Here is a 68,352-nt window from a genome sequence, read left to right on the forward strand (position 1 = left end):
TTTTTTTTTTTGTTTTTGTTTTTTGTTTTTGTTTTTTGTTTTTTGTTTTTTGTTTTTTGTTTTTTGTTTTTTGTTTTTTGTTTTTTGTTTTTTGTTTTTTGTTTTTTGTTTTTTGTTTTTTGTTTTTTGTTTTTTGTTTTTTGTTTTTTGTTTTTTGTTTTTTGTTTTTTGTTTTTTGTTTTTTGTTTTTTGTTTTTTGTTTTTTGTTTTTTGTTTTTTGTTTTTTGTTTTTTGTTTTTTGTTTTTTGTTTTTTGTTTTTTGTTTTTTGTTTTTTGTTTTTTGTTTTTTGTTTTTTGTTTTTTGTTTTTTGTTTTTTGTTTTTTGTTTTTTGTTTTTTGTTTTTTGTTTTTTGTTTTTTGTTTTTTGTTTTTTGTTTTTTGTTTTTTGTTTTTTGTTTTTTGTTTTTTGTTTTTTGTTTTTTGTTTTTTGTTTTTTGTTTTTTGTTTTTTGTTTTTTGTTTTTTGTTTTTTGTTTTTTGTTTTTTGTTTTTTGTTTTTTGTTTTTTGTTTTTTGTTTTTTGTTTTTTGTTTTTTGTTTTTTGTTTTTTGTTTTTTGTTTTTTGTTTTTTGTTTTTTGTTTTTTGTTTTTTGTTTTTTGTTTTTTGTTTTTTGTTTTTTGTTTTTTGTTTTTTGTTTTTTGTTTTTTGTTTTTTGTTTTTTGTTTTTTGTTTTTTGTTTTTTGTTTTTTGTTTTTGTTTTTTGTTTTTTGTTTTTTGTTTTTTGTTTTTTGTTTTTTGTTTTTTGTTTTTTGTTTTTTGTTTTTTGTTTTTTGTTTTTTGTTTTTTGTTTTTTGTTTTTTGTTTTTTGTTTTTTGTTTTTTGTTTTTTGTTTTTTGTTTTTTGTTTTTTGTTTTTTGTTTTTTGTTTTTTGTTTTTTGTTTTTTGTTTTTTGTTTTTTGTTTTTTGTTTTTTGTTTTTTGTTTTTTGTTTTTTGTTTTTTGTTTTTTGTTTTTTGTTTTTTGTTTTTTGTTTTTTGTTTTTTGTTTTTTGTTTTTTGTTTTTTGTTTTTTGTTTTTTGTTTTTTGTTTTTTGTTTTTTGTTTTTTGTTTTTTGTTTTTTGTTTTTTGTTTTTTGTTTTTTGTTTTTTGTTTTTTGTTTTTTGTTTTTTGTTTTTTGTTTTTTGTTTTTTGTTTTTTGTTTTTTGTTTTTTGTTTTTTGTTTTTTGTTTTTTGTTTTTTGTTTTTTGTTTTTTGTTTTTTGTTTTTTGTTTTTTGTTTTTTGTTTTTTGTTTTTTGTTTTTTGTTTTTTGTTTTTTGTTTTTTGTTTTTTGTTTTTTGTTTTTTGTTTTTTGTTTTTTGTTTTTTGTTTTTTGTTTTTTGTTTTTTGTTTTTTGTTTTTTGTTTTTTGTTTTTTGTTTTTTGTTTTTTGTTTTTTGTTTTTTGTTTTTTGTTTTTTGTTTTTTGTTTTTTGTTTTTTGTTTTTTGTTTTTTGTTTTTTGTTTTTTGTTTTTTGTTTTTTGTTTTTTGTTTTTTGTTTTTTGTTTTTTGTTTTTTGTTTTTTGTTTTTTGTTTTTTGTTTTTTGTTTTTTGTTTTTTGTTTTTTGTTTTTTGTTTTTTGTTTTTTGTTTTTTGTTTTTTGTTTTTTGTTTTTTGTTTTTTGTTTTTTGTTTTTTGTTTTTTGTTTTTTGTTTTTTGTTTTTTGTTTTTTGTTTTTTGTTTTTTGTTTTTTGTTTTTTGTTTTTTGTTTTTTGTTTTTTGTTTTTTGTTTTTTGTTTTTTGTTTTTTGTTTTTTGTTTTTTGTTTTTTGTTTTTTGTTTTTTGTTTTTTGTTTTTTGTTTTTTGTTTTTTGTTTTTTGTTTTTTGTTTTTTGTTTTTTGTTTTTTGTTTTTTGTTTTTTGTTTTTTGTTTTTTGTTTTTTGTTTTTTGTTTTTTGTTTTTTGTTTTTTGTTTTTTGTTTTTTGTTTTTTGTTTTTTGTTTTTTGTTTTTTGTTTTTTGTTTTTTGTTTTTTGTTTTTTGTTTTTTGTTTTTTGTTTTTTGTTTTTTGTTTTTTGTTTTTTGTTTTTTGTTTTTTGTTTTTTGTTTTTTGTTTTTTGTTTTTTGTTTTTTGTTTTTTGTTTTTTGTTTTTTGTTTTTTGTTTTTTGTTTTTTGTTTTTTGTTTTTAGTTTTTTGTTTTTTGTTTTTTGTTTTTAGTTTTTTGTTTTTTGTTTTTTGTTTTTTGTTTTTTGTTTTTAGTTTTTTGTTTTTTGTTTTTTGTTTTTAGTTTTTTGTTTTTTGTTTTTTGTTTTTTGTTTTTTGTTTTTTGTTTTTTGTTTTTTGTTTTTTGTTTTTTGTTTTTTGTTTTTTGTTTTTAGTTTTTTTTTTTGTTTTTTGTTTTTCATTTTTTGTTTTTTTTTTGTTTTTTGTTTTTTGTTTTGATCCGTTCGTTGATTGCACATCTTTGAATTTATAAGTTTTCGATACAATATTGTTATTAATTATTCAATGTAATTAAAAAAATTTTTTTAACATTATTAATCAGCACAATTCATAATCATATCAACATATGAATCTATGAATCGCCATGAAAAATTAAAAAAAAATCAAATTGTCTGGATGTACAACATTTCAATTCTCGTAATGGCAACATATTATTAGTTATTAACTACTCTCAACTTTGCAATACAATGCCAAAAAATGGCAAAAAAATCCCTAATTTCCCCGTTTTTCTTTTCTTTTTTTTTTTGCTCTCTTCATAAAGGCAAGAATTTTACAAAACTGATGAAAATTTGAAACTACTATTTCAACAACTGTCGTAAGCATTGCGAGGAGAAAATCCCGCCTCGCGTGGGTACCATTAGCGAAGCACTTTTGAGTTCGTTGGTGAAATTGCATCCCCAAGTGTAGGTTTGGTACCACGGTTAGATCGACTGGCCCAATAAAAACGATTCATTCTTTTTCAGTATTCCACCCGAACGTACACGAAAAATCCATTTATTCAAACCGCTGGCTATATTTACAACTCATCTAACGTCAACTATTTGACTTTCGATCGCTGCAAGACGCAAAATCATACACTTTTGCCTCTGATCAGGATGCAGCATTGGCCTCAGCCACATTTTCCAAGGAAAACCCTTTTCACCATCGTGATGCAGTGATGGTGTGGAAATTGTTTCATTCGATTGACCTCCTATCCTTCGGAATTCATCCGCTCGAACCACCACTGATATTGATGATGATGATGATGATGATGATGATGATAATGCTCCGCTCTCAACTCTCTACTGTTGCAGGTCCCGGTTCCGGTTCTGGTGCTCCGCGACGGCCGGATCTGCCACACTCAATAGCTGATCCTTTAATTGATTGTTTTCCGCCTTGAGCATGCAATTTTCCCGCCGAAGTGCCGCCAGTTTCCGCTGTAGTCCATCGGTCAGCGTCACCATCTCACTCTTCCAGCGGTCCTTGAGCTGCTCGGCGGTGGCCAGCAGTTGCTTCAGCTCGTGCTCCCGCACTTGGCTCGTTCTAAGATGCCATGCATTTCAGGGAACGGGGGAAAAGAATAATGGAATAATGTTAGCTGAATGGGTTAGTACGTCTTCAACCATGTATGAATTCAGCTATTTTTTCTATGTAGATTAGGATTTTTGTGTTTTTTTTAATACGATTTTACAAAGGTTTGAACTGTATTATTTAAATTTGAATGAATATATTTAAATTATTCAAAACTAGATATGTTATGTCTTCGGATAGAACATCGAAAAACTGGTAAAAAATAGTCAAAATCATCACTTTTTCAAAAACTTTTTCGTAAAATTTAGTCAAGAGATATCGAAAAATGGACCGCGGATTCCCCTTAGAACAAAGTTTCATGGAATTCTAAAAGGGGACAAGGAACTGCTGTTTGAGTTGGCGGATAATGGCCCTACTTTTGTAAAAATATACTTGGAACAAGATTTTTAATTATGTTTTTAAGAGATTTCCAAGCTTTCTGCGGCGATTTTTGATGCTACTCAACCAATTTTGTTTAAGTAATTTTGATAATTCCGGAGAATACACTAACACCCTGGAAGAACGGAAGTACTATAGAAGAATAAGGGCACTGCTGCGTCAGGACTTTGTAAAAATAACGATGCAGTTGCACATTTCATTCAATAACTCGCGTTCACTTGCCTGCTTCCGTTCATCCATAACGTTCGTCCAGAGCATCTGATGTCTAGCTATTACTAGTACCCGGGCAGACGGTAATAACAAAATTCATGTCATTTCAATAACAGATTTTGTTAAAATAACAGAAACTGTTATTGAATATTCTTGCAAATAATTTTTGGAAGAAAAAATAATAACAGTTTCTGTTATTTTAACAAAAAATGTTATTGGGATGGTATTCAATTGGAAATGTGGAATAAGATAATAATAACATAATGAGTTATGTTTTTCCATCAAATTCCATAATAACAGGAATTGTTATTGGTTTGATATTCCACTGGAAATCTGAAATAAGATGATAATAACAGTTTAAGTTATGTTTTTCCATTTCATTGCATAATAACAGGAACTGTTATTGATATGATATTCCATTGAAAATGAGGAATAAGACGATAATAACAGTTTAAGTTATGTTTTTCATATTTTGACACAATAACATGAACTGTGATGAGTTTGATATTTTTCGGTTCTGCAACTGTTGAACAAGAGAAAATTTCTACTAATGTCCATAACAAGTCAAGCTAAAACCATCAGCTTCCCGAGCAGGAGGTCGAAACAAAACCATAACAGAAAAATAATATTATTTATTTTTTGTATCAAAATTGGAACTGAATCTTTTAATTTGCCAAAATTTAAATTTAAAGGTATCAAAATGTGTAAATCAAAAATATATTTTATAATATTTTTGTTACAGTGGATTTTTTTATATTTAGATTCCCCAGTGCTCTCTTAAGCTAACTAGACGGAAAACCCTCGGAAAAACCAGCAAGCTAAGTACAAGAGAGCACAGAGGCATCGATTTTCCAACTTTTTAGTACATATTTGTGACTTATTTATATCCACTAAAAGTATCGCTGTCAAATATCACTCAAAGACCGCTCATGGTAATTTTAAAAACATTTGCTGAAAATGCTGCTTAATAATCGTGGTTTATTGGTAAAAGGAAACGCAAATATGGTAAAATGAAGACTTATTTTATTAGGTCCTAAAAACAAATGTAAACTTTGAGTTTATCTCGCTCACACCCTATGTCAATGTTCATTGGAGTTCTTCCCCTACTTCTTCTCCTTTACCTTCTTCTCGCCGTCCCTACCATCTTTCTCCTTCTCCTTTCCGTTCATCTTCACGTACTGCGTATCGGTAAAATTCTCCTGGGCAAGGTCCGGCAGCAGGTTCAGGATGTCCTGCAGCTGGTACACGATCTGGTGGTTCACCGGCAGCTGACCGTTGTCGACCTTCAGCAGGTAGTTCTTGATTTTGCGCAACTGTGAGCTTCAGTTCACTGGCTGGTGATCTTATGCGTCAAATTTCCGACGGTCGTGTCCTTCATGTCCCGCAGCAGGAGTTCCACGCCCACCTCTTCCACTTCCTCCGCCCAGTTTCACTCGGTACGTGCTCAAAGGTCTTCGACGTGGGACTGCCGTCGTCATGCACCTCCTCCACCGCGATGTAAACCTCCTTCGGCAGACCCAGGTCATTCGGCATGGTATCGATTAAGACGAGCACCGAGTATTAGCTGATCCGGCGCTCATTGATGGAGATTTCGTTCTGGCACAGGTTCGGGCCCGTGTGGTTCCAGCCGACCAGCCGTTCGCGGACGTTCACCTTTTTGAAAATACCGTACGTGTTCTCCAGGTAGTCGTGGTCCAGGAACCACACCGATTTGTCCTTGTTGTCCTCGTCGAAGGGGACCGCAAAGCTGTTGGACACGTCCAGCACGCACTTGGCCCTCCAGCAGCCGAGCAGCTTCCGTTTAAAGTGGTCCACCACGCTCAGCAGCACCAGCAGGTGCACAATCACCTTCGTGACGCTCGTTTCCGACAGCATCTTGGTTGCGGGTTAGCTTCCTCGGTCAGGCGGAACAGGTTCTCAAAGATTCCGGCGGGGTTTTGCCTCAAATTCGTGCGGACAATGTTTATTTTGCCACCGGTAAATCTGAGTTTCAAAATTCGGATGATGATTGAGATTTTTCAGTTTGGTTTGTTTTACTGTCAAACGTCTGTCACCTTGTCCCTTCAAATCAGGGTAGGATTGAGGGGATGTCTGAAAATTCTTACAGATATTTTAATACACTTTTACAGATTTTACAGATCCAGTTCGAGAAGAGTGATCACAAAGATGGCTTCCAAGTGAGTCTATGATGATTAAATCTAAATTATATTAATATATTTGTTTATTTTTGGTATGTTTTGTTTGTCAGGGGGGTTTCACGAACTTGATACATGCAATGTTAACATTGCCACATTGAACTATATAAAAAGTAAGGAAATTAACATCTATTTCAGAAACAATATTAACAATCCAAAAATAAACCTTCGAAAAAAAAACTTCATATACTTACACACTTTTACGCTCATACGATTATTCTTAAACAGTATAAATGAATGCCACATTTAAAAAAAACTTTTATGTGAGTAATAACGCACAACATTACTTAATTCCACCGAACAGTGTACGTATGTTTACATTCAGTCTGCGCGCGCCGCATAAACAGCAGCAGCGGCAGCAGCTGAGTGAGTTGTCGCAGTAGGCTGTGTTTGTTTGTCCCGTCGTACCATTGTGTGTGTGTTTTGTTTACATTCACCGAGAGGTGATTGAATCGTCGGCGGAGGAAAGTGGAAAAACCTCTAGCAGGAGGAGGAATCCTCCTGCCAGTTCCTACCCACCGTTTCATTGGACAGCAGGATCAGTCCACCGCCTCAACCGAAGCAACAGAAGCTGAGTTTCTCGATCCGATCGTGAGTTTTGATTGAAAGGTAAGCTATTGTTTTTTGTCTCTTGAGTGATTGTTATTATTAGTTTTCGAACTTATTGGATAACGCTCAAAAACAAAACAATGTAAATGGGCCAATGTCGAATGGTACCGTCTATCCTGCTCATGTCAGTTGATGTTTACATTAGGAACGAGCAGGATAGACACTGTGTAAACTTCGATATTGGCCCAATTACAATGTTCTGCAAGTTGTTTTGCTAGAAATGATCTGTTTTTTTTATTATATTTTTTGGTTTTAGAACGAATCTGAGGAAATCATATCGCTGGGCATTCCCATACTGAAATTTATTAGCAAGGACTCGACCGGAATTGGATTATTGCATGGAACCAATGCTGTACTCGCTGCCGTCGTCCCAGTTTGAGTAGTTTAACTTTGAGTTTAGCGATCACAACTACCGGTAGGTTCAAATATTATTTGAAAAGTTACAGTGAGTTCAATAGTTTAATTTCAGGTACCACGATGACGGTTCGTTAAGTCCGTTGCCATCGGCGGCGAGCCACTCAATCCCACAGGATGCTTCCGTCATGTTCTCGGATTCTCCGCCAACGACGCAGGTCTTTATCGGGTTCCTGCAGACAGGCGCAAACACGTTCAAAAAGGACTTTTATAACCTCAAACTGACCGGTAAGTAATCTTGATCACCCTTGACATAAGCTTAACTTTTTTTTACTCGCTCCGCAGATCGTGAGTATCGCGTGCTGTACGAAGCGGCCAAGTGCATTCATAAGTCGTACAAGGGGCGCAAGAGTCGCATTAAGGAGCAGGACAAGGTGCGATCGGCGGCCGTCGTCGTCCAGAACTACTACCGGCGGTATAAACAGCACGCGTACTAACGCCAGATGTCCAAGGCGGCCGTCAAAAAAGTCCCAAACCGGTGGAGGTCACTAGGCTGTCACGTATGGCGTGAGCGGCGCAGTGGACAGTTTTTCGGAGGGGCGTCCAGGTCGACGGCGCGTTACTGCAAGAAGCAGCATTCGCCTCAGCAGCAGCATCACATGAACAATCAGGATGGTTCCTCGAAGGAACCGAGCCGGTCGAAACCGTTGTGGTGAGTGGTGCAGGACTTGATGTAGGTTGTGTGAGATTTAGGGGATCTTTTTTTGCTGACGAACTTATTTGCAGCGAACTCAGAATCAAGCCGCAAGGAAAATTTAATAATTTATTATGAGACAATCGATTAATATATCATTAATAATATCATTTTGAAACGCTCTTTTGTTATTTTTTATGGCAGCAGTCTTAGTCAGTTGAACTAATTAAAATATGTTGGACCTCTGGTTTGTCTAGTGAGTTAGAGTTATATCATGCACACATGCGGAATAGTTTCACAATTCACCGAACTACTACGCGTCCAGAACATTCCAACAGAAAGTTCAGCAAACAGGACAATCAAACGACTTAAGACAGCGCTAGTTCCGTGCAAGATATATCAGAAGAGAGTAGGTTGTTTTCAAATGATTAATAATTATTTTCAACTTTTTTCAGAAAAGCGGTTTTCAAAAGAGTTGCAAACGCCGCCTGAAGAATATTATCAGATTTTATCTGTGGAGATGAATATCACCAACACGAGCATCTTTAGATAAGTGCATTAATTGTTTTCTTTTGAAAGAATATGACACTTTGTGATCATTTTTATTAATTTTTAGGTTGAACAGCAACTAGGACCAACAAATCCACTCAAAAAAAGTAAAATTTGACGGTAAGTCAGCACAGTTTTAAGCCTTTAACCAACACACTAAAAAGTTAAAAATCAATGAAAAAATTGCGAGTTGTGTATCAAAGATACCTTTTTCAAAACATATTTTGATATCAGCATGAAAAGCATTATTTTTTCTGTTACAATTTTGATATTTTTTTTATCAGATTCAGATTTCTATTTGATAAAATAATAACAATTTTTGTTATGCAATCAATCCATATAAATAACAGTTTTTGTTATTTTGGTGCTCCCCATCCACCGGTCAGAATAACAAACCTTGTTATTCTATTGTTCTGGATTCTATGTTATTAGTATGTTATTGAAATAACAGAGCAATAACAATTTGAGTTATTTTTCGAACAAATCTTTGTTATGGAAATTTGTTATTTTAACAACTAATCCGATCATCCCAATAACGGATTTTGATCTTCTCACAATATCAAAAACTGACCTTCCCAAGTTATTTCCGTCTGCTCGGGTATATGTACTCGTAATTGGCTGTTATCTTGCCTGTTATCCACCAACCCACAATGTTGTACTTTTAGAGAATCCAATGACTGGCTTAAGAGTACCGTCTTTTCCGGTTTGAACTGATGAGTGCCCTTTAAGTTTAGACCAAATGAAAAGGTTTGAAAATGAAAAGTAATTACTCGAAAGTAAAGCAAACAAACTGATGAGTTCGTTGCAATTTTCAAAGCGAAACGGTATATTTGTGTTGATATTTCAAAACGACCAAACATTTCAAAGAACGAAAATGAAAAATAATTAGTTCAACTCGGAACGGAAAATGCCAACGCCAGTTCATGGAAAGGGCATGAAACGATATCTATACTTGCTGATTTCGCGCTCCTTTGCCATCGTCTTCTGGAAGGCCTCCAGTTTTAATTCCATTTCAATCTGCGTAAGGATAGAAACAAAAGAAACAAAATTAATCATTTTATGAATGCAACAATAATAAAATAACGTCAACATTGCAAGAAGCGGGAACTTTTCCCAGAGATTTCGTGAAGCTCCGTTTCGTAGAACAGCATCAAATTGGCCATACAGTCTGCTTCTGACTCAAACGTCACGAACGCGAGGGAACATTCTCTTATTGTTTGCTCACCGTTTTTGAGTTCGTTAATTTAATTGAATTTTTCTTCTCATTTAAGGGTTACTGCCATACTGAACTACACACTTCGAAAAAATCGTGTAATTTTCTGTCGATTCAATGCACATAACTGGAGCATCAAATAAAACGTAAGATTGTGTCTGATTTGAATATTACACGAACGACACAATCAACTGAGGTTATGTAAAATTACATTTAACGTAATTCTTGTGGGAAAATATTCTTATTGGAATTTGTTGATTCTTACGACATGAAAAAAAACATGTAAATATTCGAATTTATCGATATTTTTATTGAATTTAGGCATAATTATATTTCACACATCACAATAATTGAATCGAATCATTCATCACTTGGAGTCACAACATTTTTGTTTTTCCTTTTTATTTTGATCACTGAAATCTCCGCAAGGTCAGGTGTGGTTCCGTCTCCAAATTCCCGACGATTCCCCGGAGGTCCGCTTCCAATCAGTTCTCTCGTGCCACTTTTTGTCCTCACCGGGCTGAGTTCCTCATAACAGGTCTTGAGAACCCTGCTGACCTGATCCGGTCTCCATCAGCATCATGGTTCACTTCGTCCTGGCCAAAGCGCACATTCTGGACGAATTCCGACGAATGGATGATCAGCATCTGTGAAATTAATGAACTGCTAATAATTAGTCTGGAAAACACGAAAGCCATGCACTGCAGTTATATTTACCTTTGTTATTGCCAAATAAATGTCCTCGACGGATGATGGGTGTTGGTTCCGACAAATTTAAGTCAATTTTTTAGGAATACTGAGCCTCAGCTGCACTGCCGCTCCAATCTAGTCCGTCCCATATGTATTTCTGTCAAAAATGAGGTAAACTTCACAAAAGTCTTGTTTTTACATGTTATTTTAGCCTATTGAATGAACAAGTAATGTTTGTTCTAAAAATTCCAAAATAAATATGACTTTCGTGCTGTCCCATATGCAAAATAAAGGCAAGTCAGTTCCTCATATAGAAATGTCTCGCAAATCGTGTGAGTGGATGCAGAATTGTTTAAATTTTACAGAGTTTGTCTTTATGAATACGTAAAGCATGAAAATATCTGTTCATTTCTGAAGAAAAATTTTAATATTGAAATCGAAATAATCCAAACCTTTTTTTGTTTTTTTTTTCTTCTTCAAGGGAAAACCACGAATAGAAAAAATAAAATGCATACCGTTATGGCTAATATCTACATCATACAATTAGTTCTATTTTGTCTTGAATGAATAGGCTTGATCCTGGTTCTGGAAAAGATTCCACCTCCGAAAAGCGGATTTTTTTGAAATTTATTCCTACGGTTATGCAGTTGAGATTTGCATTCATATGCCATTTGCCTCTGTATTATTTTAACAATTTCTCGTGTCGGTGCTGGTCATATTTTTGTATCTTGGAATCCTATAAAAATCTGAAAGATACAAATTTGTATCATTTGGTGACCATTAATTACTTGGAAAACTTCCAAAACAAACCTGGAAATGACAGTTGAATCAGGATGAACCTCTCGTGTAAATGTTCAAGGCTACCTTGATACCATGACTGACCTGCCTTTATTTATGGACAAATAAAGTCAAGTCGGTCTCTTGTTGAAAATTCCACAAATTTACCTTCAAATTGTAATTTTTTTAAATCAAATTTATGATAGTGGTGTTTTTTAGACTGATATCGAAATAACTGTATAAAAAATCATATAGAAAATGTTGGTTTAGAATGAGAAAAATGGTGAAACTTTTTTTGGGCTTCTCACAGCGTTATCTCAGCACTCACTTTTTACATATGGGACGGACAAGATTAGAGCGGCAGTGCAGCCGCAGCGAAAAATTTGATCCACGCAACATGGCTGACATTTGTTAGACTGTCAAACAGGATGATTCGCCGCGTCGCGAAATTAAGTTTCATTTCTAGATTAAATTTTCAAAACAACCTATCCCTCATGGGATTCCTATGCAGATAGGGCCTTTTGAAAATTTAATCGAGATTTCACTTAAAATTACATTAAAAGATACGCTCCAGTCATGTGCATCAAACGAAACGTAAAATTCAGTCAAAAGTGTTTTGTTTATTATTTCATGTGATGTAATATTTTGGTTTTGTGTGTGCGGTTAAAATTTGAAGTGTTGTGTGATAATTGACAGAATTTTACATCGCATTTTGGATTACAAGCATTGTTTTTAAATGATGTTTGAGATTACGTCATGTGTAAAATTCAGATTTTTTTAGTGTGTAAATATCCCTTAACACCAGGCCACCAAGCAAAAAAAAAACAAAACTCACAATCAATTTGGACGCCGCGTGCAGGTCCGCGTCCAGATTCTGGTTCGTCACAATCAGCGCCTTGAACTTGTCCTCCAGCGTGGCCGCTCGACCTTCCGCCTGGCGAGTCTTCTGCGCCTGCTGCTCCAGCGCTTCCCTGGCCTGCTCCAGCTGCTTCTCCAGCCCCGCGATCCGACCCTCGTAGCCCATCCTCAGCGAGTTCATCTCCAGCTCGACCTTGTGGGCCGCCTCCTCCATGACCTGCCCGATTGTGGACGCCAGAAAGTTGCACTCCTCGCGGACGTTCTTTTCGCGCACCACCAGCGTGTTCTTCTCGTCGATGGCCGTGTCGGCGATTTGCAGTGCCTCCTGGACCTTGGCCAGGGCCTGGTTTTCCCGAGCCATGTGCTTCCGGGCGAGGGCATTCGCCTGGTCTAGCAGGGCTTCCAGTTCGGCCTTTTCCTTCATCGTGGTTTCAAGATCGGTGGTCAGTTTGGATTCTTTACTTCGGAACTCCTCTACCGTGGACTGCAGCTGTTGATTTTCTGTCTGCAGTGCTTCAGCGCAAGTTAGCATTTTAGTAGAAGTGAGAAATAGAATCAAGGAAATCACCATTATGTATTTTAAAATCATATCCAAACAAATCTTACAAAATTTTTTGAAGGAGAAAACTTTCTTGAATTTCAATTTTTTTTCGAGATTTCAAATTTTGATATTTTTGCATCATTAGTGTTTCCATACAAGTACAACATCAAGGGCTGGCCAATAATGGGGTGTAATAACAAAATCGATTTTCCAGCACAGCAATTTTTCAGTTCCTTTTGGGGTCCTGAACAACTTCACAAAGTTTGAGAACGATTGGTTCAGTTCTCACTTTGCGCAAAGCGATTCAATTTTTCATATAAATTTGTGTGGGAAAAATCATTTTTTTGAATTTTGATATTAAAAAGATCCACGTTTAACGCTATATCAAAACCGGACTCATATTCAGATGCTCTGGAAGGTGCTCTACAACTTTCCCAAGAGGGGATGGTGCTAACTTGTTCCAATATTACGCCCTTTTGAAATGTTAGTCTTGATTTAATAAAATTAAAATATTGTTTTTGAAAAGATCGGAAAATATCACGAAAGTTTAATATTTTAACATTGAAAATCGGACCATTAGTTGCTGAGATATCAACATTAGAAAAGGGGGGTTGTTTGGGTGAGACTTAGGACACATTAATTTTCCTGTTTAAATCTTGCATGGCAATATATCAGCAACTAAGGGTCGTATCAACAAAGTTCAAAAAAGCAAAATATAGAATATTTTTTTCAAGAGTGGGCAAACATGGTTGATTATTCAGCCTCCTGTTATCAAAATTTGATTTTACGCAGCTTTTCCCATACAATTTGCCGATGCTCCGGAAACGGTTCCAGAGTGGCCAAAGTGTCAATTATTTAGCGTAAGAACCTTCCTTGGGCTTATACGAACCCATCGCAACAAAAGCACCTCGATCCGACGCTCCGTATTGATCTGATTCGCGTTCGAACAAAACCGTCGAAATTTTATATATATATAGATAGATAGATGAATAACTGCGACTTTTTTCAAAAAAAGTTACCTAAAAATGGCTACACCTTGAAAATTGTGCACTTTATCAAAATTTCACTAGAGTACTTTTTGATTGCAAATTTGATTTTACAACAAAAAATGAAGTTGAAAAATGTTTGCTACCAATATTTCGATTTTTTATAACATCAGTATTGATTCAAAAATTCATAACTCGGTCAAAGATTTTTTGCCCATTCTGGTAATTTCTGAAAAGTTGGCATTTTATGTCCCCTAAAACATATCAGAAAATAAAAAAAAATAAAAATAGTGTTTTTTTTGCAATAATCAAGTTTTAGTGACAAAAAGTTAAATTAAAAATCACCAAAAAAAATTTCCCGTGTATCATATTTTTCCAGTGTAGTCCTTATCCATACCTACAACTTTTCCGAAGACACCTATGACACTTATGATGCAAAATTGCTTCTTTGGGCATACCGATGGCACCAAACATGTTTCAGCCGGATAAAAAAGTACAAAAATTAAAGACCGATTTCGTAGAGAATTGCTCAGGAACTTTCTGATCGATTTGATGTTTTTGGAAAAAATGTAGATAAAGATTTTGACTGCTCAGAAAAAAACGGGTACACGAAAAGAAAAATTACCGAATTTCTTATTTCGCTTTTAATCCCAAAAGATTGAGAAATGCGTTTTTTAAAATGATTTCCTAAAACTAATTAAAAGAAATATCCAATTTTTGAGCCTATAATTCTCCCAACGCAATAGATTAAAGTAACCGAAATTTAATTTCGCCGTCGTCACGTACTGCCAGGGTTACCAGGTCTGGACAGAAAAAAATCTGGCAAGCCACTTTTCTCAAAGTAATAAGCAATTTTGTATTCAAAAACAGTGTATTTTCACTTTTTGTACATTATAGATTCACAAAATAAACAAAATACATCAATAAAACAATGTGTGGAAGAAATAGAAAATATTTTTTTTTCAAATTGGCACTCAAAAAATCTGGCAATGCCAGATTTATCTGGCAACCTGGCACCCCTGCGTACTGCAGCCTGCCGGTGCGTTGTCGAGTTAGTCGGGTGCAAAATCAATTTTCTTGCCGTATCGTCAGATTAAAAAAAAATTGGGAAAAACACCGTTGACAAAAAAAAAGCAAAAAATATCTACCGGAAAAGTCCCGCTCGAGCGTCCGCAGCCGGTCCTGGTCGGCCGCACCACTGGCCTGAAGGCGTTTGTTCTCCTCGGTCCGTTGAACAAGCTTTGTCCGCAACGCGAGCAGGTTCTGCTGGAGCAGCTCGAGTGCGGCCGTGTAGTGCTGGCGCAGATCTTGCAGGCTTTTGGGCTGTTTGAGCTGCCGGCGATACTCGCCGATTTCCAGCTCGAGTATCTGGATTGTCTTTTGAGAGCTTTTCCAGAGGCTTTCGAGTGTATTTTTTTCCTGGGAAAAAAAGAGGAAGAAAAAGAAGAAAAGAGAATTTAGCTATGATGAGTGCCGAAAAGAGTGACAATCGACTGGACTCGGAAGGATAACAAACTGACGGTGGCGCATTTCAATAATACCGTCTTGCTGGGGGCAAGTGACTTCAAGCCGGATAGGACGACGGTACTAGCGATGTTGACGCCAACAAGCTATGGGAAAACCGCATTAGTGGTACTTGAATTCGGCTTTTGCATGGATATTAATTTAGGGGGAGAGGGGGTAATATGCACCCCCTAAGGGAAAACTGTCATTTCTCAACCATTACAGCATAACTGTGGAAGAATTTTGGTTGATGCTCTAAAACAACTATTATTCTTCGTCATCCATGTGAAAAAAGTCTTAAAAAACCTCTAAATTGTTCGAAAATATCAAATTACTAAAAACATTTTTGATTCATTTCAAACAACCATGCGGGGCAATATGCACCGCAACATTGGGGTAAAATGCACTACAATAACGGGGCAAAATGCACCACAACATGGGGCAAAATGCACCGGTTAAAATCAGTTTTCACTAGTCACCACTAGATGACACCGCTTTTTTTACAAAGGAGCTTCACAGCGGTGCATTTTGCCCCGACAACGCTTTTTGCAGAAAATTTAATAAAAAATGCATTTTTTGATGTTTTTGGACTCATCTATCTACAGAATAATGAAGATTATGGCAAAAACTATATACCTCAACACTTATAATATCAATAAATGCTTTTCAAGTTGTCCAAAAATCATAATGAAAGTTCAATGAAAATTAGATGAAAACAGAACATTTTAATGTTTTGCAAATAACTTAAGTTGTTTTTATACTACGATGATCAAATTTTTCCAGCATGGTTTAGCAATGTTAAGCTTCCAATTTCTATGATTTTTTCCCGGGTGCATTTTGCCCCGGGGGTGCATATTACCCCCTCTCCCCCTACATTGAGGTAATTTGCCGGATTTATAAGTTTTAAGCAACGTCAGAGATTTTTTTAGGTCAATGTTTTAAAAAGTTTCACAAAACGTAAAAATATCCATGTTTCTTCTGAGACATCAAATTATAAAAAGTTTATTACTTTTACATTTTTATTTTTGTGATGTAAGACTACAGCCTAGAAAATCTAACAAAAATCCCATCACATGCAGCAATTCTTGAGAGTGTATCATGGTACAGTTTCTTTATGTGTTTCAAGTTGATCACCTGCAAATACCACCCTTGGGGGGCACCGAAATCGACGATTGTACAACATTTTTATGTCAGCTATAACATCCTAATTTTTATTTTTTTATTTTTTTTTTTTATATTTGAAACAGAAAGGGCGCCGAATTATAAATTAGAATTACAAATAACTAGATAATTTGGTTTAAAATGTAAAAAAAATAAAAGAGGCGCCAAAATCAATTGTATGAATATTTCTAAAGTGTTTTTGTAAATTCATACTTAATGCTTTTTTTTTTTTCATCAGAGATCAGATCAGAGATGCGCTCAAGTGGCAGAAAGTTAAAAGAATTCTAGAAGAGCTTCTGAAAATAAATACACTTTAAAGTTTGGACCGTTGTATAATGAAGTTTTAGTCATACCTTCCAGACTAAAAAAAATGTCCAACTATATGTTATTTTCACGTCTATTTGGCTGTGAATCACAATCAGCCAAATTGTGGAAAAATTATGGTCATATTTTGAGCTTCTATGAAATAGGAATTATTTTAACATTAAAACATATACCTTTCCTTTGAAATTTTTACATTCTCGAGTTAAAAAAAATGGCCATTGAAATATTTTCAGCTCGATTTCCCCTTTTATAATCAACTTCGTGCATTGAAATTTGAATGCTCTTTTTCAAAAAACTATAGTTTTGAAATTGGAAAACTGCTGTAAATTTTCACTAATAAGACCAACATTATTTGTTCAAGAAAAAAAAAAGTTTTTCAGAGCACATCACTTTTTCAGTTTAACTTACCGGTGTTGTTTATTTTTTAAATCGTCTTAAAAGCTTTGGTAATGAAAAGCAATTCAACATATTTTTTTCGGTTAAAAACATAAAAAAATATTTTATCAAGGTTTGAAAACATTTCTATAGTTTTGCGCAATTTTTTTTTTTTTTTGTAGATTATAAAATTTAATTTTACACGGCGTGTTTTCTAGAACAAACTTTTCTGGAAAAAATAGTCATCGCTACTTTCAAATGTGTCTTATAGGAAATTTTCTCAGCTTTCCAATGCTTCTAAGAGCAAAATGTTTCATCGGGAAATTTCTGAGATATCTCTATTATAAGTTTTTTGGTTTTAAATTTCTTTATTATTTATTGGAAACTTTATACTAACAGTTCAGAAAACTTATCAAATGATGTGTTTCATGTGTCATTTACTCATCAAAATGTGCATAATACGACATGAAACAACTCCGTAGAAGGTTGCAAACTACTAAACATTTTGAAAATGAAGTTTTAACCAAATTTTTGAATATATGGAATTTATTCAGAAATTAAAATCTTAAAACAATGTAAAAATATATTGTTATTAGATTATTACATATATTTTTAATGTACAAATGGCAGGTTAGTGATTGTTAATGGTATTATTGAATTTTAATGAATAAATTTGATATTTTCTTAAGCAAACATTAACCAGGAACATGAATACAAATATGATTTATAATCGAAAATGTTCTACATTTTACTGTCGCAAGCTTCAAAAGTAATATTTTTATGAGTATAAAATAAATATTAAATTTAAAAAAATGTTTGCTGTTGAAAATGCACTTCAAAGTAGCAATAAAACTCGAGTCTTCCAATTCAGAATGCTGAAAACACCGTCACAAACTTTTTTTTTGTTTGAACAATATTATTTATTATTTTAACAAAAAAAAGTTTTTTCCAAACCATTTGAACAAGTATCAAGAAATACAACATTTTTTTAAAAAGATGAGATTGAAGATGAGAGTCTCATAAACTTCTAAAATATTGCTAATTCCTTCATCATTTTTTTTCATCACTTTCTCCTAAAGCTTGCAACAGTAGTTTGCAGTTCAATTTAGAGTATTAAACATGTTTTGTATTCATGCAACTGGTTAATGTATGATTAAGGAAATATGTTATTTTTTTATAAAAATCTTGTAATACCCTATCAATCTCAAACCTGTAAAAATTTCGGTTGTATCAGCTAATTCCAAGCTGAATCAGAGCAGACCGGTGTTATTTGTACACAACAATTATGTAATAATCTATTTGTTCTTGTAAAAATAATATTTTAATGCGGTTTTATGATTTTAATTTCTGAATAAATCCCACATATTCAAAAATTCGGTGAAAACTAAATTTTCTAAATGTTTAGCGGTTTGCAACCTTCTACAAAGTTGTTTCTTGTATTATTTTGCACTTTTTGATGAGTAAATGACGCATGAAACACACCATTTGACAAGTTTTCTGGACTGTTATTTAAAAGTTTCCAATAAATGATTAAGGATTTTAAAACAAAAAACTAAAAATATAGATATCTCAGAAATTTCCCGATGAAACATTTCGCTCTTAGAAGCATTGGAAAGCTGAGAAAATTTCCTAGAAGATACTTTTGAAAGTAGCGATGACTATTTTTTCTCCTTAAGGTTGCCTAGAAAACACGCCGTGTTTACGAATTAAAAATAAATAGATAAATACTGATGAAAATAAAAATCAATGAAAAACATAATAACAAAATAAAAATATGTAGTATAATCTCAAGCATCGTATGAGCAAATCACTTAGAATGAATTAAAAATTTCTTATAATTATATTTATTTTTACTTTTTTTTTCTAACTGAAAAAAATTCGTCAATGCTTAGAAATTTTGGAAACTTATGATTTCAAAACAACTGGACAGGTGTATAATGCATTTTAAAACACTTTTTTCATTCAAATGTTGAAACCGTGGCATGTAATTTAAATTTTTAACATTTATTTATTTTTTTGGTCAGAGTCGAGGGACATTAAATTTCAAAAAATATTTGCAAAGGCCTAAATTGATTTTGACGAAATTTTGTTCTGCCGCTGCATGTTGAAAAATTATACTTCGATGCCGGTGTGCTCTTTTGAACTAAGCTTGCTGAGATTCCCATCTTGATAGAACAAGAGAGCACAAGGGCAATTTTATTTTTTCAATTTTGAAAAAGGATTTTTTCCATTTTTATTGTAATTAACGAAATGAAATCCAAAGCAGCTAATTATTTTACGAATCCGGGTAAGTTCTTTGCTTATACAATCAAATTAAAACTAGATCAGATCAAATTATGCAGGCTTAGAAATATAAAATCAGCTAACAAGTTAAAGCATAATTTAACAAGATTGAGCATTTAATTGAGTCCGTTTCGCGGTGCCTATCCGTCGGGACGCATTTTTTTTTCTTTTTCGCGTTCTGGTTTCGTCGATCGTCGTCGGTGTGTATTTCGGATGAGTGCCTGCGTGTGTGTGAAGGTGCGGCTAGCTCTGGTTGTCACGATGACAGCAGAGCTGAGCCAGTCCGTTTCGCGGTGCCTGTCCGTCGGGACGCATTTTTTTTTTCGCGTTCCGTTTTCGTCGATCGTCGTCGGTGTGTATTTCGGGTGAGTGCGTGAGTGTGTGTGCGGCTAGCTCTGGTTGTCACGATGACAGCAGAGCTGAGCCAGTCCGTTTCGCGGTGCCTGTCCGTCGGGACGCATTTTTTTTCTTTTTCGCGTTCTGGTTTCGTCGATCGTCGTCGGTGTGTATTTCGGATGAGTGCCTGCGTGTGTGTGAAGGTGCGGCTAGCTCTGGTTGTCACGATGACAGCAGAGCTGAGCCAGTCCGTTTCGCGGTGCCTGTCCGTCGGGACGCATTTTTTTTTCGCGTTCCGTTTTCGTCGATCGTCGTCGGTGTGTATTTCGGGTGAGTGCGTGAGTGTGTGTGCGGCTAGCTCTGGTTGTCACGATGACAGCAGAGCTGAGCCAGTCCGTTTCGCGGTGCCTGTCCGTCGGGACGCATTTTTTTTTCGCGTTCCGTTTTCGTCGATCGCCGTCGGTGTGTATTTCGGATGAGTGCGTGCGTGTGTGTGAAGGTGCGGCTAGCTCTGGTTATCACGATGACAGCAGAGCTGAGCCAGTCCGTTTCGCGGTGCCTGTCCGTCGGGACGCATTTTTTTTTTCGCGTTCCGGTTTCGTCGATCGTCGTCGGTGTGTATTTCGGATGAGTGCCTGCGTGTGTGTGAAGGTGCGGCTAGCTCTGGTTGTCACGATGACAGCAGAGCTGAGCCAGTCCGTTTCGCGGTGCCTGTCCGTCGGGACGCATTTTTTTTTCGCGTTCCGTTTTCGTCGGTCGTCGTCGGTGTGTATTTCGGGTGAGTGCGTGCGTGTGTGTGAAGGTGCGGCTAGCTCTGGTTGTCACGATGACAGCAGAGCTGAGCCAGTCCGTTTCGCGGTGCCTGTCCGTCGGGACGCATTTTTTTTTCGCGTTCCGTTTTCGTCGATCGTCGTCGGTGTGTATTTCGGGTGAGTGCGTGAGTGTGTGTGAAGGTGCGGCTAGCTCTGGTTGTCACGATGACAGCAGAGCTGAGCCAGTCCGTTTCGCGGTGCCTGTCCGTCGGGACGCATTTTTTTTTCGCGTTCCGTTTTCGTCGATCGTCGTCGGTGTGTATTTCGGGTGAGTGCGTGAGTGTGTGTGCGGCTAGCTCTGGTTGTCACGATGACAGCAGAGCTGAGCCAGTCCGTTTCGCGGTGCCTATCCGTCGGGACGCATTTTTTTTTTCTTTTTCGCGTTCTGGTTTCGTCGATCGTCGTCGGTGTGTATTTCGGATGAGTGCCTGCGTGTGTGTGAAGGTGCGGCTAGCTCTGGTTGTCACGATGACAGCAGAGCTGAGCCAGTCCGTTTCGCGGTGCCTGTCCGTCGGGACGCATTTTTTTTTTTCGCGTTCCGTTTTCGTCGATCGTCGTCGGTGTGTATTTCGGGTGAGTGCGTGAGTGTGTGTGCGGCTAGCTCTGGTTGTCACGATGACAGCAGAGCTGAGCCAGTCCGTTTCGCGGTGCCTGTCCGTCGGGACGCATTTTTTTTTTCTTTTTCGCGTTCTGGTTTCGTCGATCGTCGTCGGTGTGTATTTCGGATGAGTGCCTGCGTGTGTGTGAAGGTGCGGCTAGCTCTGGTTGTCACGATGACAGCAGAGCTGAGCCAGTCCGTTTCGCGGTGCCTGTCCGTCGGGACGCATTTTTTTTTCGCGTTCCGTTTTCGTCGATCGTCGTCGGTGTGTATTTCGGGTGAGTGCGTGAGTGTGTGTGCGGCTAGCTCTGGTTGTCACGATGACAGCAGAGCTGAGCCAGTCCGTTTCGCGGTGCCTGTCCGTCGGGACGCATTTTTTTTTTCGCGTTCCGTTTTCGTCGATCGCCGTCGGTGTGTATTTCGGATGAGTGCGTGCGTGTGTGTGAAGGTGCGGCTAGCTCTGGTTGTCACGATGACAGCAGAGCTGAGCCAGTCCGTTTCGCGGTGCCTGTCCGTCGGGACGCATTTTTTTTTCGCGTTCCGGTTTCGTCGATCGTCGTCGGTGTGTATTTCGGGTGAGTGCGTGAGTGTGTGTGCGGCTAGCTCTGGTTGTCACGATGACAGCAGAGCTGAGCCAGTCCGTTTCGCGGTGCCTATCCGTCGGGACGCATTTTTTTTTCTTTTTCGCGTTCTGGTTTCGTCGATCGTCGTCGGTGTGTATTTCGGGTGAGTGCCTGCGTGTGTGTGAAGGTGCGGCTAGCTCTGGTTGTCACGATGACAGCAGAGCTGAGCCAGTCCGTTTCGCGGTGCCTGTCCGTCGGGACGCATTTTTTTTTTCGCGTTCCGTTTTCGTCGATCGTCGTCGGTGTGTATTTCGGGTGAGTGCGTGAGTGTGTGTGAAGGTGCGGCTAGCTCTGGTTGTCACGATGACAGCAAAGCTGAGCCAGTCCGTTTCGCGGTGCCTGTCCGTCGGGACGCATTTTTTTTTCGCGTTCCGTTTTCGTCGATCGTCGTCGGTGTGTATTTCGGGTGAGTGCGTGAGTGTGTGTGCGGCTAGCTCTGGTTGTCACGATGACAGCAGAGCTGAGCCAGTCCGTTTCGCGGTGCCTATCCGTCGGGACGCATTTTTTTTTCTTTTTCGCGTTCTGGTTTCGTCGATCGTCGTCGGTGTGTATTTCGGATGAGTGCCTGCGTGTGTGTGAAGGTGCGGCTAGCTCTGGTTGTCACGATGACAGCAGAGCTGAGCCAGTCCGTTTCGCGGTGCCTGTCCGTCGGGACGCATTTTTTTTTTCGCGTTCCGTTTTCGTCGATCGTCGTCGGTGTGTATTTCGGGTGAGTGCGTGAGTGTGTGTGCGGCTAGCTCTGGTTGTCACGATGACAGCAGAGCTGAGCCAGTCCGTTTCGCGGTGCCTGTCCGTCGGGACGCATTTTTTTTTTTCTTTTTCGCGTTCTGGTTTCGTCGATCGTCGTCGGTGTGTATTTCGGATGAGTGCCTGCGTGTGTGTGAAGGTGCGGCTAGCTCTGGTTGTCACGATGACAGCAGAGCTGAGCCAGTCCGTTTCGCGGTGCCTGTCCGTCGGGACGCATTTTTTTTTCGCGTTCCGTTTTCGTCGATCGTCGTCGGTGTGTATTTCGGGTGAGTGCGTGAGTGTGTGTGCGGCTAGCTCTGGTTGTCACGATGACAGCAGAGCTGAGCCAGTCCGTTTCGCGGTGCCTGTCCGTCGGGACGCATTTTTTTTTTTCGCGTTCCGTTTTCGTCGATCGCCGTCGGTGTGTATTTCGGATGAGTGCGTGCGTGTGTGTGAAGGTGCGGCTAGCTCTGGTTGTCACGATGACAGCAGAGCTGAGCCAGTCCGTTTCGCGGTGCCTGTCCGTCGGGACGCATTTTTTTTTTTCGCGTTCCGGTTTCGTCGATCGTCGTCGGTGTGTATTTCGGATGAGTGCCTGCGTGTGTGTGAAGGTGCGGCTAGCTCTGGTTGTCACGATGACAGCAGAGCTGAGCCAGTCCGTTTCGCGGTGCCTGTCCGTCGGGACGCATTTTTTTTCGCGTTCCGTTTTCGTCGATCGTCGTCGGTGTGTATTTCGGGTGAGTGCCTGCGTGTGTGTGAAGGTGCGGCTAGCTCTGGTTGTCACGATGACAGCAGAGCTGAGCCAGTCCGTTTCGCGGTGCCTGTCCGTCGGGACGCATTTTTTTTTTTCGCGTTCCGTTTTCGTCGATCGTCGTCGGTGTGTATTTCGGGTGAGTGCGTGAGTGTGTGTGAAGGTGCGGCTAGCTCTGGTTGTCACGATGACAGCAAAGCTGAGCCAGTCCGTTTCGCGGTGCCTGTCCGTCGGGACGCATTTTTTTTTCGCGTTCCGTTTTCGTCGATCGTCGTCGGTGTGTATTTCGGGTGAGTGCGTGAGTGTGTGTGCGGCTAGCTCTGGTTGTCACGATGACAGCAGAGCTGAGCCAGTCCGTTTCGCGGTGCCTATCCGTCGGGACGCATTTTTTTTTCTTTTTCGCGTTCTGGTTTCGTCGATCGTCGTCGGTGTGTATTTCGGATGAGTGCCTGCGTGTGTGTGAAGGTGCGGCTAGCTCTGGTTGTCACGATGACAGCAGAGCTGAGCCAGTCCGTTTCGCGGTGCCTGTCCGTCGGGACGCATTTTTTTTTTTTTTTTCGCGTTCCGTTTTCGTCGATCGTCGTCGGTGTGTATTTCGGGTGAGTGCGTGAGTGTGTGTGCGGCTAGCTCTGGTTGTCACGATGACAGCAGAGCTGAGCCAGTCCGTTTCGCGGTGCCTGTCCGTCGGGACGCATTTTTTTTTTCTTTTTCGCGTTCTGGTTTCGTCGATCGTCGTCGGTGTGTATTTCGGATGAGTGCCTGCGTGTGTGTGAAGGTGCGGCTAGCTCTGGTTGTCACGATGACAGCAGAGCTGAGCCAGTCCGTTTCGCGGTGCCTGTCCGTCGGGACGCATTTTTTTTTTTCGCGTTCCGTTTTCGTCGATCGTCGTCGGTGTGTATTTCGGGTGAGTGCGTGAGTGTGTGTGAAGGTGCGGCTAGCTCTGGTTGTCACGATGACAGCAAAGCTGAGCCAGTCCGTTTCGCGGTGCCTGTCCGTCGGGACGCATTTTTTTTTCGCGTTCCGTTTTCGTCGATCGTCGTCGGTGTGTATTTCGGGTGAGTGCGTGAGTGTGTGTGCGGCTAGCTCTGGTTGTCACGATGACAGCAGAGCTGAGCCAGTCCGTTTCGCGGTGCCTGTCCGTCGGGACGCATTTTTTTTTTCTTTTTCGCGTTCTGGTTTCGTCGATCGTCGTCGGTGTGTATTTCGGATGAGTGCCTGCGTGTGTGTGAAGGTGCGGCTAGCTCTGGTTGTCACGATGACAGCAGAGCTGAGCCAGTCCGTTTCGCGGTGCCTGTCCGTCGGGACGCATTTTTTTTTTTCGCGTTCCGTTTTCGTCGATCGTCGTCGGTGTGTATTTCGGGTGAGTGCGTGAGTGTGTGTGCGGCTAGCTCTGGTTGTCACGATGACAGCAGAGCTGAGCCAGTCCGTTTCGCGGTGCCTGTCCGTCGGGACGCATTTTTTTTTTCTTTTTCGCGTTCTGGTTTCGTCGATCGTCGTCGGTGTGTATTTCGGATGAGTGCCTGCGTGTGTGTGAAGGTGCGGCTAGCTCTGGTTGTCACGATGACAGCAGAGCTGAGCCAGTCCGTTTCGCGGTGCCTGTCCGTCGGGACGCATTTTTTTTTCGCGTTCCGTTTTCGTCGATCGTCGTCAGTGTGTTTTTCTCGTTAGTCATGTATTTGATACACATCACAGCCGGGTTTCTTTGTTCTATGATTTGTAATTGTTTCACGGGAAGATTCGTTTTAAATTGCGTTAGCCAAATATAAATTATCATTCAATTCGACTATTCGTTTCCCGCGAATCGCGGCGACAAATATTGTTTCAACGCGATTGTTCAAGTCCTTCAGATAACATCATAACACATCAGTCATTTATTGGTCGCTCATATTATAATAATTTAAACGTATAAATAGTCTCAGGTCAACTCTACGTAAATATGTAATGCTGAGTTTAATATTTCACCTTTTAAACACACATAATTTTGATTATATCTTTCCACAGTCGGCTGTCTAAGATTGAATCATTTATGCTAAACTCAACACCAAATAACCGGGAATGGTCTCATCCGCATTGTTTGCCTTGAGAATACATAATACGTCACCTTATTTAACGAAATTCATTGATTATTGGGCCACATCATCATCCTCTATGATGAATCCTGGTCATTACCCTTCCCCACTAACAAAATCCCAAGTAGAAGTAGTTTTCCGGCACACGCGGGGGTGTGGATATCGTATAGAACCCACCCTTGGTAGCAGCCTGTGCTAACTAACATTCCCGTCCCATCCCCTCGAGATCTACAAACTGACATGGCGGGCGCCGTTGGTGGCCAACGACTGTTTCCTGTTCGCACCGACTCTAGTTTTGATGATCGTGATGTTTTATCTTTTCAGCGCATTCATGCATGCTGTTGATAAGGGAAACATCATTTGATCGTTGAAGTGTGTGACCGGTTGTGCTGATGGGATATTACGGTCCTGTTCAGCAACGGAGAAGGACAACCATGGGTGGTCTCTCATGCTCATGCTCATGCTCAATTTAACAAGATTGAGCATTTAATTCTGTGCATTTATCTGAAAAATAAATTTAAAAATGATATAAACCTGCTATCATTATCGATTGTATGAAATGTGAGAAAATATTCAGCCAACAAAACTCCTATAATAAATTTTCAATTCAACCTATCTCATATTATAGGGAAAAAAACATAAAATAACTGTGTTTCTGAAATCAACCATATTAAAGTCTCCAATTGCAATTATAAAATCAAAACTCATATTGAAGCAATCATTGAAAATTAATATCAATTTATCAAAATGCTTGTAAATTTGGGAGGGGCGCCAAATTGATGCTTCGCCAAGGGCGCCGTGGACCCAAGGTACGGTTCTGCATAAGGAATGAAGATACAATTTTCACCATGCTCAAGTTATCGCCATCCTAATGGATGTCGTAGACTGAATTTACCCAACATGTCATAGTGTGTTTTGTAAAATAAACTTAAGATAACAATTTGGCAAGTCTGATATTTGGCACCATGAAAGAAGGGCTCTTTCCCGACAATTTGCGGGGTACACCGAAATATTTCGTCAATGGGTCTAAGGCAACTTTTTTTGAGGAATTTTTTGATGAATATTTAAAAGATATTTCTTCAGAAAAGTTGCTGAAAATTGATGGATTCATGTTGATGTCCATCATACTTCTTATGAATATGCTTTGAGGGGCTCTGCATTACATATACAGCAATTCTCCACGAAAACAGCATGGAAAAAAACAAAAGTGCTCGGATCGGGCTCAAATTTTTTCTGGGGGTTGCGTCTGTCAATTACGAAAATTTTGGTATCCAAACATCTATAGGTCATCGCTGAAATTTTAATGTTATCGCAGTTTTAGTGAAAAAAGTAGATTTTTTGCCAATTTCGTCATTCTTCGGTTTTTGCGCGCGGCGCGTCAAAAAACACGGATTTTATTTTCAAAAAATCATATCTCGGAATCCTGTTAATGAACTCCTCCCATTTTTTAGTATATCATGTAAAAATGTCCGGTGAATCCGATAAAAATATTTCCAGACATAGGCTCTTTGGTCCAGACACCGTCAAAAAGGCATTTTAAAGTTTCATACGCCCTTTTCATATGTTAGGCTAGATTTTTCAAACTTTTTACTATTTTTCTTTGAAAGGCCAACTTATCACCTTTCATTTGCGTATAAGACAGTTGAAATCGGTTGAAATGGCGAGGAGTTATGATTTTTCGAAAAAAGTGGTTTTTGCGAAAATCGACGAAAATGGCCATTTTTCAGACCACCCTAACACGCCGTAGGTCACCCTAGTGGCCAAACAAAATAATACAAGTCTAATTATTTCGGCCAGGGAACCCCCAGAAAAAATTTGAGCCCGATCCGAGCACTTTTGTTTTTTTCCATGCTGTTTTCGTGGGGAATTGCTGTATATGTAATTCAAATATATTCGACCAATATTTGACCTCCAATACAAATTCCCCGAACCAAAATTTTCCAGATTTCAAATTTTCTATGAAATTACCCCAAAATTAAAGTTGTAAGAATCAAGACGACCGAATATAAATCTTTTTCTGTACAATTTGTCATGAAAATACAGCATTATATTACCCGGATACAAAATTGAGCATAAACAATGCAAAACATAGATTTTTCTTAAAAAGTTGTTTACTGTCCAATAGGTTCCCAAAATATTTTTTCCAATCCTCTGTCATATTCCACCATAACATTTTAAAACATTTCCGAACCAGACACATTATAGATAACAGTTTTCAGAACAAGTTTCTTTAGAAAGTATTAGTTTTGGTTAAATATTTCAATTAAATCCATAAGTTATAAAGAAAGTCTTTCTTTTTACCTTCCTCACTGAGGAAAGGCTATAAAATCACTCAAAAATTGGACTTCCTAAATACACCGCTTAGATATACCTTCACGTATACATATTAGGGTGGGTACGGATTTTGAAAAGTTCTCAGATCAAGTTCTGGTGTGGTTCCCCTTGTAGGGCATACCCATAGGGACTCTCACGCCAAATTTCAGCTCATTTTTGTTGAAAACTGGCTTGTCTCAAGCTAGTTCAAGTTTACATGGGATTTACAGTCGACTCTCTGGTTGTCAATATCCAAGGGACCGTCGAGGAAGAGAAGCATCAGTTTACAGAACGATGCAAAATGAAGACTCGATTGAAATTTGTTTTTTCTTGCTAACCAGCTATGGGAGAGAATCATGGCAACGTCCAGCAAACACAAACAAAGAAATGTCAAACACCCTTCAAAGCATGGTTTTTCAAAAAAAATGTCTATGCAAGCCATGAAAAGGTGAAATTATTGACAACCGGAATAGATGTTTAAAGCAAATAGAATCCAAGGGACCGTCGAGGAAGAGATCCTTCAAGCAAGAGAAAATATCGAGGAATAAAGACAATCGAAGTATGCAGTTTGAAGGGACTGAAGAATTCATCGGTACATGGAGCAATATTGATATCGAGAAGATCGACAGCCAGAGAGTCGACTGTACTATGGGAAATTTTGAATTTTCGTTCATTCGCTCCTACAGTTCTAGGAAAAACATGTAAAAACTTCTAGGATGGCCAGAAATGAGCGGAATCGTCTGAAGAACAACTTTCCCTAAGAGACCAGGTCGATTCGTTCAACCCCTATCGAGCTCAACGGCAATACATCCGGGGTTTTCGGAACCAACGGTTTTCCCCAGAAAATCATAAAATTTTCCTTAGCATGCTATGAATGCTCGATGAACACCGCGACGCCACATGTCAAACAGCTACCAAATGTCTGTGTGGATGTATGTATACATGATTTTCTTTCCACACAAATATCTCAAAACTGGCTGAATCAATTTTGGCCGGGTTTGCCTTTTTATGACCGTTTTAGGGTCCAATAAGACCCTATTCAAAATTATAAAGTATAGTGAAGTATTTTAAAAGTTATGCTATAAAAAAGTTTTTTGTAAATTCAAAAAAAGGGTTTTTTTTTGCATAACCTCAAAAGGCCGGGTCTTTTTGTTTACGGGCTAGAGTCGCGCCAGATGCGAAACGCCCGTTTGTCACATTGCTTCAAATGAGAGTCTGTATGTTTTCTGGAAAAGTTTGTATCAGGTATATTTTTTTTTATTCATAAACTTATTTTTATCAGGTCCTTTTCGGTTCTGAAACCTGGTTTGGACCGAGTCGGCTCAATAAGCCGTAAGATCGTAAACAATGCAAATCTGGATTAGGACAACTTAAGAGTTGAATAACATTGTAAATGTGAGGAAGGCACCAACCACAGTATGGTGGATTAAGAAATGTTTTTACAAAATTAGGCATATTATGCCTATACTGCCCATGTTCACGCTATCACGCTCTGAAAACTATCCTTTCAACAGTCTTTTGTTGAATTTATGATACTTTTGACTAATTGTTTACTTTTCATTATAATTATAATTTTTAAAAATTTAATATCTATCTCAAGCAATGTTTGATAAGCGTTTACCAACATTCTACAACAATTTCATCCAAAAATCTGGAATTTATTTCCAAATTTACTCCATTCTTACTATAAAAGTTCACCCTTCAAAAAAAATCGAGGTCGAGAACCGAACCCAAGATCATGTACATCCACACCTTTACCGAATTGCCACCACGGCTAATCTTTGCAAATGTTTTAAATTGAGTGAAATTGTACAGATGGAAATAGAACTTCAATCTGAAGTTATTTATTTACTTACCTCCCACACAATCTCCAGTTGATTCCTCAAACTGTTAATTACTTCGTTCGATATCCGCTTAAAGTACTCTTGATCTTTACCACCTCCCTCATCGTCCTCTACACCTTCACCATCACCATCCCTTCCGGCCAGCAGCTCACCCAACGTGCACTCCACCCGGTTGCTCTGGATTAATTGGCTTAAGTCGGCCCTAATCGCCTCATGCTCCCGCTTGTAGAACTGAATCTCCTGCTGGATACTACGGTACAACTCATCGATACTCCTGACCGGACCACCCGAAGCCAAAGCTTGCTGGTGCTGTGGTTCCACTTCCGGTGGTGGATTCACTGCGGCGGTAGAGACATGACCACTAAGTTGCCCCGTTGACATCACCAAACTATCTGAACAACTAACGCCGGCGTTTGGTCCGGTGGAACTGACAGGACAATGGAGGTTATGTTTTGTTTACAGGACGCCAAGCGCCATGGTAACGGCCCCCGCGTCGCTTACCAGCACGTGCGTGTGGTCATAGTACAGTGCTTAGCAACGACACGTGTTTCGAGGGTTTGGGGGGTGAAGGCCGGGAATAGACTTGCGCCCCAGATTGACAGAACATTGTTGTTTACTAGAGCGCGTAATAAACAGTAGATAGCTGTCAAAGGTACAAAACACCTTCAAGTGGCCGTCAATTTGTTCTACTAATCCTGATTGAAGCTACAAATTGAATCCCGTCGAGAGCCACGTGTCGGCACAAAAGTTACTCGTGTGAACCTTCAACCGCCGGTGTGAGATGCCAATTTTCACAAAAAAGTTTGCGCCAAAGGTGGCGCCACCGCGGACACAGCGCCTGAACATAGGCTGCCCACCGCACCAGGAGGACCTGGACGACTTCCGCACGATACGGCTCAATCTGGTCGACAAGCAGCTCTGCTTTGTGGACGGAGTCTGGATGAGTGCTCTTCGCGGTGCCGGAGGCGGAACATCCGGGGCGGGAGGGGGACCCGGCGGTGGTGCCGCGCTAACTTCGACCACAATCGACGATCTGCTGCGGATGAAGCGGCGCATCAAAGCACTGGAGCAGGAGAACAATCTGTACCAGGTGAAGCTGGACGTACTGCTGGATCTGCTGACGGAGAACGTAATTGAATTGAACACGTTGAAGGAGCAATAAAGTGGGGGAAAATCGAGAATTGTGTTGCTTGAGGGCGTTTTGTTTGTTGGAAGATTTGAGCTATGATTTCCTCAATGATGACCGCTTACGAGTAAAAGTGGATTAGGGAGGGAAAGCTAAAGGGGAAACCCAGCCCTCTGTCACGACGGCCATGTTTATGAAACCTAAATGTTCGACGCGAACATGAAGACGACAAAGAAGATGAAGAACGCATTTGCTGTCAAAATTTGAAAATAAACAAACCGCGTGGTAGAAAAAGGCATTATTTCATAATGTTGAAATGATTTCCATGAAAAAATAACGGCATGGGACGGATTTCCAATCGCAAGTTCCCGAAGGACCCTATCCGCCAGAGACTATGGATAAATGCCCCGCGAAGTGGCGATGAAGACGGTTTTGCAAGTTCAAAGTTCAGATTTGTTCGGACCACTTCGCGATGAACTTCTTGTGAGTCCACGAAAGGTCGGATTCTACACAAGCACGCGATTTCTTCGATTCTCTGTGCGAGTCGACAGCGGGAGTTGGCCAGGATGTTTCTGCACTTGGTCGGTTACTCCCTGCCGGAGATTGCAGCGAGTTGTTCGGAAGGATCAACAGCGGGACTTGGCCAGTCCCCGGTCCAGTACTACCCGGCAAATCTTCCCGGTCAATCGGAAGCAACAGTTCTCATCTTTTTTTCGTAACAGATTTGCACACACAAAAAGAGATGTTTCTTGAAAATTTGGTGTAAACAAACAGACAACACCAATACTGCTACACTCACAGAGCCCACGCAGTAGTATTAGTGAAGAGCCCACGATAAACAACGTGGGCTCTTCACTAATACTACTACGTGGGCTCTTCGAGGTTTTGGTGACTGTCAAACGTTCTAGCCATTTACAGTGGTGCCAGGGGGTTGGGGAAACCCAAAAGTATGATTCAATTACGAACATTTGCAATAGCTAAACCTTGAAGATAATTTACAGGAATCTTTGAAGTTTCGGTTGAACAGCCGAGTTCGGTGGTGTAGTTGTAAGCGTGGTTGCCTCTCAACCCAGTCCGACTGGGTTCGATCCCAGACGGTTTCGGTGGCATTTTTCGAGACGAGATTTGTCTGACAACGCCTTCGGTCGGACGGGGAAATAAATGATGTCCCAGGTCTATCCTAGAAGTAAGATCGTTAGCTGAGTCCAGGTCGTCTCCCTGGGTCATATCATATCTCGGTAGAGTCGCTGGTAGGCAGTTGGACTCACAATCCAAAGGTCGTCAGTGCGAATCCCGGGGTGTATGGAAACAATCAAGCCTTCGGACACCTTGTTTCGAGTAGGAATCTCGCAATCGAGAACGCCAAGGCAATGCTGTAGAGCGAACGAATTGATTTGATTTGTTTGTTGATTTCTAGGTAAAAATTTAATGGCCTAACGGGACCATCCATAAACCACGTGGATACTATTTGTAAACTTGTAACCTCCCTACCCTTGTGTACATGCGTCCATATAAAAAAAAGGTTTTTGTACACCCAACATGATTTTACATGTTTGTGATACATAGTTGCATGAAATTATATCAGATTCTTCATGAAATCTGTCCTCATGCATTTTTTGCGATACAGGGGTATGGTTTTTTTTGCCCGTTACCTGAGCTAGATTTACAGCGGCGAGTTGGCCGTGCGGGTTAGAGCGCGGATTAGTGAGCTAGATATAATTATCAATGTCACCCCTGATATATTAAGGTATATTAAGTATTGAAATAACTGTGCGCATTTCTTCTTATGCTTATGTTCAAATATAATATGCAGCAATTTTATAGCGATAAAATAATCTAGTTTGAATAGTGTTTGATAGAGTCAATTTTTTCCAAAAATTGTCTATCAATGATATTTTAGGATTGTAATTTCATTAAAATGCAGGTTGGAAAACCAGCTAGTTCTCTAGGTCATTTTGCTGTTTTTGTATTTTATAAATAAATAGAGTGATAGTCAACAAAAAGCAACAACCTGCCAAACTGTGCAAATCATACAGGAGATGTGTCATGAGTAGTACTGCATATTCAGGTAAATAGGAGATTTGGGGTTTTGAAGGTTGGTATATTATGAGTAATCTTAAAATTGTGAATTGAAAATTTCTTCAAATTGAATTATGTTACAAAATATTCACCACAGAAAGTTGGAGACCATCTTAACCCAATAATCTCCTAATCTCCACTCTCGATTCCCGTATTGACGGTCAGCTTCGGCGAATGTCCCATTCCACCAGAAACCGTGTAAAGGACGATACGAAGGTCGATATGGGCTTTGGAATAGAGAAGGCCAGCGTAAACACGACCAGTGCCTCGTCCCATATCCTCATCGCTGGCAAAAAAACCCACACTGGAAGAAATGGTCTGGAATTGGCAAACCAGCCGGCAATCAATGACAGGAACATGATGTAACGTGCATTTTCCGGCCGTGTTCCGGTAAGCGGGGGATTAGGATCCCCGAGCCACCACGCGGGCTAAGCCGATATGCGGGCCACTTTCCGACCGTAGACCACACACCGGCTGATGGGGTTTTGGGTGTGCATTTAGGAAAATTGGGTCAGTGGGAAATCCGCGTTTTAGGAGCGGAGCCATTTGCAATATTTGAGCGCTGTGATGTTCGGAGTTACATGAAACAATTTTGAATTCTACGGAGATTTATTCCGATAGAAGAAGCATTACAAAAATATTCAAAAACTAGTTTTGTAGTCTTTGAGTTGCGATTTTTAGATGCTTGTTGCTCGTTGCTTGTTGCGTGCGTGTCCTAATGGACATGCAAAATTTTTATCAACTTTACTTAAACAACATAATGTAAAAAAATCATCTCCAGAGTGATAAAACTGGGAGCTTCTGCTTCGAATCCTTCCAAGTCCTGACAACACAGCAGCACGGGTAGGTAGACACTACACGGTCCTTCCCCTCCATTATGGTGCTCGTTCTCACGTGTAACTATGCTAAGGATTCTGGCTCAAGGAAGTTATTTTACACACATTGAACTCGTTCAAAAGTCGTCTTCTGATGTGGAGGAGGAGTGTTGGTTGGGGGATGGAAACATGGAATTTTCCTAGCACAACCAGAAGTGAAATGAAGTGTGTTAAGCACTTTCATGGATCATCGTGCACACAAGTTCTACAATATTTGCATTATGATAAGAGGTTAGTCGTGTACTTCTCTGGCAGTGCCTTTCGTGGAGCCTGGAAAAGTGTTGTACGAAGTTAGTTTTATATAGGTGTAGGGGGTAAACTTTGAGGTCCTATTCTCATTTGCTGATGGTTACTATCGATGATGATGTTCTGCACTCATGCAACACTTCTGGCTTAGAGGCCCATTAAACTGGCATATACTGGCAAGAGAAGATAACTCGGAACATCAAGTTAATGGTGGGTATTGTGCTGTTAATAGTTGCAGTGCATCCAGAGAGAGAGACTTTTGAAAGGATGGGATGATAAAAATAAAGTGTGGTGTGTAACCTATTATGTTCAACTTTATCAGTCTGAGAAACTTAGCCAGCACTCATGTGGGCCCTCAAGTGCATAACAGTTAAAAGTTTGTTGAACAGAAATAGTTTTCAGAACTTTCTCTTCTCAATTAAACCCTTACTAGGCTAAATTACATTAAAAGTGTGTAATTTCCAAATGAAATATGGTAGAAAAACTTCAATTGTATGTCGGATGTTTAAAACCTATTTGATAATCCAACCCAAAATACAAAGATTTAGTGATTACGTCTAAAATACATTTTCCACGGTGCCGACTTTCAATAACAGATTAGGGCGGATCAATTATCTCCGAACAAAAAGTGTTTCCGTTTACGTAGGCATATAATTTGCTTCCATTAATCACAAGCCAGCAGAGATCCGCGAAGTAAATCTTCTTTTTGTCTGCGATTCATAATTGGAAATTTCATCCGCATCCGCCCACGAACAACAGATGGCTCAGCCTCGAGCACCTGCTTTGGCCATAATTTATTTCCCATTTCGGGAGAAATAAACAAGGTGGATTAACTTTCCCATTTTCTTCCCCAACATTCAAGGCTTCTGTCAATATAATAACAGGTACGATTTTACGATTTCAGAGTTCAATTCGTGCGTGGCAGCCGAAACGAAATTTCACGCGAATTGTAATTAAATTTCGAATAATGTCTCGCCAGCAACAACCGTAAAATATTACTCATTTCACCTGCCGGAAAGTCCGTGAAAATTTTGGGCCTCCGACATCTGGCAAAATTTCCGCCCCACCCAGGCGTTCACTTTCCGGTTAATTTTGCCCAACCCGGAAAAGTGTAACAAAACACCTGCGCTAGGTGCCGAATAATGGAGCGAGAGAAAAAGTAAAAATCACTTCCAGTCCATTAGGAAGAGACGAACACTTGCCCTCCCCCTTTGCTCCTTACGCCCTGTATGAAATTCGGTTTCCATGCTAGAAAGAGCTTTGATGTTTACAGAAAACTGTTATTCATCATGGTTTCAACAGTTTTTTGTTCTGAAACACGGATTCGATTAAATTGAATTAAAGGCTTGATTTTGATTTTGACGATTTTCGATGGTCTTATTTCGCTAAGAATTCGTTTAGGTGGAGTACACTAAAAAAATTTAAAGCAGACAGTGTGGGAATGTTTTACAATCTGTTCTATTTAAAAAAAAAACATTTACATTTGATATATTGTGTATGGAGATATTTTCATAAATCCGGAGGATAACAAACATATAAACTCTTTGAAAAAAAACTAATAACGAGTTTCATAGACCTTTCAAGGGCCTAATTTACCACCTTTAAGGTGCACATCATCCAGAATTTTTGCACCCAGATTTTTGTTACAGACATTTTAGTATCTTCAAAACTACGGGTACTATCGACATATTTTTTATTCATCCCCTACAGTACTGTCCACAAAGTAATTTACAACAAAGTTTGACTATTTTTACAATCACGTTGTTGCAGGATTGAGTCCGTAAGTTTGACAATTTTGGAATAAGAAGACAATAACTTCCTTCGTTGCTGTGCATCCTTAAGTTTTATTTTGACTTAAAAATTTAATTTTTTCGATGTTTAAAAATAGTGACTATGAATGTCCATCGCTAAAAATATTTTTTTTTAAAAGTAGACAAAATTTTCAATAAAAATTCCTAAGAGACGATAGATTGGACCTCTGGTTGCTGAAATACGACGAATCAAAGAAAAAGAAACGAGTATATTGAAGTTTTTTTTTAAATCTCATCCAATCAGGCTTTAAACATTTGTAAAATTTTCTAATCTTTTCGATTGAAATATTTTTAAAATTTTGGAGTCGAGACAAACATTTCAAAAAGGTCAAATATTCAATATTTTGCCATTTTAAAATGAAAGAGTTGACTCCAAAATTAAAAAAAAAAAATATCAGAAAATTTAACAACTTTTTTATTGGAAATTTCGTCAACCTTTATATTTTCAGGAATCGACAACCATGCGAACTATTTTTAAATATAAAAACTGATTTTTTCAGTTAAAATTGATTTTAAGTCAGATAAAGCGAAAACGGTGCACTTTGTAAAAACCCGATTTAATCCCACCTGGGGCGAGATAGAGCCTTTCTTACAAAAGGAAGATAACGGAAGCTGATTTTTTTTTTTTCAAAGAAATTGTAATATAAAAAAAGGTCTCTGAGTGTTTTTTTTTTTTTTTTTTTCACTTTTCAAAATATCGAATCAACGAGAAAACAAAATAATTCCGTCTTGCTTCAGAGCGTTAAAGTGGTAACAAAATGACTGGCAGAAAGTGTTTCCACACCCGAGATTTTGTCGTATGTTGTAAACGATGTAACGGTAAAGCCGCTTAAAAGTTCATGAAAGCTTTAAAACGCCTACTGGAATTCACTAAACTGTCATTTAGGCGTTAGGCAAAATTGTGAGCTTTTAATGTAGTATGCATTTAGGCGTATTTGGGATAGGGAAGCATACTGCGACTGAACGCTCGGTGAGACTTCACTACGACAAACGCAAACGTATCGAGTGAACCACCTTGGCTCATACGCTGGGTTCATGCCACGGGTGAGTGATAGACACGAAACCGAGTCGACGAGAAGACGCGTGTCTTGGTGCGCTGGTACGATGAACCAAAATACTAACACACAAATGGGCTCGTACCGAAGCTAGAAAACCAAACCCGCGATGTGCGTTGTCACTGGCGTAGCTTGGACGCTCACCAGAAATTCGTTCGCTCAGAGATCGATCAGAGAATGAGCAAGAAAAAAAAGAAAGGCAAAAGAAAGAGCATGAGGCTTCAGAACGGATAGCTGCTTGCGTCCTGTTTGCGTTCACTGATGCTTAGCCCTTACAGTCCGAACGTCTGATGCGAGATACCGAAAAAACCTTAAAAATGCTGTATCTTTGTACTCTTTTGACAAAATAAGTTCGTTCACCCCTCAAAAGAACCGGACAAATCTCTATTTTCAGAATCTACAATGAAATCTGGAATCGGTCACTTGGCCACGGAGATATTCCGGAACCTAGTGGGGTAGGTTTTTGTCCGGGTATGCAACCCAATCTACAAATCATGATTATTATCATAAATTCTTCAGAAAAACCATCCCAATTTGGTCCACGACCTGTTCTGGACATATTAGGCATATTCCTTTGATCCCGGACCTACGGATATGAATTGGCCACCCTTCCGGAACCGACTACACAGGAACGGATGTCGAATTCTTCATCAAGTCTAATATGGCTTCCGACATGTCAAACGACACTGATTTTGGCTCAGGAAATCAACTTTGACATCCTCAGTACGTTCTGGTGCCATTTGGCCACCCTGCCACCAACCCGGAATATCCGTAACATGGTTCCGGTGAACCAATTTCGGTAATTTCACAGGTACACTTTCCGACATGTCAAACAACACTGATTTTTGCTCAGGAACTCAAATTTGACATCCTCATTACGATCTGGTGCCTATTGGCCACCCTGCCACCAACCCGGAATATCCGTAACATGGTTCCGGTGGTCCAATTTCGGTAATTTCACAGGTACACTTTCCGACATGTCAAACAACACTGATTTTTGCTCAGGAACTCAAATTAACATCCTCATTACGATCTGGTGCCTATTGGCCACCCTGCCACCAACCCGGAATATCCGTAACATGGTTCCGGTGGACCAATTTCGGTAATTTCACAAGTGTACTTTCCGATATGTAAACAACACTGATTTTTGATCAGAATCTCAAATTTGACATCTTCATTACGATCTGGTGCCATTTGGCTACCCTGCCACCAACCCGGAATATCCGTAACATGGTTCCGGTGGACCAATTACGGTAATTTCACAAGTACACTTTCCGACATGTCAAACAACACTGATTTTGACTCAGGAACTCAAATTTGACATCCTCATTACGATCTGGTGCCATTTGGCCACCCTGCCACATACCCGGAATATCCGTAACATGGTTCTGATGGACCAATTTCGGTAATTTCACAAGTGTACTTTCCGACATGTCAAACAACACAGATTTTTGCTCAGGAACAAAAATTTGACATCCTCAGTACGTTCTGGTGCCATTTGGCACCCCTGCCACCAACCCGGAATATCCGTAACATGGTTCCGATGGACCAATTTCGGTAATTTCACAAGTGTACTTTCCGATATGTCAAACAACACTGATTTTTGCTCAGAAACTCAAATTTGACATCTTCATTAAGATCTGGTGCCATTTGGCCACCCTGCCACCAACCCGGAATATCCGTAACATGGTTCCGGTGGACCAATTACGGTAATTTCACAAGTACACTTTCCGACATGTCAAACAACACTGATTTTTGATTAGAAACTCAAAAGATCTGGTGCCATTTGGCAACCCTGCCACCAACCCGGAATATCCGTAACATGGTTCCGGTGGACCAATTACGGTAATTTCACAAGTACACTTTCCGACGTGTCAAACAACACTGATTTTTGCTCAGGAACTCAAATTTGACAATTTCATTACGATCTGGTGCCTATTGGTCACCCTGCCATCAACCCGGAATATCCGTAACATGGTTCCGATGGACCAATTTCGGTAATTTCACAAGTGTACTTTCCGACATGTCAAACAACACTGATTTTTGCTCAGGAACACCAATTTGACATCCTCAGTACGTTCTGGTGCCATTTGGCACCCCTGCCACCAACCCGGAATTACCGTAACATGGTTCCGATGGACCAATTTCGGTAATTTCACAAGTGTACTTTCCGATATGTCAAACAACACTGATTTTGGCTCAGGAATTCAAATTTGACATCTTCATTAAGATCTGGTGCCATTTGGCCACCCTGCCACCAACCCGGAATATCCGTAACATGGTTCCGGTGGACCAATTACGGTAATTTCACAAGTACACTTTCCGACATGTCAAACAACACTGATTTTTGATCAGAAACTCAAATTTGACATCTTCATTACGATCTGGTGCCATTTGGCTACCCTGACCGTAATGAGGATGTCAAATTTGAGTTCCTGAGTCAAAATCAGTGTTGTTTGACACGTCGGAAAGTGTACTTGTGAAATTACCGTAATTGGTCCACCGGAACCATGTTACGGATATTCCGGGTTGGTGGCAGGGTGGCCAAATGGCACCAGATCGTAATGAAGATGTTAATTTGAGTTTCTGAGCAAAAATCAGTGTTGTTTGACATGTCGGAAAGTGTACTTGTGAAATTACCGTAATTGGTCCACCGGAACCATGTTACGGAGATTCCGGGTTGGTGGCAGGGTGGCCAAATGGCACCAGATCGTAATGAAGATGTTAATTTGAGTTTCTGAGCAAAAATCAGTGTTGTTTGACTTGTCGGAAAGTGTACTTGTGAAATTACCGTAATTGGTCCACCGGAACCATGTTACGGATATTCCGGGTTGGTGGCAGGTTGGCCAAATGGCACCAGATCTTTATAAAGATGTCAAATTTGAGTTTCTGAGCAACAATCAGTGTTGTTTGACATGTCGGAAAGTGTACTTGTGAAATTACCGTAATTGGTCCACCGGAACCATGTTACGGAGATTCCGGGTTGGTGGCAGGGTGGCCAAATGGCACCAGATCGTAATGAAGATGTTAATTTGAGTTTCTGAGCAAAAATCAGTGTTGTTTGACATGTCGGAAAGTGTACTTGTGAAATTACCGTAATTGGTCCACCGGAACCATGTTACGGATATTCCGGGTTGGTGGCAGGTTGGCCAAATGGCACCAGATCTTTATAAAGATGTCAAATTTGAGTTTCTGAGCAACAATCAGTGTTGTTTGACATGTCGGAAAGTGTACTTGTGAAATTACCGTAATTGGTCCACCGGAACCATGTTACGGAGATTCCGGGTTGGTGGCAGGGTGGCCAAATGGCACCAGATCGTAATGAAGATGTTAATTTGAGTTTCTGAGCAAAAATCAGTGTTGTTTGACATGTCGGAAAGTGTACTTGTGAAATTACCGTAATTGGTCCACCGGAACCATGTTACGGATATTCCGGGTTGGTGGCAGGTTGGCCAAATGGCACCAGATCTTTATAAAGATGTCAAATTTGAGTTTCTGAGCAACAATCAGTGTTGTTTGACATGTCGGAAAGTGTACTTGTGAAATTACCGTAATTGGTCCACCGGAACCATGTTACGGATATTCCGGGTTGGTGGCAGGGTAGCCAAATGGCACCAGATCGTAATGAAGATGTCAAATTTGAGTTTCTGATCAAAAATCAGTGTTGTTTGACATGTCGGAAAGTGTACTTGTGAAATTACCGTAATTGGTCCACCGGAACCATGTTACGGAGATTCCGGGTTGGTGGCAGGGTGGCCAAATGGCACCAGATCGTAATGAAGATGTTAATTTGAGTTTCTGAGCAAAAATCAGTGTTGTTTGACATGTCGGAAAGTGTACTTGTGAAATTACCGTAATTGGTCCACCGGAACCATGTTACGGATATTCCGGGTTGGTGGCAGGGTGGCCAAATGGCACCAGATCTTAATGAAGATGTCAAATTTGAGTTTCTGAGCAAAAATCAGTGTTGTTTGACATGTCGGAAAGTGTACTTGTGAAATTACCGAAATTGGTCCATCGGAACCATGTTACGGATATTCCGGGTTGGTGGCAGGGTGGCCAAATGGCACCAGATCGTAATGAGGATGTCAAATTTGAGTTCCTGAGCAAAAATCAGTGTTGTTTGACACGTCGGAAAGTGTACTTGTGAAATTACCGAAATTGGTCCATCGGAACCATGTTACGGATATTCCGGGTTGGTGGCAGGGTGGCCAAATGGCACCAGATCGTAATGAAGATGTTAATTTGAGTTTCTGAGCAAAAATCAGTGTTGTTTGACATGTCGGAAAGTGTACTTGTGAAATTACCGTAATTGGTCCACCGGAACCATGTTACGGAGATTCCGGGTTGGTGGCAGGGTGGCCAAATGGCACCAGATCGTAATGAAGATGTTAATTTGAGTTTCTGAGCAAAAATCAGTGTTGTTTGACATGTCGGAAAGTGTACTTGTGAAATTACCGTAATTGGTCCACCGGAACCATGTTACGGATATTCCGGGTTGGTGGCAGGTTGGCCAAATGGCACCAGATCTTTATAAAGATGTCAAATTTGAGTTTCTGAGCAACAATCAGTGTTGTTTGACATGTCGGAAAGTGTACTTGTGAAATAACCGAAATTGGTCCACCGGAACCATGTTACGGATATTCCGGGTTGGTGGCAGGGTGGCCAATAGGCACCAGATCGTAATGAGGATGTCAAATTTGAGTTCCTGAGCAAAAATCAGTGTTGTTTGACATGTCGGAAAGTGTACCTGTGAAATTACCGAAATTGGTGCACCGGAACCATGTTACGGATATTCCGGGTTGGTGGCAGGGTGGCCAAATGGCACCAGAACGTACTGAGGATGTCAAAGTTGATTTCCTGAGCCAAAATCAGTGTTGTTTGACATGTCGGAAGCCATATTAGACTTGATGAAGAATTCGACATCCGTTCCTGTGTAGTCGGTTCCGGAAGGGTGGCCAATTCATATCCGTAGGTCCGGGATCAAAGGAATATGCCTTATATGTCCAGAACAGGTCGTGGACCAAATTGGGATGGTTTTTCTGAAGAATTTATGATAATAATCATGATTTGTAGATTGGGTTGCATACCCGGACAAAAACCTACCCCACTAGGTTCCGGAATATCTCCGTGGCCAAGTGACCGATTCCGGATTTCATTCTAGATTCTGAAAATAGAGATTTGTCCGGTTCTTTTGAGGGGTGAACGAACTTATTTGGTCAAAAGGGGCCAAAGATACAGCATTTTTAAGGTTTTTTCGATATCTCGCATCAGACGTTCGGACTGTAAGGGTTAGCATAGATAATCATGATAGGCGATGTGTGATGAACGAGCAATCGATAGGGCAACTTGTACAAAAAGGGGGTAATCTAGTATCAAAACTCTATACGCGCCAGCATCACGCACCAGCAATTACTCGCGTCTGCATGTGAAGCTCAACTTGACAAATCGATCGTCCATGATTTTTTGCTGATTTTTGGAATGAATATTTCTCGAGAAATGATTGGATTACGAAGCTAGATTTGGAATCGGAGCCAAAAGCAAACCCTATACCTTTCTTTAGTAAGAAAGGCATAAAAAACTGTAAAATACTATTCGATTGTATTAAAAACTGACGTAAAAACTGAAGTAAAAAAAAATCCAGTAAAATTTTTATTTTTACAAAAAAAAAATCTAAAGATCATAACTTGGCGTCAAAATTCTTGTCCATAGTGTTATATTGCACAAGTTGCGTTTTTCTGCCCTTTAAAGCATATCAAATAATAAAAAAAAGGTTTTTGGTAAATTGATTTTTTGTTTTTTTGAGAAAAAAGTTAATTAAAAACTCGCCCAAATTTGTTTCCGCGTTCCAATTTTTTTCTGAATATGTATTCCTAAATCAATACCTACAGAGGGAGCAGCCGTGGCTGACTGGTTACGGTGTTCGCTTTGTAAGCGAATGGCTCTGGATTCGATACCCATCTGCTCCCAACGAGAAAGTTAAGAACACAGAAATTTGAAATGATGAATATGAACGAAAAATCAAAGTCGCTCGAGGCGGGGTTTGATCCCCCGTCCTTTGGATTGGTAGGCAAAAATGCTAACCACTAGGCCATGACGACTTGGTAAGCTAAGACTGGAATTAGTAAGATACTGTTACAGAGAACGAGTTGTGGCGCTATAACCACGGTAAATAGTGTCCAGGGCGTTCGTGGAAATAGGGACGTGGCGTTACATCGTGCTGCCATCTGGTTTTTTTAAGTGCAAGAGTGGAAAAGTGCTGAGTCATTGTCTAAAAATAGACGGCGTCCTATCTCGCCCAGCAAAATGAAGTCGATAAAGTAGTCGGTTTCGATGAGAAAAAGTGGAAAACGTGGTCTAAAAATAGCGACGCCATCCCCCTATACAATGTCCCATCCCAGAGGGTCCCGGAGTACCAAACCTTCTTAGCGTAGGGAAGTGGCGTTACATCGTGCTGCCATCTGGTTTTTTTAAGTGCAAGAGTGGAAAAGTGCTGAGTCATCGTCTAAAAATAGACGGCGTTCTATCTCACCCAGCAAAATGAAGTCGATAAAGTAGTCGGTTTCGATGAGAAAAAGTGGAAAATGTGGTCTAAAACTAGCGACGCCATCCCCCTATGGTGCTCCCAACGAATACAACCAAAATCTCGGAGCGTATGGTGGTGTGTCCTCACGTTTCTTCCTCCCCTGTCGATTCAGAATTGTGTTGTTGTTCGAACACTCAGTGCTCAAACTCAACCCAATTACGAGTCATCTCTGCGATACGGCTTTACGCAGTAGGCCTGGCCGCTTTAACGCTTGTGATGTCTCAATGCATTCCGATGCAATGACGCACTACAAATGTTAATAAATGACAAGAATAGTGCTAGGCGTCATCTAACCTAAGGCACTCTCCAGGATCCCTTCGAAAGATTGGCTGCGCTAGGCTTTGATTATATTAGATTAGATATTCCTAGTCAATACCTACAACTTTGCCCAAGACACCAAACCGATCAGAAAATTCCTTCAAAAGATACATATTTCGAACATTTACGTACCATTTTTCTATGAACAGCTGCCAAAATTGTATGGGTGAACCAATGACACGAATCCGGCTTCGTTGGTCAAGGGAAGACCCCCAAAAAGTTTGAGCCAAATCAATAAATATACTTCGAATTCTTAGAGAATTGCTCACTAGTCATCACTGCTGTTCTTACACAGATTGGTCATGATTGAAAACTTAATTATTTTTCTGTTTTTGCACTTGTATTTCTACAGAATTCTGCAGATTATGGCAAAAACTCTGGATTAATTCAATGGTGCTCAAACTTTACCAGTTTTGGTAAGCTTTCAACTCCAATGATTTTTTTTTCAGAAAAGTTCTATTCAGTTACAAGAATAGCAGGGATATATAATGTAAGCAGAAATTTTAAAAGCTTAATGTTGAGTTTATAATCGAGAATTATTTCCGGTAATAGAAGAATCTTTCCAATTAATCATAAATATGACGAATTTTGAAGTTCTGTTTGAATACCTCAGACTTGAGTAGAATTTAATGTATGGTGATCTGGCAACTCTGCCATAAGATATTTTTGGATGTAAATGTTCAACTTATTTGTGTTACCTGTTTCTTGTTCTCAAATCAATCCAGCATGGAAAACCCAAAACATCCATTCTGCCACCCGTACCCCCTTCCCCCAGAAATCGGCCCGAAAATCAGGTTGATCCTGTTTCCTTTGACCGCTTTCGTTCCCCATCCCAGTCAACGTCTGGCCGCGTGCCTCTCGAGGCAAATATTTTTCGGAGTTTTCCACGCGCAAAAAGTGCCACAGTCATTGTTGTTGGGCCCGGGTGTTAATTTATTTCTCGTGTTTTGCCGCGGCATTTTTCCTGGTTTTCCCGAGGAAGCCTCGTTGGAAAAGCTCTCTCGAGAAACAAAGCTCGGGTCGCCGAAAAATGTGCGGTGGGATCAGGCGAGGTGACTTTGTGCGAACAATGGAAAATATTTTTCGCAAACAATGACTTTATAAAGTCCTTCTCGCGCGCTCTGGGCTTAAGGAGGGGCTCAAGTTCAGTAACATCTCAATTTCGGGGGTACAAAGTAGTTCAAGGACGGGCAGTCGAGCAGACATTCTAGGGACATTGTGCTGATTCTTGAAGCGAGGCTGGTGTGGTAGAACGAAAATAACAATTTTCTTATAAATAATCCATCTGTCATAAAAATAAAACAGCAGAAAATAAACGTTGGTGGCAGCGAAAGGAGACACTCAACAAGCGCAAAAAAAGGTGGAAAACTTGAAAAGGACTGTAATTCACGATGAAGATGTCATCCGCAAAAAACGAACCCGTTTAAAACCTTGTTTGCTGCGAGAAAGTAAATTAAGTACAGACAACTAAGAAACAACACCTTCGATATTCGACCCAAAAAATAACAGTTTGTGGAAAAAAAAATTACTGTTTTTCCTTTACAAAATAACATTTTTTGCACAGAAAATCTTCTACAACTTTCGGGTACACTAGAAAGGTAAATAACTAGCTACAAAAGGTAATTATGTTATGTTATATAAAATTCTATGTGCACAAGTAAAAACCTTCATAATGTGGTTTTATCGGAGTCATCTAATAAATTATACAGTTGTTTTTCATAACCCTTGTATATCGACGTCATCGTACTATCTTGTCGCACCCGCCATTTCGACGTTCCGAGAAAAACGCGTTTTAATGTTTGACCTTGAATAAACAAAAACGAAAGCACGCAATGTAAACAATAACAAACACGTTTTGTTAAGATGACCATTCTGTGCATTGTCCCAAAGTTTGGTTGAAGTTGGGTGCTGGAGTCCCGAGTTATAATTACAAATGTTTACAGAAGTCGAGCATGTACGTGTGTCAAACGCGTTCTGACCTGAAATCCCTTTGGCGAGTTGTCGCACTAACATCAATTTTCAGGGAGTGACAAGATAGCACGACATGATTGAAACTTCTTTTATACGAAGAGCGACAACAATGCACGAAGTTTTTTCGGTTTTTATTAAATATCTCAGGATTGAAATCGAATTTTGGGGATCTGTGAAGGTCAAAAGGTGAGGCATTGTGTGCTGCACAAACTGGGGTTCTTAACTCAATTTGGCCCAAAATGCACGTACGAAAAGTTAGCACGACGGCGACGATATACTTAAAAGATCCACATAACAAAGCTTCAAAGCTCACATCCGTCAACGGGATGTCAGAAAACCCAGCTTCTTTCATCCAAACCGGAAAAGAAACCCGTTTTCTACCGCACCCTTAGCTACAACTCCGCTGCAAAATGAAAAAAAAACCCAAACGGAAAAATCCAACCAAAATCACATCCTCTCTCCCACATCCATTTCCCGAGGTTGAGTTATGGCTCCGCAGGTGTAGGATTTTCCGGAAGAAAAAAAAACCGATCCTTTTGTGGACCAGAAATGTGGCTTTCCGGTCAGATCGACGACTGCAAAAAGGAACTCTTTTTCGATGAACTACGTGTGTGCCTGGGTCACCACATTGTGGACTCGTTGAATGTGGCCGAGTAAAACGGGTTTCGAAAATTCCCACGTGTAACCGGGCTGGAAGGAAAATGGACATTCCAACCACGTGCACGTACGCGGCTTGCAAATCGTGGTGTGGTGTGGTGCCGATATCTATTGGAATGTGGCAAACATGGAATGGCGGGTAGGGAAAGGGTTTGTTTTAACTGAATCGTTTTAAAACAAGCGGTAACATTGAAATAAAAGTTGTGCTTTGAATATTGCTAATATTTGTTGAGTTATTGCATAAAGTACAATAAATTACATAACGATTTCTATAATACCTAAATACTATTTTAAGCTATCGTGCTATCTTGTCGTATGTTGCTTTTTGACGTTCCGACAAAATGAAAACAAACACAAACACATTTGTTTAGCAGACCGTTTCGTGCATTGTCCCCAAATTTGGTTGATTTTGGTTTCTCGAGCCTCGAGTTATAATCAAAATTGTGAATAGTAGACGTAGGGGAGAGTGGGTAAACTTGATCCCCTTTTTTGTATCGCACATAACTCTGTCAATTTCTCACAAAACTATGAACGTTTTGCATGAATTGAAAGTTAAACATTCAACTATGTTTGGCTGCAGGCCCGTATCCAGAATTCTTCAATGGGGGGTGTTTTCCCTTATAAGGCGTTAGGGGTGTATGTGTGTTATAGGAAGGGCGTATACAGTCAACAAATGCGTACCAAACAAAAAAGTGAAATTTGCTTTATATATTGTAGCAGTAATGCTAAAAAAATATCTAAAATTCAATAAGTTCATGAAAATATTGTTATTCTTGCATATATCATTGATGTGATATATGTGATAGAAAATATTGAAATAACGCCATTGAATCCCTTGATAGTTTAGATTGTTTTGTTTCCAATTAATTTTTTTCTCTTCAGTAATTTGTTTTGCTCCTTAGGTTTTCGGGAAAATTTTACATGAGAGCATTTTTTATCTATACACAGCTTAAGCCAGATTGGTAACGAACTCGAGCATCTCAAGCCAAATCAATTCAAAATGGAAATCAACTCGTATTATCTATGCGTTTTGGTTTTCGCAGTTTTTATTATTTTTTTAACATAGTTAGATTTTAGTTTAAAAAAAATTAAGGCGATGTAGACGTATCTCTTCGATGTTTTCAACAAAGTTGTTCTTTAAAACTTAAACTATAAGCTCATAAAGTTTTTGGAAAATCAAAATCAACAAAAAGTTTTCGTACCAAACTTACCAGATTTCTAGCTTTCTTTGAAAGAAGACAAACATCAAAGCTGACAGATATTTTTTTTCTTGTCAAATGTAACATACCAACCAACAACTTTTTTTTTCAATCCTCGTCATATCACACAATAACATTTTTAAACATTTTCGAATCAATCACATTTCAGAGAACAGTTTGTAGATAAAAAAGATAATATCGTAAAAAAAAACATTGATTTGTCCGTACAAGTTTCCATAGAAGTTTGACAGCTGCCCATACAATTGCTTACGAGGCCATTTCACGAAGCGGAACACCACTCGAAGTTGACTTTTTCTGAATATGCCTAAATTTTAGCGGAGCTGTTTATCCTATCGAAACATGCAAAATCCCTCCTTTTTGGCACCGCCCCAAAGTTTTACGATTTTCATCTATTTCTTTAAATTAGTTTTCAAATGGCCATGTCTGGGATACAAAAAAGCAAAAATCGACTGTTTTTTTAAGAAACGCTGAATTATATGGCATCATCAAATTTTTTATTCGAATCAAACTTTACTTGTCAGGACAAGTTGATATCTCTTGAGAATTTCAAATTTATAAGCTTAAAGTAGCAGAATTTACCTACATCCATCCCTGCATCATTTATTCTAATTGCTCAAAATGCTGCCATGTTTGATTTTAATCAAAATTTTGACGCTGAATTGAATCAGCGTCAAGTTTTTTTTTTCTAAATTGCAGTCGAATATTGCTCTATCATTTTTTTCCAAAATATTTGACAATATTTTTTTAACTGGCGAAAATCGCAAAACTTTGGGGCAGTGCCAAAAAATAGAAGATTTTTGCATGTTTCGATATGATAAACAGTTTCGCCAAATTTCAGCAGGATCAGAAAAAGTAGATTTCGAATTTGTACTTTTTTGTTTCCAGTTGGGGAGAAATGACCCTATATAAAAAAAACACTTTGGCGTACATAGTCAAAGTTGGATTTGGATCTGGCCGATAACGATCTAAGTATTTTGTATGTATGTATGTATGTATGTATGTATTTGAACCCCCGCCTTGGCAGGACTTGGCCATGACCACAGTATATTTCAACTGAGACGGTTCGGTTAGTAACCACCATAAAGGGCCTATCCAGTTAGTCAAAGACTTTATAATAAAAATAGCTGGCCGTTTTTAGTGCGATTTCGATTTTTCGAGATTTTTATGAGGGCGTATTAAGCTAAACTTTAGTTTTTTTCAAGGCGTCAGCGATCAAAGCTTTTTTTATATTTTCTTGAGGGCGTATTTAGTGACAGTTGAATTTTTTTCAAGCCGTCAACGATCAAGTTATTTTTTAAATAATTTATTGAGGGCGTATTTAGTTAAAAAAAAAATTCAAGGCGTCAACGATCAAAGCTTTTTTAAAATAATTTTTATGAAGGCGTATTAAGCGAGAGTTTAGTTTTTTTTTTTTCAAGGCGTCAGCGATCAAAGCTTTTTTTTATATATTTCCTTGAGGGCGTATTTAATGGAATTTTTTTTGCAAGGCGTCTACGATCAAAGTTTTTTTTAATAATTTCTTGAGGGCGTATTTAGTGAATGTTTTTTTTTCAGGGCGTCAACGATCAAAGTTTTTTTTAAATAATTTTTATGAAGGCGTATTAAGCGTGAGTTTAGTTTTTTTCAAGGCGTTAATGATCAAAGCTTTTTAATATTTTCATAAGGGCGTATTTAGTGACAGTTGATTTTTTTTCAAGCCGTCAACGATCAAAGTTATATTTTAAATAATTTATTGAGGGCGTATTTAGTGGAAATTTTTTTTTCAAGGCGTCAACGATCAAAGTTTTTTTTAAATAATTTTTATGAAGGCGTATTAAGCGAGAGTTTAGTTTTTTTCAAGGCGTCAACGATCAAAGCTTTTTTTATATTTTCTTGAGGGCGTATTTAGTGACAGTTGAATTTTTTTTCAAGCCGTCAACGATCAAAGTTTTTTTTTAAATAATTTATTGAGGGCGTATTTAGTGAAAAATACAATTTCAAGGCGTTAACGATCAAAGTTTTTTTTTTAATTATTTTTATGAAGGCGTATTAAGCGAGAGTTTAGTTTTTTTCAAGGCGTCAACGATCAAAGCTTTTTTATATTTTCTTAAGGGCGTATTTAGTGACAGTTGATTTTTTTTTTCAAGCCGTCAACGATCAAAGTTATTTTTTAAATAATTTATTGAGGGGGTATTTAGTGAAAGTTTTTTTTTTCAAGGCGTCAACGATCAAAGTTTTTTAAATAATTTTTATGAAGGCGTATTAAGCGAGAGTTTAGTTTTTTTCAAGGCGTCAGCGATCAAAGCTTTTTTTATATTTTCTTAAGGGCGTATTAAGTGACAGTTGAATTTTTTTTCATGCCGTCAACGATCAAAGTTTTTTTTTAAATAATTTATTGAGGGCGTATTTAGTGAAAAATAAAATTTCAAGGCGTCAACGATCAAAGTTTTTTAATAAATTTTTATGAAGGCGTATTATGCGAGAGTTTAGTTTTTTTTCAATGCGTCAGCGATCAAAACTTTTTTTATATTTTCTTGAAGGCGTATTTAGTGACAGTTGAATTTTTTTCAAGGCGTCAACGATCAAAGTTTTTTTTTAATATTTTCTTGAGGGCGTATTTAGTGGAAGTTTTTTTGCAAGGCGTCAACGATCAAAGTTTTTTTTTAAATAATTTTTATGAAGGCATATTAAGCGAGAGTTTAGTTTTTTTTTTCAATGCGTCAACGATCAAAGTTTTTTTTTTTAATAATTTATTGAGGGCGTATTTAGTGAACTTTTTTTTTTCAAGGCGTCAACGATCAAAGTTTTTTTTAAATTATTTTAATGAAGGCGTAATAAGCGAGAGTTTAGTTTTTTATTCAAGGCGTCAGCGATCAAAGCTTTTTTTATAGTTTCTTGAGGGCGTATTTTGTGGAAGTTTTTTTGCAAGGCGTCAACGATCAAAGTTTTTTTTTAAATAATTTCTTGAGGGCGTATTTAGTGAAAGTTTTTTTTTCAATGCGTCAACGATCAAAGTTTTTTTCAATTATTTTATGAAGGTAAATACGCCTTTATGAAATAATTAAGAGTATCGTTTAGTTTCAAGGCATCAACGATACAAGTTTTTTTCAAAATATATTCTTGAGGGCGTATTTAGTGCAAGTTGAGTTTTTTTTTTCAAGGCGTCAATGATAAAAGATTTTTTTTAAATATTTTATTGAGGGCGTATTTAGTGAAAGTTGAGTTTTTTTAAGGCGTCAGCGATCAAAGTTTTTTTTAAATTATTTTTATGAAGGCGTATTAAGCGAGACTTTAGTTTTTCTCAAGGCGTCAACAATCAAAGTTTTTTTTTATATTTTCTTGAGGGCGTATTTAGTGCAAGAAGAGTTTTTCTCAAGGCGTCAACGATCAAAGTTTTTTTTTTAATTTTCTTTAGGGCGTATTTAATGAAAGTTGGGTTTTCTCAAGGCGTCAACGATAAGTTTTTTTTTTTGCAAATATTTTCATGAGGACGTATTGAGTAAGAGTTTACTTTTCTCTTGGCGTCAACGAACATAGTTATTTTAAATATTTTTAGATGGGCGTGTTTTGTGAAGTGGAGTTTTTTCGTAGCGTCAAATGTTTTTATGAGGGCGTATTTACTGAGAGTTGAGTTTTCACTAGTGGTGTATCTAGTGAGAGTGAAGTTTTTCTCTGGGTGTCAAATTTTGATAGTCATAAAAATGGCGGCCCTACGGGGCGTTAGGGGTGTGAGCCATTTTTTCCATGGGGGGTGTTGAACACCCATAACACCCCCCTTAGATACGGCCCTGTTTGGCTGATAAGGGTATTTAATCAGATGAACTCTGCGAATCATGCCAAGCGCTTGAAAAAAATATTTAAACCGGCATTTCCAAAATGTTACGGGGATCCCCTTTCAACATTTTAAAGAAATTTTAAGAAAAATGTTTCTTATTCATCCAAACTTTTGATTTTCTACAAGTTACAGAAGTTTCACATAAAGCCTGAACGTTTGTGTTCAAAATAAAACAAGTTTAGTTTGTAAAATATTTAAAAACTTAAAATATTCATTTTTAGAACAAATTTGAGCATGTTTTCAAAAGCTGGTAATTTTTATTTATAAAACATTTGAAAAATGGTTCAAATTGCAGTAAGTCATCCACAACTATATTAAAAGAATTCATGTACGAAAAACCAAACCAATTATTTAAGCATGAGGCTGATTCCAATGACTGTAAAAATTCAGAGACAACAATTGATTGTAAAAATAATATGACGGTAAATTTAACGTCAAATGTGTAAGGGTTTCGTAGTTGATAAGTTTATCAAACAATTCATGTATCGAAAATATTTTTTTTAATGAATTTTAAATGTTTTCTATACATATCAAAACTTTTCATGAAAATGTGTGTAACTCACTCCAAACTTTTTTTTTCTTTGTTTTCTACAATGAGTTTGAGTTAATTTTTCACAACTTTAGAATTATTTTTTTAAAAAGTTGTTAAAATTCCGTACAAATCCGTACTATGCACAAAATTCCATACAAAAATTACGGCCTGTTTAAAATCCGCGGAGAGGGTCGAAAACCCGTACGGTAAGGAAAAAATCCGTACAGTTGGAAGCCTTAAACATAGCTAATTTTTTACCCACATGCTGAAGAGATACAGGCTTGGAATCAAGTATCCCCGAGGATTAAGTCTCCCCACTCTCCCCTACATGCAACAGTAACTAAACGACCTCTGACTCTTTTTTTCTTGGTAAGTTGTAGCAATTTCAGGTTGTGTCGAAATAACTTGATAAAAAGTTTGTACACCTCTTGGGCGCTATACACATATTGTTTTGGAACATGCGAAAATTTAAAGTTTGACAAAAACACAGTACTACGTTTTGCTCTGAAACTCATGCCGAAATACTTAAAAAAAAGGTGAAAAACGGCCAGAAAAAGTTTGTACAGCTTTCAAAATAACTTTGAAAAAAAAAATAGTTATTTCTTGATACATACTCACCTACACCCACAATCCTGAGTCGAGAGAACCGTTCCCTCAAAATTTATTGAGGGCTCTGTACTAAAATCGAAAGAACAATGCTACCAACTCACACCATCAAACAAATGTGTTCATTCGTTATATGAAACAATAAATCGCCAACAAGTGTCACACATCGACTTCCGACCACTGCTTCGTCACCAAGCTGTGGTGGCCGAGGCAGCAAAGTAATTGAGTAAGTATGTCAAAGGTCTCTGGTTCGATTCCCGTAGTTGACACTTTCTGTTTTTTGTTTTAACGGATGATTTTTTTTTCAAATGAACCTCGTGGGTATAATTCTCTCGCTCATCTCGAGCTGTTTTCTCTGTGTCCGTAAATGGTATCAATATTCGCTCGGCTCGAGGCCATTATTCGGACGAGCACTGCCCAGTTTTGGGTGTGAACGATTGTTCTATAACAAACTGATGAACTGGTGAAATTTGCATCAGTTTCTGATGAAATTAAACTTTTTTACACATTAATTCAGGTCGAATTACACAAAAGCACATGTTTTCACTTCTTACAAACTTGTGTACTTCTATACGGCATAGAATGCCGCAGGTGTGGCCAGCAGTATACATTTTCAGTTGTTGTAACATTCTTCTGTAACAATAAAACCCAGCTCAGTAACAATACAAGATTCAACAGAAAAGATTCCAACATCGGACATGACTACGGAATTTCGCCTCTGGGAGGTCGCCCGAGAGGCAGTGTTGTCACGGTTCGCTCACTCGAATCGTGGTTCAAACGATACGTCATGATGTTCAAGTGTGGTTCGCTCATGATTGCGAACCAAGCACGAGCGAACCACAATCGAACGCCTGCCGTGGTGAAATGATGATCGAGATTTTGGTTCGCGAACCGTTCAAACCCGCCACTCTGAGCGTTCGATGAGCGCTCACCCGATAGGTTTGTCGATTGAGTGGTTATGATACGCTCATAAGCGAACCGTAACACCACTGCCGAGAGGTGGTTGGCCTCAACAACACCTCATAAAAGCCTTTCCCAACAATAGGAAACAGTATGAAGAAAAAAAAAAGTCCGCCAAGTCAGCACAAACAACACTTTTGGCCCATTAGGGCTCGTTTGTTCGCTGCTGTTGTTCGGGGGTCGTCCAATGGAGGGGGTAAATATTTGCCAACCAAGTTAGTCGGTTGAGCTTAGAAAGCTTTTCTTTCCCCCTTTTGCGACACAGATCCTTTTTCGTAAGATTAGAAGGTGTGCGTAACCTGGTGTGATGACACGCCGCAACAACAGGACAGCCCTGCCCTGCCCCCCCAGAACACGATAATGATGTGTCACCATACACGATGGTGGAGTCGATTGCGGCTCAGTGTCCCATGAATGGAAGGGATTTCGGGCTCGCCAAAAGTTAGACAAATTTGCGATGAAAATGCAAGAACAAATATCATTAGGGGCTTTTTATTAAGCCCCAAGATATGTCACACGTGCGCTGAATGATATTTGTTTTGCTGTTATCATATCAGATAGAAGTTGTAACGAGCGGCGAAGAGTCCCACTTGATATGATTATGATCCTTTCTGGCTTTTGGTTTTAGCGGATATTTTATGTTGAGTATTAAGGTGCCTAGAAAAAATTAACCCCTTCTCCACAAGCAGAAATCGTTTTTGTTGGGTAATTTTAAGCATCTGTGCTAATTTTGAGCGAAATTGGTTGAGATTTACCTATTGATACCCGAGCCTGCACAGAAAAATGAAATCATGGTAATATTACATCTGGGAAGGGGTACATCTTTTATGTCAGAAGAAATATGTAAATTTACCTCTGAAAATGTGTAATTTTACCACTATTCTGCTGTAATGTCGCTTTTTCGGGTTAAATTGAGATAAAATCACATCATAAAAGAGGTAATATTAAACCTTCCAAATTTACACAATTTTTTACTGTGTGATGTTGGAGAAAAAATGTTTTTCATACAAAGATCACTCTTTGAAATCGCTAATAACTTTTCAGGATCGAGTTTTAAGAAGAAGAATTTTACTTTTAGGAACGGAAGTAGCGCACTCTGCTGATATAACCGTGCACAGCAAAAACAGTGTAAAATTGGAAGGTGTAATTTTGGAAAGTTGAATATTATTTCTATCATGATGTAATTTTACCTCATTTAAGACTGAAAAAGTGACATTAAACCAGAAAAGTGGTAAAATTACATATTTTCAGAGGTAAAATTACCTATTTTTCTGACATAAAAGATGTACCCCTTCCCAGATGTAATATTACCATGTTTTTATTTACTGTGTGAGATAATTCGGTTTTTTATAAATTTATCTGATTTTACCCATACAAGATTCCCATCGAGTATCAATGGGTAAATTTGGACCGATTTTGCTCATATTTGGCCCAGAATCCTTAAATAACTTGTGGAGAGAGGTTTTTTTTTTAAAAAAAATGTCTGATATTCTGGGCAACCTACACAGAAAAAAATATTATTTATTATGTACCAAAAGGTATCATGATAAATGATGTATACACACTACGAAAAAATCGTGTAATTTTCTGTCAAATAAGATGCACATAACTGGAGCATCAAATAAGACGTAAAGTTACGTCATGTGTAAAATTACACGTTTAAAACAACCGATCGTGGTCGTGTAAAATTACACGAAACGCAATGCTGGTGAGAAAATAATCCTATTGGAATTGATACACACTTATTGCATGAAATAAAACATTGTTGTTTCGAATTATTGTGATGGTTTTTATTGCACGTCATTATTCATTCGCACTAACAACGTTGTGTACATTGATTTTCAGTTTGAATCCACTTTGTCACCAGATTTTGCCAAGTAAACTTAGGTTAGGTCGCCGTGGCTGAAGAGGACCCGCTGATTCAAAAAAACTTCCTAGCAATTTTTACACTGTTTTGATTCACTGCACGAATGTACACCTCTTGAAAGCGCTGATAATTTATTCCTACGGAACAATGTTCCCACTTTGAGAGCCGCAGATTACCGCAGAAAGGCCCCGGCATCGGAATCGGGTTTTCGGTCTGCTGCTTTCCGGAACAAGGAGAAACGTGCCACCTGCAAAGAAACCCCGAAGAACTATTAATTTATTTGATTTCAACTCAAACACATTATATTTACCGTTTCTTACATCTGATAAATGTTCTCGTTCATCAAGAGATGCAGGTTCTGACAAAATTGTGGAAAAATTTGAGAAGAAAAAATCCAGTCAGTGCAACTTTCACTCTTGTAAACATGGCTGACGTTTGTTTGCTTGTCACATTTTTTCAATCGTGTAGCTAACAAAGAGCGTGAAATTCTGTTTTATTTGATGTAAGATTACATCATAAAACACGCTCCAGTTATGTGCATCAAATAAGATGTAATATTAGGTTATGTTTGATGTTTTATTAGATTTCGGATGTTATGTTTTTTTGCAGAGGCTTGCTAGGGCAAATTGTGTCTGATTGTGTCAAAACAAAGGTAATTTTACATCAAATTTTCTTGTACATTATAAATCATTACATCAGATTGGCGATTCCGATGAATGTAATATTCCAAATTTTTTAGTGTGTATTTACATAAGATGCATTGGAAATTTACATAAGATTCATTGGAAATTTACATTACTTTTGATTGTATAAATCAAACCAACAAATTCTGATTGGCAAATGGGACTGAGAAGCTCGACTTGGATTGCAGTAGGAAAAGGGTGTGGCCTATGTTCTATTTTAAATTTATTGAAGTGGGCAGCGAAAGGAAATTCTTATTTTAAAAAGATGTGTCACAGGTAGGGGTAGCTTTCTCGTCGACGTCCAAGTGGAATTGCGCTGGACTGGAATTGAACGGACGACGGGTAGGATGTTCGGTGTTACTGCTGCTACCCGCTGCCGACTGAGCCATCTTCGCATTTTGAATACGAGCAGCTTCAGCATCAACTTGTTCAGGTCAAGGCGCAGGCAGTGGGCCAGCGAAATATGAGAGCAATAGAAAGAGAACCAAATATAACTATTTTTAGTTCGGGTAGTTTGAAGTCAATGTTTGGCAAAATACATTGGATATATGATTTGTATTAAATAAGAATTTACAGGAAGCCGAACCCGGATAGAAATTCATCAGATTTAAGTTTCCATGCTCAACGTTTCCATTAGATTCATGATTTACATTCGACTTAGATTAACATTGAAGTAAATTCCATGACTTTTTGCTCTCTACATCATATTTCAACATTACATTTAATGAGTTTACATAAGAAACAGCAATTAAATGCTGTGTAAATTTACATATTTTTTTCTGCAATTCATTTAAGGCAGAGCCTCGTTGGATAAATGTACGTTTCTAGCTGAAAAATATTCTTTTGCAACTTGTTTTCACAATTCACTGTTCACTTTCAAAAATCTAAATTTGTTTAAACATGTGTCAAGATAGCAAAACTGCAACGATTCATAACAGTTGTGGTTATTTATCGTGGACCCAATCTGGATTTAGACTCAAACGCCAAATCTGAAGATCATTTTATTAAGCAAAAAACGGAAAAGCAGAACTGAAAAAGAAACACCAATACTCCTAAAAACAATTACGAAAAAACGATTACCAGCTTGTAAATGCAAACAACAACAGAAAAGCGCCCACCACCCACATGTATCTAGACAAAACCAAGCCAAAGTCAAACCTAGTTTTGCATTAGTAGTATCCCATATACTATGTTGTACTGGCTCACACTCACACATAGAAGCATAACAAATGTAACACCTCGTTATTTTTTTTATACATTTGCAAAAACGATATCTTTGGCCTCTCTGTAACCCTTGATGTTCAATTTCCTTAGAAAATTGATTTATTTATTAACGAATCTCTAAAAACATAAATCCTCATCTATAAACATTCAAAAATTATTTAGTTTCGAAAAATGAAACTTTAGCTCCCTATTTCAGTAATTAATATAAAATTCCTACAAAAAAAATTAACATAAAATATAACTTAATTATATGTCATGGTGTTCAGTTGTCTGAAACCAACTTTTCCAATGTTTAAAAATACAGAAAAAGAAAACTTTTTAAACACTTTCTCCTCTGTCACTTTCTTGTATCTGTATATACAGCAATTCCCCACGAAAACAGCATGATTCGAAAAAAAAGTTCTCTGATCGGGCTCAAAATTTTTCTGGGGGATCCTTGGCCGAAATAATTAGACCCGTATTTTTTTGTTTGGCCATTAGGGTGACCTACGCCGTGTTAGGGTGGTCCGAAAAATGGCAATTTTCATCGATTTTCGCAAAAACCACTTTTTTCAAAAAATCATATCTCCGCGCCATTTCATCCGATTTCAGCTGTCTTAGACGCAAAAGAAAGGTGATTAGTTTGGCTATTTGCGAAAAATAGTAAGAAGTTTCGAAAATCTAGCTTAACATTTGAAAAGGTCATATGAAAACTTAAAATGCTGTTTTGAAGGTCTCGGGACCAAAGAGCCTATGTCTGAAAATATTTTTATCGGATTCCTCGGAAAATTTCACATAACATATCAAAAAATGGTGAAGTTATGTTTTCGATACTCTGAGATACGATTTTTTGAAAATAAAAACTGGGTTTTTCGACGCGCCACGCGCAAAAATCAAAAAACGATGAAAACGGGAAAAAATCGACATTTTTCACTAAAATTGCGATAACTTTAAAATTTCAGCGGTGACCTATAGATGTTATGGTACCAAAAGTTGCGTCTTTTAATTACGAAAATTTTAGTACCCCAACATGTATAGGTCATCGCTGAAATTTTAAAATTATCGCAGTTTTAGTGAAAAATGTCGATTTTTTTCCGTTTTCGTCATTTTCCAATTCTTGCGCGTGGCGCGTCGAAAAACCCAGTTTTTATTTTCAAAAAATCGTATCTCAGAGTATCGAAAACATAACTTCACCATTTTTTGATATGTTATGTGAAATTTTCCGAGGAATCCGATAAAAATATTTTCAGACATAGGCTCTTTGGTCCCGAGACCTTCAAAACAGCATTTTAAGTTTTCATATGACCTTTTCAAATGTTAAGCTAGATTTTCGAAACTTCTTACTATTTTTCCCAAATAGCCAAACTAATCACCTTTCTTTTGCGTCTAAGACAGCTGAAATCGGATGAAATGGCGCGGAGATATGATTTTTTGAAAAAAGTGGTTTTTGCGAAAATCGATGAAAATTGCCATTTTTCGGACCACCCTAACACGGCGTAGGTCACCCTAATGGCCAAACAAAAAAATACGGGTCTAATTATTTCGGCCAAGGATCCCCCAGAAAAATTTTGAGCCCGATCGGAGAACTTTTTTTTCGAATCATGCTGTTTTCGTGGGGAATTGCTGTATATTTGTATGTTTATAAATGTTTACCACCACAAAATACAACACAATGTTTGCATTCACCCCTTTCCACCAAATGTCCCGCCATGGGACTCGAACCCACACACCGCGCACATGTATTTATCAATAAATTTCCAGTCAATAATAATAAAGTGTGCGAACTGTTGCTGTTGCTGCTGCTGCCGGCGGCGGCCCTCCCGATACTGTCTGTTTACACATTTTTCAGTCTAATTTTAACCGCCGATCGGAATGGAACGCACGCCGGCCACGAATTTCGCACGCAGTTTTCACACTTTACACAAACTTTAAGAAGCTTGTGAGGTGGGCGAGGGGGGAGTTGAAGGTGAGCACGAGATATGCTGCACGATAGTGAATTTCACCAGAAGGTTGTGAACGGTTGGGGTGGTTGGACGTTACAGTGTTGCGATGTATTGTAAAGTTACTCCAAATTTCATGTAAAGTGATTCAGTGGAGACGCATGGTAGTTTCATTGAAATTTGCTTCAATTGTTTATAAAAAGGTGTTTCACAGTAATTTATCGTGTATAGTCAGTGTCAAACCAATTAAACAGTCCAGGTAGCCGTACCAATTAAATTGTAATGACACAACTGGATGCTCCACTTTCTGCCCAGCTGCAGTTTACAGCAATTCAATAAACAGTGGTTACAATAGAAAAGCAAACACCAACGCCGCGGTGCAGATCTCGGAAGTTACCAGCTGGGCGACGATGAAACGACATGACTCGGTAAGCAATTCTCCACGAAAAATGCAATAAACATTTTTGTTAAAATTGTGGTCGAAAATGGTTTATAAAAAAAACGTAATGATTGTTTTAAATGTAAAAACGTGAAAAAATAACTTTAGGTGGGAAGCTGATTTCATCGTTATCGTGCTATCTTGTCGCACGTGCATATATGACTAATTTTGTGCAGCTTTCGATTTCTCACCTTCAATCTTCACTTATTCACAAAAATCAATTAAATTCCTAAGATATTCAAGAAAAACCGTAAAAACTCCATGCAATGTCAATCATATCGTTCTAGCTTGACACTTCCTGCAATTGCGACGTGTTACCAAAGGGAATTTTAGCCGGAGGCCGTTTTGCCACTCTTGTATGCAAGTTTACTATTTATTTGTTGATTGTAAATCGAAACTCCGGCAACTAAATCCAACATAATTTTGGGACAATGAACAGAATGGTCAGCCAAACAAAACGTGTTTGTTATTGTTTACATTCCGTGTTCTAGTTTTTGTTCATTCAAAGTCAAACATTGAAACGTGTTATACTAAAAAAGATAGCTAGATCACGTCGATTTGGGTCAAAAATATCTGATTAACATTAACTTGGAGACTTAGGAAGGAGTTTCCTTAAGAGCGAGTCCACGAGCAAAGCATACCCATCTCGCATCGACCTCAGCAATCTGCCTGAAATTTTCAGGGGTTGTTTGTACATATAAAACTAGCATCTGGCCAAAATATGAGCATTCTAGGTCAACGGGGCAAATCAGGACACAAAGTTTAAAGGTTCAAAACATCAAAAATCTTAAAAAGGCTATAACTTAGGCAAAAATTCAATTTAATTTCAAAATTCAAAGTGCATCTTAAAGGGCTTAAAAAATGCAACAAAATACAGAAGCATCCCAATTGGTTGAATCTAAAGGGAGTTATTGGCAGTAAAAACTTTAATTTTCATTAAAATGGATGAAAATATAAATTTTTATGCATATTTCTATTGTGAAATTGTCTCAGGAGCACGAATATGATAAAATTATCACCAGAAAATGGGATCTAAGAGGTCCCCCGAGCAAAAATTCACAACCAAAACATTCACTAAAAGTAATAGTGTTTATTTAATACGTTAATCTGCCTTACCCAAAGCGTTCTCAGTCTCAGATGATAGTCCTAGATGTCCCCTACAAGCTGCAGGTCGAACCGAGTTGATATCTGGATGGAACACTTTTTTATTTGAGTTTGAAAATTATGCAAATTTTTCACTAAAATGCCAATAACTCCCTTTAGATTTAACCAATTGGGATGCTTCTCCCTGCATTTTGTTGCATTTTTTAGCCCCTTCAGATGCATTTTGAATTTTGAAATTTAATTGAATTTTGTCTAAGTTATAGCTTTTTTAATATTTTTGACGATTTTGAACCTTTAAACTTTGTGTCCCGATTTGCCCCACTTCCCGTTGATCTAGAATGCTCATATTTTGCCAGATGCTTGTTTTAAATGTACAAACAACCCCTGAAAATTTCAGGCAGATTGGTGAGGTCCAAACGACGTACCATACAAAGGGGTATGCCCTGTTCGTGGACTCGCTCTTAAGTCCTTAAAGTAAGATGTTTTCGGAAATAATTTTGATCAATTTCTAAAATTAGATAAATATTACTAAGATTATCAAATACTGAGATAAGGTTGCCACAATTTTAAACTGTAAGACTATTTGAAAAGGGGTTTTTTTTTTCATAAGCTATGGAAGAACCTAGACATAAGGTTCATCAATGTTATTCAAATTCGTCTTTAGGTAAGCACTCGAAATATTACATACCTAGGATTTTAAAAGAAGGGTCTAGCCATAAATCTAGCTTTTATCGTGAGGAAGAGAAAAATGTACAAATAAATTTATTTTTCTTAAATCATCTTTCGTCAAGAATTGCCACCCTCTGTCGATAGTGCCGTGCCGTGCCACCGACGACAACTTTCCCCCACATACAAAACGACGGCGGCAACACCCGGCAGCCCTGATAAGAGGAGTCGTCGTCGTCGTCGCAAAGATAACGCAGCACAGGAGAGCTTACTCTATTAACTCTGGGCTCGCTTCTTATCTAGCGCGCGGTTTATGGTTATCGATTTTTTTTTCGTGCGATACCTGGCGGCCAGCGGATCTGCGAGTTGTGTGAAGTTTGTGTGACAGTGTTGCCAGCAAAGTCGGCGGTGGTCAGCTGCTGCTGGTTGACCACAGGAGATAATCTAACGGTGGGATGATTTTTTTTGCTTTGGAGAGGTATTAATGAAGTTAATCTTGGTCGAGGCAGTGCGATAATTGAAAAACAAATTTATGCAACAAGTAAACAAAGTGAAAAAATACGGAGAGATAAAGATAATGAGATTTTAAATTGAATCTTAACCATATTTCTTGTGTTCGAATTGCTATGAATATTATCCACCCGGCTTGCTTTCACCTATAAAATCTTCATCATCTTCATCTTCAACTAAATCTTAGTATCTTGCAATCTGGTGACATGTCCAATCTTTTTATGGGAGTCGTGTCACCAGAAAGCACTAGTATATTAATACTCATCGGAAAACGTTTTCAATAAATGAACGACGAAACAAAATCGAAAAAAAAATATAAACTCATCATCAGAAATCATCATACACAGAAAAAAAAAGTTGAATTTTGGAAGGTTGGAAATGTGGTCGATTGAATATTACCTCTTTATGAGTAATTTTACCTAAAAAAACCCGATTTAATATCACCAGAGGTGAAATAGAGCCTTTCTTACCAAATGATGAAACTCCGACAAATATATTGGTGCAATTATTTTTTCAGAAACATAATAATACCACCCAGTGAGAATTTGACCTAAAGCTTCGAATCTTTTTAGGCTAAACCTAGAGTGCCATTTTTTTAATTTCAGAGGTACATTATGGGTCGCAAGATAATTAATTAAGAAAAACATATTGGATTGACATTATTAGAAAAAAATAAAGGGTACTCAGTCTTTAATGTTAGTATATGATTAACTTAAAAAAAATATGTATCGATATTGCACTTTGTCGATCTATTATGAGAAGCCAGAAAGAACACTTTCACGCGCAGCGTAAAACGCGCAAGCGTAAATGTGCTGGCGTTTATGCTTCGACTTAACTTGTCGATCTTTCGATCGAGAATGGGCTGGGACTTTGAATTTGATGTTCAGTATATGATTCTGTATAAAACCATCAATTTAATAGGAAAAAATAGGGTAAAAATAAGACGTAAAACACTAATATGGCTATATCTCTGGAAATAAATTTTGGAAAAGCTTCAAATTTTGGGCCCAAGCAGTTTATGGCGCATGTTTTCGAATGGCTTTTTGTTTGAAACTGAATTCTTTTAATTTGATAGTGTTATCTGTAAAATAGTCCAAAAAATACCTCTAAAAATGTCTTTGACCACATTTACTGGTCGAAAATTGTGAATCGAAAAATAAAATGTTCGTCTCCGACCCCACGGCTACAAATCTTAAATATAAAAATTGTGGGTTTTACGAGCGGTTTTCCAATGATGGAAGACACAAATTTTTAAAAGCGGATACAGACATCGCAGAAGTATTTCAGAAAAAGAGCTCTCAAAAATCAGGCTTTGAGTTCCGGGTTTCGGGCCAAAATTCAATCGAAAGAGCGCATCAAAACCTTCAAATTAGTAATAGGATTTTTTTCTGGGACGATTCCCCGCCGTGCACGATTTTTTTAAGATTTCTGAGAAAAGCGTTTTTCCAAAAGCAAACCTTAAACCTTTCTTTTGTAAGAAAGGCAAAATGTGTAAAAATGTGAACCTGGTGAAAACTCGCCAGTTGATGATTAGGGTAGAGTAATCATCAATAAGACACGGGGTACAGTGATAAAATGGCACTCACAACTCGTAGTTTCAACCAATTAGGCTCATATTTGGGGGAAAGGTGTGTCTACTTGAAACACGTCTGCCATAATAGTGGCGTTGGTTATGGACGCTCCCTAAAAAAGTTATTCATAAATGTTTGATTCTGGGGTGTAAAAGTAAATTATTGACAAAAAATGCTTTTTCGCTTAACGGTGCACATCAACCAGAGCTTTTGCACCAAGAATTTTGTTACAGATATTTTAGTACCTTCAAAACTACGGGAACTATCGATATCGTTTTTTATTCATCCCTTAATGTACTGGGTACAAAACAATTTGCAACAACATTTGACTATTTTTACAATCAAATTGTTGCAGGATTGGTTCCGTAAGTTTGGCAATTTTGGAATAAGGAGACAACAACTTCTTTGGTTTCTGTGCACCCTTAAAGGCTGCCATTAAGACCAAAACAAACATTTCTTCGGATTTCTTTCGACATTCCATCGGGAATTAGTTGGACTACAATGTCCTTCCATTAGGTTTGACCAAAGTTAAGAATATCCCCAGAATCCAGGGTTGTCTCATTGTTCCCCACTCCCTTCAGCTCATGGGTAACAATGAGACACTTTGATTTTCCTTCATTAAACTTTTCAAAATCTATGTAAATCTTTCAAAACATGAATAGAATGTGATTTTTGGCATATTTATTGAGTTTTAACTCTATTTAACCAAAAATATAAAGATATGGTTTTTAGAAAATTTAAATTCCTTTTTAGTATAACTTTTGTTAATTAAAGTTTCATATTGGCAAAATTGCTCTAAAATGTTCAAGGCAAGTTACCTTCCATTTTTACAATACAAAAACACACCCAGAATTGGGCATCGGCATACGAGAGGATAAATAGCACGATTCGGTAGTAAAATGATACTGTGTGCGGACGGAGAGGATAAATCCCTAAATTACCGAGAGTACTTTACTCATGGTTCATTTTCAAAAAAAGATTATCTATAAAAAAAAGTAGCGGTACCGAGACTCGAACTCAAGACCTTTGGCATATTGAACCGTGCCTTTGCCGTATGGGCCACCATGATTCGGTGACTAAGTGGCGGTCATTTGTCCATATAAGCCACTCAACAGGATGAACTGTTCCAATGAACGAATGAACACGCGAGAGGTTTTTACTCTCGCAAAATAGTACTTTCCTCACGTTTCTTTTCGTGAGGACTATCCCCTCATTCTTTAACTTTGGGTGCATGTATTTCACTAGAAAAGTATTGATTTTCGTACACCCAAAATTCGGAGTCGAGATAATCGTTCCCTCAAAATTTATTGAGGGCTCAGTGCCAAAATCGAGAGAATAATACTACCAACTCACACCACCATAACAAATGTGTTCATTCGTTAATTGAATAAACAAATTTCCAACAAGTGTCATACACATCGACATCTGAACACATCTTGTGGTGGCCGAGGCAGTTAAGTCAATGGGTTATTATGTTGAAGGTCTCTGGTTCGATTCCTGTAGTCTACACTTTTGGTTTTTTTTTTGTTATGACGGATGAACTTTTTTTGCAAATGAACCTCGAGAGAATAATTCTCTCGCCCATCTCGAACTGTGTTCTCTGTGTCCGTAAATGGTACCACTATTCTCTCGTCTCGAGGCCATTATTCTCTTGGACTAGCGCTGCCCAGTTTTGAGTGTAGTTTTGAGGATGAAAAGTAGTCCGTTTCGTTATTCGAGAATGACAGCAAAAGTAAGTTGTTTAAAACAAGCCTGCAACCTGCAACTCTGCTTTAAATCTTGACACTTTAGTAAAATATTATACATGAGCAGTTCTCTGAGATTTCGGTCATTCGATTTTTTGTATTTTTTAATCCGGCTGAAACTTTTTTGGTGCCTTCGGTATGCCCAAAGAAGCCATGTTGCATCATTAGTTTGTCCATATAATTTTCCATACAAATTTGGCAGCTGTCCATACAAAAATGATATATGAAAATTCAAAAATCTGTATCTTTTGAAGGAATTTTTTGGATCGATTTGGTGTCTTCGGGAAAGTTGTAGGTATGGATAAGGACTACACTAAAAAAAATGATACACGGTAAACAAATTGGTGATTTTTAATTTAACTTTTTGTCACTAAAACTTGATTTGCAAAAAAAACACTATTTTTAATTTTTTTATTTTTTGATATGTTTTAGGGGACATAAAATGCCAACTTTTCAGAAATTTCCAGGTTGTGCAAAAAATCTTTGACCGAGTTATGAATTTTCGAATCAACACTATTTTTTTCAAAAAATCGAAATATTGGTCGCAAAAATTTTTCAACTTCATTTTTCGATGTAAAATCAAATTTGCAATCAAAAAGTACTTCAGTGAAATTTTCATAAAGTGCACCGTTTTCAAGTTATAGCCATTTTTAGGTAACTTTTTTGAAAATAGTCGCAGTTTTACATTTTTTTAAATTAGTGCACATGTTTGCCCACTTTTAAAAAAAATATTTTGAAAAGCTGAGAAAATTCTCTATATTTTGCTTTTTTTGAATTTTGTTGATACGAACTTTAGTTGCTGAGATATTGCCATGCAAAAGTTTAAAAAGCAGGAAAATTGATGTTTTCTAAGTCTCACCCAAACAACCCACCATTTTCTAACGTTGATATCTCAGCAACTAATTGTCCGATTTTCAATGTTAAAATATGAAACATTCGTGAAATTTTCCGATCTTTCCGAAAAAAATATTTTCAATTTTTTTAAATCAAGACTAACATTTCAAAAAGGCGTAATATTGAATGTTTGGCCCTTTTGAAATGTTAGTCTTGATTTGAAAATTTAAGTATTGTTTTCGGAAAGATCGAAAAATTTCACGAATGTTTCATATTTTAACATTGAAAATCGGACCATTAGTTGCTGAGATATCGACGTTAGAAAATGGTGGGTTGTTTGGGTGAGACTTAGAAAACATCAATTTTCCTGCTTTTTAAACCTTTGCATGGCAATATCTCAGCAACTATAGGTCGTATCAACAAAGTTCAAAAAAGCAAAATATAGAGAATTTTCTCAGCTTTTCAAAAATATTTTTTTCAAAAGTGGGCAAACATGTGCACTAATTTAAAAAAATGGAAAACTGCGACTATTTAAAAAAAAAATCCTAAATATGGCTATATCTTGAAAACGGTGCACTTTATGAAAATTTCACTGAAGTACTTTTTGATTGCAAATTTGATTTTACATCGAAAAATGAAGTTGAAAAATTTTTGCGACCAATATTTCGATTTTTTGAAAAAATTAGTGTTGATTCGAAAATTCATAACTCGGTCAAAGATTTTTTGCACAACCTGGAAATTTCTGAAAAGTTGGCATTTTATGTCCCCTAAAACATATAAAAAAATAAAAAAAATTAAAATTAGTATTTTTTTTGCAAATCAAGTTTTAGTGACAAAAAAATAAATAAAAAATTACCAATTTTTTTTTTTACCGCGTATCATTTTTTTTTCAGTGTAGTCCTTATCCATACCTACAACTTTCCCGAAGACACCAAATCGATCCAAAAAATTCCTTCAAAAGATACAGATTTTTGAATTTCCATATATCATTTTTGTATGGACAGCTGCCAAATTTGTATGGAAAATTATATGGACAAACTAATGATGCAAAATGCAATGCAATGCATACCGAAGGCACCAAAAAAGTTTCAGCCGGATTAAAAAATACAAAAATTAAAATTCAAAAAAAAAGATCGATTTCGTAGAGAACTGCTCACATAGTATTGGCGGTTTCGAAAATAACATCACAGAAAAAATTAATTTGGAAGGTTGAAAATTTGGTTGGTTGAATATTACCTCCTTTTGAGCAATTTTACTTAAAAAATGTGTAAAAATGTGAACCTGATGAATATTCATCAAAAATAATTCAACATTTTGTGAGGTAAAATTAGTCATTTTTTAACACAAACTCTGTCATCATTGCCTGATGAATATTACCATCATTTTTTCTGTGTACTATGCATCGTGGTAAGTAAGATATCTCAAGTGAGTTTCATCGTTTGGCAACCCTGGCGTAAGATATCGATATTTCAGTTAATTTTATTTGATTTTTTTTAAAAGCCGAAAAACGAAACTATTGGCACTACGCCCCCCGGGGCATGGCCTTCCTCTAACGTGGGATTTCTGCTCCAGCGCCTCTGACGAGACAGGAGAAACCGGGACCGACGTTTTTACTTCACCATCCGATAGAAGCTCAGTGGATAAGGCGGGAATCGAACCCGCGTCTCATAGCATCATCGGGATCGGCAGCCGAAGCCGCTACCCCTGCGCCACGAGACCCACAAAGCCAGTTGTTGTTAATTTAGATGAAGCTGTTAATGCCTATAGACCAAAACAATTCAAATCAAAATTCATAAATTGTCAAGAAGACAAAAAAAAACTTCACACATTCTACAACAATCGGATTATCATGTTCATATCGATCCGATTTCTCAATTCCATTCAGATTCGAGCCCATCTTCGGCATGATCCATCGCGTTGACAGGAATACATTGATGGGCTGGGATTTGCTGTCGGAATGTTTCATACAACTCAACACTCGGGTTTTCAATGTCTAGCTTTGCTTAATAGGATTATCGACAAGCCTTCGAAACAAAGCCATCCCAGTTAGTACAGCCAGCATCGTTCGGGCAACATCCAACAAGAGCAAGATATTCCATTTCAGGACGAAGTCTCAAACTAAACGCCTCGGGGCTTTGATTAAATACAGTGCTCGTTCAGTTCTTTGTTTAAGCAGTTGTTGCTATCGACACCCAGGATGAAACCTTTGCAAAATGATGAGAAGCTTGGAATATCATCTCGAGGCTAGATTTTCTGTCGGATGTGCTGTAAAATGATGTTCCTTCAAGCTAACAACAGATGAGGCTTGCCAGGATAAAAAAAAGTTGCTCATAACAAATACTAGTCCCAGCTTGGTTGTTGCCTTTGCTGAACCGAGCTAGAACTAACCTTTTTTCTACACAATTTGTAACAATTAAAAAAAAAGTTTTCAAAACTTGTGTACTTTATGTTACTTTATGTTTAGACAAATTAAATGGAACTTCAGCTTAAAAATGAGCTCATAAATACCTGAGTACTACCTCATGAGCCTTAACGATTACTCAGAATTCCACAACTTTTGGTTTATAGTAGTTACAAAACAAGGAAGGCATCTAAACACAAGAGCTCACCAATTTGGATATTGGTATGGCATAAATTTATGAATCCCACAGACATTTTGAAAACTACAATGCGTAC

The 68,352-nt window shown here is 38.0% G+C and overlaps 3 protein-coding genes and 1 pseudogene across 3 annotated transcripts in view; 2 read left to right on the plus strand and 2 right to left on the minus strand.

The window, feature by feature from the left end:
- Positions 1 to 2,861: 2,861 nt before the first annotated feature.
- LOC120431388 (girdin-like) lies at positions 2,862 to 29,713 on the minus strand. Its single transcript, XM_039596518.2, has 5 exons — positions 29,271 to 29,713; positions 14,689 to 14,959; positions 11,991 to 12,526; positions 9,428 to 9,492; positions 2,862 to 3,438 (listed from the first exon to the last, which is right to left on the minus strand). Exons 1-5 carry the CDS (start codon positions 29,637 to 29,639, stop codon positions 3,198 to 3,200), a joined length of 1,482 nt encoding a protein of 493 aa, XP_039452452.1. The 5' UTR covers positions 29,640 to 29,713; the 3' UTR covers positions 2,862 to 3,197.
- LOC120431389 (26S proteasome non-ATPase regulatory subunit 7-like) lies at positions 4,930 to 6,138 on the minus strand (annotated as a pseudogene).
- A 126-nt stretch (positions 29,714 to 29,839) lies between the features above and the next one.
- LOC120431390 (protein chibby homolog 1-like) lies at positions 29,840 to 30,470 on the plus strand. Its single transcript, XM_052711444.1, has one exon. It carries the CDS (start codon positions 30,040 to 30,042, stop codon positions 30,418 to 30,420), a length of 381 nt encoding a protein of 126 aa, XP_052567404.1. The 5' UTR covers positions 29,840 to 30,039; the 3' UTR covers positions 30,421 to 30,470.
- Positions 30,471 to 58,720: 28,250 nt separating this feature from the next.
- LOC120430171 (fibroblast growth factor receptor-like 1) overlaps positions 58,721 to 68,352 on the plus strand; it is a 70,342-nt gene continuing 60,710 nt past the window's right edge. Inside the window, exon 1 of the mRNA XM_052707475.1 lies at positions 58,721 to 59,235. The gene's annotated coding sequence lies outside the window, so the exon portion shown is untranslated. The remainder of the gene's footprint in view (positions 59,236 to 68,352) is intronic.

Source organism: Culex pipiens, chromosome 1, assembly GCF_016801865.2.
Source record: "Culex pipiens pallens isolate TS chromosome 1, TS_CPP_V2, whole genome shotgun sequence".
Classification (NCBI taxonomy): domain Eukaryota; kingdom Metazoa; phylum Arthropoda; class Insecta; order Diptera; family Culicidae; genus Culex; species Culex pipiens.

Bases quoted from the DNA above. Each gene is read 5' to 3' on its own strand.
- LOC120431388 (XM_039596518.2), bottom strand. From the start codon at position 29,639: ATGTCAACGGGGCAACTTAGTGGTCATGTCTCTACCGCCGCAGTGAAT. The intron at 9,493-11,990 runs GTGAGTTTTGTT...ATCCTTACGCAG, and splicing joins ACGCGGCGTCCAAATTGATT to ATTGAAATGGAATTAAAACT. The intron at 3,439-9,427 runs GTATAGATATCG...ATGGCATCTTAG, and splicing joins AAGGAGCGCGAAATCAGCAA to AACGAGCCAAGTGCGGGAGC.
- LOC120431390 (XM_052711444.1), top strand. From the start codon at position 30,040: ATGCCAATTTTCACAAAAAAGTTTGCGCCAAAGGTGGCGCCACCGCGG.